We start from the raw sequence: 72,089 nt of genomic DNA, 5'->3' as shown, positions 1-72,089 counted from the left end.
CCTCTGACATTGACGAGGGAAGCAAAGAAGCGTTTATGCTCGAAAGGCCTAGGCATAAATACATTTGCGTTTGCCTAACAAAATTTTACAGGATGTGAAGGAGAAGACTTCCCCTAGAATATGGGCAAAATTGGAACAACTATGAATGTCAAAAACCCTAACGAGTAAGTTACATATGAAGAAGCATCTTTATGCTTATCGTTTAAAAGAAGTTGCATCTATGTACGAACACTTAACTGTGTTTAAAGAAATTATCTAGAACCTAGAGGCCGTGGAGGTTCAATTTGAAATAAGATTTAGGGTTTATTCTACTTTGTCTGTTGCCCCCGTCCTATTCAACCTTTAGAGACACGATTTTGCATAGCCGTGAATCTCCCATAGTTGATGAGGTCTATGATTCTTTAACCTCGTATGACAAGATGAAGCATCTTGTGATTAAATCTGACTCTCAGGGAAAGGGTCTTATTATTCATGGGAGACAATAACGGAATATTGATGATGATCATGGAAGGACACAGGAACGAAATCCTCGTAGTAAATCTAGGGGTAGATCAAGATCTTTAAACAGAGGTAAAACATGTAACTTCTGCAACAAGAAAGGGTACATTAAATCTGAATTTTATAAGTTACAAAACAAGATCAAAAGGGAGGTTACGAATCAAAAGGGAAAACAACTAGAAAATTCTAGTGAAGTTGATGTTGTAGAAGACTACAGCGATGGTGAACTCCTAGTTGCTTCTACAAACAATTCTAAAGTGAGTGAGGAGTAGATCCTTGATTTTGGTTGCAGCTTCCATATGAGTCCCAACTGGGATTGGTTTACAACTTATGAAACAATGTCTGAAGGTATTGTTTTAATCGGAAATAATGCTTCATGTAAAATCGCAGGTGTTGAAACGATTAAATTTAAGATGTTTAATGGAATTGTTAGAACACTCAGTGACATATGACATATTCCATAATTGAAGAGAAATTTGATTTCATTGAGTACTCTTGATTCAAAAGGGTAAAAATACACAGCCAAAAGTGGGGTTCTGAAGATTTCCAAAGGATCCCTCGTTGTGATGAAAGGGTAGAGAAAAACTGTCAAGTTATATGTTTTGTAGGGTTCTACTATTACTGCTGATGCTGCAGTTGCTTCCTCTTCCTTGTAAGATAATGATGTTACTAGACTTTGGTATGTGCGTATAGGGCATATGAGTGAAAATGGCATGGTAGAATTAAGCAAAATAGGACTTCTGGGCAAGGCATTAGCAAACTGAAGTTCTATAAGCACTGCATTTTTGGGAAGCAAAAGAGAGTTCGATTCACCAGAGGAATCCATAACACGAAGGGAACGTTGGATTATATTCATTCTAATCTTTGGGGACCACCCAGAGTGCCTTCGAGAGGTGGAGATAATTATATGCTAACTCATATTGATGATTTTTTCAAAAAAAGTTTGGGCATTCTTCCTGAAGTAAAAAAGCGATGTGTTTTCTACATTCAAGTCTTGAAAAACCATGATTGAAAAATAGACAGAAAAATAGATAAAACACCTCCGGACAAATAATGGCTTGGAGTTATGTTCTGATGAGTTTAACGAATTGTTCAAATTAGAAGGGATCGTGAGACACTTGACAGTTTGTCATACTCTATAGTAAAATGGCGTTGTAGAAGGAATGAACAGAATAATCATGGAAAAGGTTCAATGTATGTTGTCGAATGCTAATTTACCGAAGTCGTTTTGGGTTGAAGTAGCCTCTACTGCATGTTTTTTGATCAACCTTTATCCATCCATTGCCATTGCGAAAAAGACTCCACAAGAGATATGGCCTAGTAAGCTTTTTGATTATTCTGACTTAAAGATTTTTTGGTGTCCTGCATATGGTCATGTTGATAATGAAAAATTGGAACCGAGATCTATTAAATGTGTTTTTCTTGGTTATAAGGTTGGTGTAAAAGGGTATAAGTTATGGTGTCCTGAATATAGAAAAGTTGTAATTAGCAAAGATGTTGTTTTTGATGAAACTACTATATTACCTAACTTATCTTTTAAAGACTCTTCAAATAAAGAACAACAAAAGCAGGTGGAACTTCATATTGATCCAGTATCTACAACAGAGTCGACTCTTCAAGTTAGTACAAAAAATCAGAACAGAGTCACTTATTCACCACAATATTCTATTGCCAAAAGTAGAACTATAAGAGAAATTAAACCTCCAAAAAGGTATGTCGAGGTTGATTTAGTTGCTTATGCTTTAAATATGGCTGAAGATATAGATGGAAATCAAGAGCCATCTACTTATTCCGAGGCAGTTAGCTGTGAAGACCCAAAAAAAATAGATGTTTGTCATGCAAGAAGAGATGGAGTCACACCATAAGAACAAAACATGGGATCTTGTAAAGCTTCCTAAAGGTAAGAAAGTTGTTCATTGTAAATGGTGTTTAAGAGGAAAGAAGGGACTCTAGAAGTTGAAGAACCCAGATATAAAGTAAGGCTTGTTGTAAAGGGTTACAGTCAGATTCTAGGTTGGACTTCATAGATGTGTTTTTTCCAGTTGTGAAGCATATTTAAATTCGAGTCTTGCTTGGTATTGTGGTCATGTATGACTTGGAACTCGAACAGTTAGATGTAAAAACATCGTTCTTGCAGGAGAACTTGAGGAGGACATTTATATGCAACAACTAGAGGGATTTACAGTCTCAAAAAAAGAGGACTATATTTGCTTGCTAAAAAAGTCTCTTTACATTTTGAAACAATCATCAAAGTAATGGTACAAGAGGTTTGATTCTTTTATGACTTCTCATGATTTCAAAAGAAATAGCTTTGATAGTTGTGTTCATTTTAAGAAAAACAGTGATGGTTCTTTTGTGTATCTACTCCTCTATGTTGATGACATATTGATAGCGACAAAAGATAAAGAAGAGATAAAACAACTAGTTTTTTTAATCTTTAATTACAAAAAAATTTACCATGATAACTAATACCTCACTTAAATAATTAAACATTTATTTTTTTTGTAAATAAAAAATATTAAGCAATTACAAAAATAATCAGGAAATTAAAAATCCATAATATCCTTCCGAACTAGTTCCCATACAGAATGTGGGGTTCTATAAACACCTGGATACCTGTGAAACCTGTAGTAGCACACTTGGCTATGAAATCTGCAACTACGTTATGAGCTTTACGAATGTGATGGATACAGATCCTCCAATTCCTTTGTATTAGCTTATGAATAGCTCGTAGTTCCATAAAATAACTATCAATAGCTTTTCAAGCAAAAATTATTTCCACCCAAAGGGTTTTACACATTCAAGTTCAACCTGGTGATATCCTTTATCCCATAATAAACGTAGCCCTTCTAATATTGACCTCGCTTCAATCCTGAACACTTCGTCCTTCCCTAATACCATCAAATAACCACATAACCAATTTCCATCAGCATCTCTAATGACTCCCCTAATTGCAGCTGAGTAAGAATTAAGTGAAACTGCACCATCTGTATTGAGTTAAACCCAACCACTTGCTAGAGCTGACCATTTCATAGCGGTAACCATAGGGCCCACATGAAAAATAGTCGGAGAGTAACTTCTCATCCAACTAATACTTGTATTTACCATATCCTGGATAGATCTATGACTACCAAAAGACACAAAAATATTCCTATTTTTCCATAATAACCAATACGCTATAGGAAACAAAGTTTGCCAATCTACCTGATGATTACCACAATCCCCTATGTTTTGCAAGTTCTATAAAATCCATTAATCAAGTGGTAAGGAGGAAAAAAATACATGTTCCTAATATGGTATAATTGAGCTCCAAACCACCCGTGAAAAGGAACAATCCCTAACAACAAGTATATTAAACTCATAGGTATTGCTACATCTCAGAAAGTGGCCCTTACAAAACCATATGTCTCCTAAATCTCTCCTTATTGGTTAACAATATCCTCTTCCACAGTAACCAAATGAACACTCTAACTCATTGAAGTGCCTTAGCTTTCCAAACTAATTTCCAAACATTAGAACTATTAGTCGAACCAACATGATACATACTTCTATAGGTGCATACCTCTATAGGTTTCTGCCGTGGAAAAAGAATTTCTAGTTGCCCATCTTCATGAAAACCGATCATTCCCCACATCCAGTGAAGGCGACAACACCAAAGCTATTTGCATAACTATTGGGTCTAGTAGGAAACTTCTAATGTAACAGCCTATTTTTTAGTAGTTTCGAGGCCACAAATCTGACGAGTAAGTTCATAAATATTATTATTATTTAATATTTACGAGTCAAATATGGTTTTAAAAAGGTTTTTAATATGGTAATTTATGTTATATGAATGATTAATTAGGTTCAAGTGGTAAGACCATAAAGTCAAGTGGTTTTAGAAAATGAGGCATCGGGACCTCGTTTCTATAAACCGAGTCGTAAATATTTTTATAAATATTTAAGGAGTGTTATTAATGTTGTATTAAAGTTTGTTTAAGAAATTTCAATGTTTAGATAGTTAATTAATTTAAAACGACCAAATTGTAAGAGTTACAAAAGTAAGTTTTTATTAGTAATAGGTATTTAATAGTTAAGGAAATAAAAATTTATGGAGCTAATTCGTAAATATACCATGTGCTTATATATAGTGGACGGTTATGGGTGTTTAATGTGTAAATAGAATGTATAATTAATGGCAACTTGGTAATTAACTAATTAATGTGAAAATTAAATAAAACAATTAAGGCAATCATCTTTCTCTTTGATGTTTTACTGAATTTGAGAATGAAAGAAGCCATGGAAGGGGGTTTGAGCATTCGGTCTTCTTTTGGAGCATGCATGGTATGCTTTTTGAGTTTATTTCTAGTAAATTTTATGTTTTTGAGATCATTGCAACTAGGTCTAGCTAGCCCCTACCTTCGATTTTGAAACTGTTAAAGATTTGGAATATTTCCATTGATGAATCTTTGTTATTCTAGATGCTAAATGATGAATTTCAAGTATTAGTTGTTATTTATAAGTATTTTGTTAAGTGGTTTTTGATGAATTTAACGATTAGAGATGAAATTGTTGAAATAGTAAAAATACAAGGACTTGATGTAAAATTGTTGCAAATATGGGTTGTATTAGAAGCTATGAACATTTCGCTGGCATGATTTTCAATAAATTTGTTTTATTTGCATTATTAGGACATAGGGACTAAATTGAATAAAATTAAAATGTTAGGGGAAATTTTGTAAAAACGTCAAAAATAACTAAATTGCATAAAATAATTTTCTTTTACTATCTAAATTAATAAATTTAATGAAATTATTAATTTAAATCAAGATCGAGTGGAAAATCAAGGAGAATGGAAATTTACCCAGAAGCCCATGTACTTTGACATTTCTGCAATTTAGCCAGGTAAGCTCGTAACTTGATTAAATCAATTAACTGTGGTTTTGATTGTTTAATATCTAATTGTTTATATATGAATTGAGTTGATTGGCATGAAGGAAAATGGTTAAGACCATAATTGAAATGCACTATGGAACTATACTAGAGAATAAATAAGACCATAGTTGAAAGACACTATGGCACCATACCGAAAGACGTTATGGCATCACGATTCTATCGAGTAAGATCATGACTGAAAGATGTTATGGCATTACGATTCTATCGAGTAAGACCATGACTAAAAGACGTTATGGCATCACGATTCTATCGAGTAAAACCATAACTGAAAGATGTTATGGCATCACGAATCAAATGAAAAAGACCATGGTTGAAAGACACTATTACAACACGATAGAAAATGAATAAGACCATGGTTAAAAACACTATGCCATCAAGAAGAGAATAAATAAGACCATGATTAAAAGACACCATGGCACACTTCGATCATTTGATATTCAGGTAACACGTTTCGAGTGAGGAATGTATTGTAAGTATGACTACAAGTTGAATGTTTGACTAGTATAGTATACTCATGTATGTTAATGCCTTGGTGTAATTATATATTCTTATTATGTCTATAAATACATTAAATCGTGATGTTGTAGTCTGTTTAAAGAATTAAATGGTTACTTGAGTGTTTGTCTAATATTCGATGTTATTTCATTTGATTCAACGGGATTGAAAAGGGAATGAACGGTAAGTATTCAAATGACTTATATTATGAAAACTATGAAAAAGAATGAAAAGGAAATGTTAAATGAAAGTATGGCTATGTTCATGGAATTGATGATTTTAAGTGAGGTTATTCATGTTTAATGACTTATCTTATGTTATTCAAGTGAATTATAAATTAATGCATTAACATGTGTTGTTGATGATGCTTAGGTTTGTGTCAATCTATTGGTTGGATTGTATTATTTTGGTTTTAAAGAAATGTATTGAAATGGTAAATGACCAAATGGAAAGAGGCTTATGTGCATGAAAGAGTGGTAAGAATCAAAGTATGTAATTTCTCATGACATGGTTATTGTGTTGTTATTCTAAAAATGTTATGCTTAAATGCACTAGCTTGTGGCTATGGTTAATGTTATGTTTATGCCTTGTATGTTATGCAAATGAAATGGGTGAGAATAGGTAATGAAATGATAAGTTCATAGTTGAAATGTAATGTGATGAAAAGAAATGATTGTTGAGTTAAAGGACTTACTTGTAAGGAAGAAATTTACTTATGTTATATGTGAGTTTACTTATGTCATGAATAAATACACTAGTTCGTGAGTTAATAATGTAATTAATTTTATGCTAAGTAAATGGAATGGTAAGTAAGTAGATGAAATGGTTAATCATTTTAACGAAAGGTTGATAATTATGTAACTCGACCTATGAGACCTTATTATGTTATGATTGAAAGGTGTATGTAATGTTTATAAATATACTCAATTGTGAGTTGAATGGTGTCCAATAGGTTTATACTAAGTTTAAAGTATTGGTGTTCAATCATGTTTAATCTATGTATGATAGTATTGAAGTGATAAGTTATATTTCAAGCTTATACGAACTTACTAAGCATCCATTGCTTACGTAGTCATCTTCCTCTTACTTTGCAGATTATCAGTAGCTCGACCGGTTTGGAAACTCGTCGAAGATCTATCACACTATCCAGTGATTATATTGGTAGATTCTGATGTCTTTATCAAGGTTATAATGGCATGTATAGGTGGATTTGTGTATAAATGATCTAGTTATTATTTTGGTATGTATAAGTGTCATTACGGTTAATATACCGATGGTATCTTGATGGTTGTTGTTAATATGGTTAAGTTGATATATGGTTTTATGACCAAAGAGGTAAGTTTGGTATGTTTGCAATATGGTTAATTAAGGTATGCTTGAATATGGAATTTAGTTAAGTGTGTTTGTATTAAAACTGGCCAATTAGGTATATGTTGGTGTAGTTCAATGTGGTCTATTATGGTATAACTTGGTATAGAATTAAGCTAAATATATATGGATAAGTTATGGTCAAATTTGTATAAGTTTAGGTATATGTGTGTTTGAGATGCATGAGAACAATAGTTCAAATGGTAAGTTATATTTGCATGGTATAAGTTAAGTACGGTATGTTTTAAAATGGTAGCAAGGTGACCAGTTATGCAAATGTGTAGTTAAGCTGAATGCTTGCTTTTGAGGTGCCATATATTGCATATTGGTTGAATGAAATTTGGTTATTTGAATTGTTCATATAATGTATGTTTGATATGTTTTGATACATTGGTCATATGTGCAAATAGCTCGTAAGGGTGTGCTTGAATTGGGTGAAAGAAATGGCTCGAATTTAGCCTATTTCTAGTCCACACGGCCTAAGACACGGGCCTGTGTCTCAGTCGTGTGTCCCCTATAGGTATTAATGGTTGCATTTCAAAGGTTACATGGCCTGGACAAATGGCCATGTGACCTTTGCAGTGTGAATTTTTCTGAATTTTTCCTTAAGGTTTCATATGCTCTCGATTTAGTCCCGAATCATTTCTAAAGTGTTTCTAAGGCCTTGAGGGCTCGAATAAGGGACGATACGCCTGTGTTTGACTGAATTATACTATGGTTTATCTAATGTTTCGAAATGAATTTTTAAGCTACGATTTTAAGGTAATGCTCCATAGCCCTATTTCGACGGTGGATACGGGTTAGGGGTGTTACATCTAAGACGGCTCCAATCCCAATTACCACTCTCATCGACCAAATCACAAACATGGAAAGCATCATCTGGTTGCTTAGAGCCCATATAAAAATTCCTTAAAGGACCCACCTGACGAATCCAATTATTGTTCCAAAAGTTTGTTAAAGACCCATCCCTTATAGTCCAATAGACAATTATCTAAAACATCATTCCAAGCCCTCATTAAAGACTTCCATATATAATAACAACTATTCCTTGCAATAGAGTTTAGCTACACCCCATAAATTTTATACTTACTCCTCATAATCTTAACCCATAAATCATCAATCTTGGTTAGAAATTGGAAGCCAATTTCAACAGGGATAACTTTTTATGATCAACTAAACTTCTTACTCCTAAACCCACAACCTCTATTGGATGATAATAATCATCTCATTTCAAAAGAGTTGAATTCCTAATATAAGTAGTGGAACCCTAGATAAATTTACAGGCCAACTTTTCAATTTCACCACACACAGCGATAGGTATACAAACTGCAGTCATAAAGTAATTGGGAATAGATAAAAGCACTAACTTTGCTAATGTAATTCTGCCTGCCAATGGTAGCTTCTTCGCCTCTTACCCATTGAGTCTACTACAAACTTTATTAACCACAAACTCAAATGTGCTAACTCCGACTCTCTTATGAATAATCGGAAGTCCAAGGTACATTACAAGATCATCCACTTATCCATGTCCCACCTTCCTGCAAATATCAAAAGTTAAAGCCTTTGGAACATTAGGCGAGAAAAATACTTGAGAATTATTCTTATTCATTTTTTTACCTAAGAAGTGACAAAAAGTATTCAGAATATCATTGACAATCTCTACTGGCTTCAGACCCACCTCACAAAAGAGCATAAGATCATCAATAAAAAAATAAATGTGATAAAGCAAGACCTCTCTTGGACAGTACCAAAGGCTTCCACCTCCCTTTATCATCTACTTCATTAATTAAATGCCCCAACCTCTCCATACATAACACAAATAAATAAGGAGATAAGAGGTCTCCTTATTGTAACCCCCGAGTAGGCCTAAATTCATTCGTGACAACACCATTATAGAGAACCTGGAAAGTAGTTGACGACACATAATTCATAATTACCGTGACCAACATGGATGAAATTTCACATCTAAAAGTGTATCCCTTAAGAAATCCCAATAGATTATGTCATATGCATTCCCAAGATCAATTTTTAAAATCATCCCAGATTTTCTGCCCTTAAAATTCCTCAAAAAATGCACAACCTCCTGAACAATAACAATATTGTTTGAAATGCTTCTACCCATCACAAAACTAGTATGGTTTTGTTTAGTAAGCCTCGACATTAGCGGTCACAACCTATTAACAATTGTCTTAGTGGAAATAGTATATAAAATCATGCAAAGACTAATCGGACAGAATTGAGTGATGCTTTTCGACCTTAGGGATTAGAACAACGAGAGTTTTGTTAATCCTAGGATCCACTAGACAATCCCCTAACACAAGACGCACCATAGAACAAACCGAAGGACCAACAATATCCCACTGAGATTGATAAAACTTCACATAGAAACCATCAGCTCCTAGTGCCTTAAGCAGGGCCATTCCAAATATTGCGACTTCAATTTCTTATACGATCACATCGTGATCGCTTTTACTTGCTCTTTCCCATCTTTCCAAGGGTTGTTCTCTGTCTTACTAGGAAAGCTCAAGCCATTTTTCTTTTGAAACATTTTCATTAGCTGGCTCATTTGGTCACAAAGACTATCCATTCTGGATGTTAGTAATACACATGTATATTGGACTTGTCGAATATCCGTCTTCATTTTTTGCATCTCCCCCTCCATTCGGTCGAATCTTTGACCACATACAATAAGTTTGTCTCTCACGACTTGCATTCAATGGTGTCGACACTTCTTTAGCATTGTCTTGAAATGCTCCCACACCTCGTACAGGGACTTACCTTCGTATTGTTTGAATATAATTGGGAAAAATTTATAGAGAAAATGTTCTGCTAGATCTTTCCATATGGTGATGGAACCTAGTTCTAACGAGTCTTACCAATCGGTCACATTCTCACATAATGAAAATGGGAATAACTGGAGATGCATAGCCTCATTGGATACCCTGTTATACTTGAAGGTGTCATATAATTGTAAGAACGTCTTCAAGTGTTGACTCGAGTCATCCACCATGCTCCCTTTGAACTGTAATATCTTTTGGATCATTTGGATAATGGTCTTCTTTATTTCAAAATTATTTGCATTAATCACCGACCACTCAATACTTCTTCGCACCGTGTCTAGTATAGTTAGGGCGTACTCGCGCAATGTCCAATGAGCCTGTAACAACCTACCCGGTGAAATCCTAATGACAGAACAATGTTATTGGAAGCAAGGCACAAAGAGCAAGATTTGAGTGAGTAAGAATAAGGATTTGGCTAAGCATAAGACACTCCTCGAAAATTCTTGTACGCCTTAGCTTGGTGGATTCTGAAAGAAAATCTCCGTAAGAAGTTTTATGGCGAACCAAGAGTATTCTGTCTTTGAGGCCCTCTATAATAGAAATAACTAAGGAAATCATGAAAATGATAAGGTATAACCAATCAAGGAATAACAATATGAAAGTACAAATATATGGATATGGCACATAGTCATAGAAGGGTAAAATTGGCGAAATAGTATTCGCCCAAATCCACTTCTTGGCATTCAAAATGGAAAGACTCCAATATGAAATAAAGTAAGCAAGGATTTCATGTTCGATTACTATGAGTGGTGAAATGAGCCTTATAGTCATGTAAAATAACCTTTATAATGTGAGTTCACGTCAGTGGCATCGTACACCCCGTAGCCAATATGGTCATGTGCCAGCTAAATTGTGAGGAAAACTGGTTAGGAATTGATAGAACGTGAACTGGAAGGGTTAAAGGCTAGAGGAGTAATCGTGCAAGTTCTTAGAGGTCGCAGATTTTAATAATGGCCACTCAATCTTGATATGATGTTTATCAAGTTCCTATAGAGACTTAGGTTAAGTTAAAAGGACACTTCGGTTGGGATAAGAAAAGCTTATCTTTTTTTCCCTTTTTCCTCTAAAAAATAAAAATAGTTTAGGGCTAAAGAGAGATAGAAACATTTCTCTGAACTGAGTTCAAAATCCTAGATATTTCTAGTTATTTTTTCACTACAAAGTACGTTTCATGAGTCTGTCTCTCAAGGAAACATAAATCTATAAGTATGATTGAAGAACTATGGTTTTGAAAGATGCCTGGGTTTAAAATAATGATAATGGTTACCCGGATGGGTTCTAACGAAGTGTTTCTGTTCTATAAGGCAAGGAGATTGTAGCATCTTGTTGAATGATGGATCTGAAGGGTAAGCTGCTTTTTGAGGTTATCAGGTGAGTCCCTAGGCTGACTCTTGCATGTAAGTATGTAGTTCTAGGAACTTATATGCTAAGTGAAAAAATAGAGAAAATGAAACTAACAAAGTATGATGTGATGGTTAAATTAACTTAGCCAAATGCAAGATGGTCCCTATGAAATTTTATCTAAATATAATTGATCTAAATGTATGAATGAATGGCTTTAGGAACAAAAATAAACAACATAAAATAGGCTAGGATAATTATATTAATCAATTCAATTTACTTTATCATGCTTAACGATGTTCGGAAATACTTCCATGGCAACTTGATCTTTCATGAGTTTGGAAACCAAATTAACTTAGTGAAATATGCATTTTACTGATCATATTAAACTAAGGGTTTCTTAATATTTATGCGAGGTTATAGAGATTACGTTTGCAATAGTTTAATCACATAAACTTAAAAACTATGCAAGATAATAGAGCTAACTAAAGATATTATGAACCTCAACTTAGTTGGGTTTAATTATCTAAATTGAGCATTGCACTATTCAATTATGTGTCTACTAGCCGTCGTCTCGTCTGGTTAGGATCGTTCAACTAATCTGAATGCACCTAATCACGTATGAATGAAATGCATCATGATATTAATTGAAAACATGATCGATTGAGGCACAATCATATTAAACATCAATAAAATAAATATTCTTGAATTACCATAATCATCCTAGAAAATAGGATTTAAAATATCATTGATGATGTCAAAAATAATAAACTCATAGCAAACATAATTAAAATAAATAAATAACAAGAGGAAAGAGTAAACTCTATTCAATTCAGTAGCTTTTGAATCTATTTTGACTTATGCGCTCCTCCGTTCTACTCGATGCTTCTTTGCTAAGGGTTTCAAGGTAGCTGGCCAAAGAATGCTTTTAACAAAACTTATGTTGGCTAAAGGATGGAAAGGGAGATGGTGGCTATGCAAGGGAAAGAAAAAGAGAAATAGAAGAGAATGATGAATGAGAGATGAGTGTTGAGGGATGATGGCTGATTTGAGAAGTGAAATTTGTATGGTATTTATAGGTGAAGGTAAGGGGTAGAGTTTGCTAAAAATAGAATTTAAATTCCTTCCTTTTCTCTCACATATTTCCAAACTTTATACTAAGCACATCAGAATATCAACATGAATCATAGTTTGCATGCATTTTCAAAGTCAAACATAACATTCACCAATCACTATGCTTTCCTTATCAACTAAACATAGGAATCCCAACTTTTAATTAGTTTTCTTCATAAGTTGAGCTTAGAAATTCCTCTTCACTAATGTAGTCGGTATAATCATCCAATCAATAGGTCTTTTATTAGGTTGTAATGGGTCTAGGCCAAAGGTTGGGATAAATAGAAGGAAATTTTGAGGTTCAATCATCTTAACCCTAACTTGTCATGGGTCTTTCTGTTTCACAACCTTTATAAAATTGGGTCTTTGGAACACCCCCAAACTTATTTCGAACTTATGCTCAACTTTTATTTTTTTTAGACTTTGAGCAAACTTTGCTCTTTATTTTTGAGAATTTGAGCACTCTTTTTTGTTGCTCTTATTTTTTCCAGAATTTGAGAAACTTTTCTTCGTTCTTTATTCATTTTTTTCTCTTTTTTTTTAACATGGGAAGAGCATGTAAATCTTTTCATATTTTTCCTCAAACTTTGACCACCAAGACAAATTTAGTTAAAATAGGTGCAAAAGAATAGGATAAAATCAAAAAGAGGATAATACGGCTTATAATGTAGGTAATTTGCAATAAACAGGCCATTAATCTCAACAATTAAGTTTCAAGGGTTAATTTAATAAGGTCGGCTTGAAAGGCTCAAACAATCCAAAGAAAGTGTGCTTATATCATATTAGATTCTTATACCTCCTAGGATTTATTTCGCCTTAAGAAAGTTACTAAGTCAATTCTAAAGACTTAAACCTTCATGCATGTCTATTTCTAAAGAAATAAAACTTTCATGGAAAATACTACATAAAACTAAATATCATACAAGCATTCCATCACTCAAGATAACATACGAATAACTTAGATAAAATCAGAAGTCATGCTTGCATTTGAACATACGTATGAACAAAAAATATTTCTGAACATTCATTTATTTTAGTATACTTAAGTAAAAAGATTGAATTATACTTTAAAAATTCATGCAAAATGCCTTACCTCTCTTTAAAAAAGAAGCAATGTCCTCATTGCGAAAATAAAGTAATGAATGAAAATTGAGCACTAGGTAATGTTGAAAGAAAAGATAGGTGAGTCACAAAGACTACTTAAGTACCAAGTCTTTCTCAACAATCCAATCCTAGACATGTTCATTCCTATTACCAGATCACTTTATTTTTTCTATTGAAGAGGCATTAAGCTTACATTATTCATCCTTGCTATTTTACTGTGTGAAAGCAAAATTCTAACTAAGAAATAGAAATAAACATCTAAAAAGAAATAAAAACTAAAGATAAGAAATTCCCCCTTTTTTATTTTTTTTGACTTATCCTCCTCGTCTTCCTCCTTTGATGTTTCATCCTCGCTTTCATTTTCATCTTCCTTCCATGACTCAAAGATATAATCTGAGAACTCAAGAACAAAACTGTTAGAGATATTTTTAAAAGTATTTCTTACAGAATCATCTATAAATTTTGCATATTTCTAATAAGTTTGTTGTTGGTTATGCATAAATTTCATCATAACCATCATAAATGACAATTCCAATTTCTTCACAGTGTTTGAAGAAGTGGGCATTGGAATAGTCAACTCAGGATCAACACTTGGTTCAACTGGCTCATCAGCATTTGGCTCCTCTCTTGGTTCAGAGACTTTCGATTCCTTTATCGATTCAAGATCATTCGAATTTTCCTTAGATTCTACTTCTTCTTCTCAATAACTGAGTTAGCTTCTATTTCAAACTTGTTCGATGACTCATCAATTTCTAGTTCTGTTGGTTCACTCAGTTCTATTGGGTTTAACTTATGGACATTCTCCAGTAACCTTTCAAGATCATGGGTTGTGATGCAACCTTGAACATATGGGCCCTTCAGGTTTCTTTTTGTTTTAACTTGGTCCCTTAAGCAAAGTGAAGTTATCAATGATGGGAAGTAAGCACTTCATGAATAATCTTCCCGACATTTATAGACTTTTCTTTCATAATTGCGTACAACAAAACTATTTGCTCTATCGAGATGGTGGAACTATATGATAGGCATGAAACTATATCGAACAAAGTAAAACCATGCCTTAGCCAACAGCTTTAGATATTCCCTTCAACAAGAATGACTACCATACTTTCTTATAATCCATTGGGATCCCAAATTTTTCACAACATTAAGCATTTTTTGAAGAAAATCTAAATTTATGTTTGTCATCATGGCAAAATATTCATCTTCTTCAACATTAGGTAGGTTAAACAAATCATTACTGGGCTTATAAGTTAGGGATACCTTTTTCTCACGCAAGTAGTTTACACAAATCATTACTAGGCATATAAGTTAGGACTACCTTTTTCTTGCGAACAAGAACTCCAGTAGCATCTGGCTTAGTTAAATTGGCTTAGAACTCTCGAACTAACTCGTCATCGGGTAATGATCGTGCATCGCAAAAATAATTCCAATTGAGGGAATCAATCATCTTTCGAATTGGCAAAGACACAACCATCTTATCATTTCTTTCCAAGTTGAAACCTTTTTCTGGCATCATAAGTTGATTATTAAAGATGGAATTAAACCTTTCTTTTACTTCTTCCTCTTAAATCACAATGGGATTTTCAACAGAGGTTTTGGAAAATCTAGTTCTTTTACGAGATATTGTAATCTTTCTCGAAAAATAGGCAAATTTTTGGCAATGGATGAAGCAAGGGATTTTACGGCGACAGTAGGCTTGCAGCAACGACGGGTTTGCATCAAAGATAGGCGTGTGGCAATGATATGCTTTCTCCAAAAAAAGGCTTGCGACAGCAGTAAGCTAGTGTTTTGTAAAAAAGAAAGGATTTTGGGGAAAATTTTTGAAATTTAGGCTGACGGCTAAGAGGAAAAAGAATGAGTGGTTAAGTTTTAAGCTAATTCCTTGAAGGGTTGTGAAATTTATGGTGGTAAAGAGGGGTTTATATAGTGGTGAATTAGGGAAAATTTATAGCAAAATTTTTTCTACTTTAAGTGATTTGGGCAGCAAGTAAAGATGGAGGGAAAAAATGGTGGCAATTTTAGGGTTTTGGGGAACCCTTATGGACAACACTGATGGGGTAAATTTCTCATTTTTGTTGTTTCAGGCCTTGAGCCCAAACTATATTTACAAACTAGACTTCTTTAGATAAGAAAAATTTATTAGTACTTAGGACAATTTGACCCCTTTATTAAACATAAACAATTAAAGTTAACGTTAAAAATAGGAATTAAAGTGAAAAAAATAAAATTAATCAGAAAATTTTTGCTCAAAAGACTACATTAAATTAATTCCCAGGAAATGTTAGAGGGGTCACAATGGTCCCGCTTAAGTTCCAATCTCCTTAGACAGAATTAATTAAATGTACTAATTTAAGAAAAATAATTTCTAATTATTTATAAAAAAAAGTAATATCATAAAAATTAAGGGTCTATTAATTTGAACGAGATTTTAATTCACTCAACTTAGCCATCCTAATAGTGTTTGAAACGTTAACCATTAACTTTAGACGTACCTCCATAATTGTCGTATAATTCTACAGCTCCATATGGATAAACTTTGTAGATGGTATAAGGTCCTTTCCATCAAGATTTGAACTTTCCCGGAAATAACCTTAGCTTCGAATTAAACAATAATATTTTCTGATCTACTCTGAATTCACGAGGTTGTATATGACTATCACGCCATCTCATATATTTTTCTTTATGCATCTCGGTATTCTTGTATGAAAATAACCTTAACTCTTCCAACTCATCAAGTTATAGCATCCTTCTCTCACCGGCTTGCTTAAGATCCAAATTCAATTTTTCAAAGCCTAGTGAGTTTTATTCTCCAATTTGAGCGGGTAAATGACATGCCTTTCTAAAAACTAGCCGACAGGAAGTCATTCCTAACGGCATCATTGAGCCATCGAGACCAATCTTTTCTATTAAGGCGCACCACCCTCTCAAGAATACCTTTGATTTCTCGATTCATCCTTTCAACTTGCCCATTTGACTGTGGGTGATAGGCAGTAGCAACCTTATGCTTCACATCATACTTGTCAAGCAACCATTTAAGTCATTTATTTATAAAGTGAGATCCTTTCTGCTAATTATAGCTCTAAAAGTCTCAAATCGTGTAAATACATGCTTATGTAGGAATCACATGACTACCATAGCATCATTTGTTGGGTACACCTCAGCTTCAACCCACTTGGATACATAGTCCATAGCTACCAAATTATACTTATTACCATACGAAGAAGGAAACAGGCCTAGAAAATCAATGCCTCATGCGTCGAATAGTTCTATATCTAAAATATTTGTTAAGGGCATCTCGTTCTTCCTTGATATGTTTCCGGTTCTTTGGCATCTATCAGAGTTTTTCACATATGCATACGCATCCTTAAATACTATAGGCCAAAAGAATCTTACTTGTAAAAACTTCACAACAGTGCGAAAAGCACCAAAGTGTCCCCCACTTGGAGATGAATGGCAGTGGTACAAAATCTCTTCAATTTCACTTCAAACTACACACTTTCAGATTATGTTATCTGCACATTGTTTAAACAAAAATAGATCCTCCCAGAAATAATGTCGACTATCATGAAGGAGTTTCTTCCTTTGTTGGTATGTCATTTCTCGAAGAATTATTCCACATGCTAAATAATTGGCAAAATCAGCAAACCAATGTATTTTATAGATTTGACTTACCTCGAAGATATGTCCATCAGGAAAATTCTCATTAATTGGAACAAATGAAGAGGTTATCTCATTTTGTTCCAGTCTCGACAGATAATCGGCTACTTGATTTTCAACAACTTTTCTATCTTGAATCTCAAGGTCAAATTCTTGGAGTAAAAGAATCCAACGAATTAGCCTCGGTTTAACATCATTCTTCATCAGTAAATACTTAATGGCAACATGATCGGTAAACACTGTAACTTTGGTACCTATAAGATATGAACAGAACTTGCCAAGCAAAAACTATAGCAAAGAGTTCTTTTTCAATTATCGTATAATTAATTTGGGCTCCTGTTAAAGTCCTGCTTGCATAGTAGATAGGATGAAAGACTTTGTTTCTTTTTTGACCTATCACAGCTCAAACAGTGAAGTCGTTTGCATCACACATCAACTCAAAAGGTGAGTTTCATTCAGGTGTAACAATTATTGGGGATGAGATTAAACGATTTTTTAATGCCTCAAAAGCTTCTAAACATGTTTTATTAAAATAAAAAAACAATATCCTTTTCTAAAAGCATACACAAAGGTTTAGAAATTTTTGAAAAACCTTTGATAAATCTACGATAAAAATCAGTATGGCCTAAGAAACTTCTAACTTCTTTCACACTAACTGGAGGTGGTAATCTTTCAATTACATCCACCTTTTCTTTATCCATTTCAATTTCATTTTTGGAAATTTTAAGTCCTAGGATAATTCGCTCCTTAACCATAAAATGACATTTCTCCCAGTTAAGGACAAGATCCGTCTCCTCCCATCTCTTTAATACCTTTTCCAAATTACTCAAACAAACATCATAAGTGTTACCAAAAATAGAAAAATCATCAATGAAAACCTCACAAAATTTTCAATCATATCAATGAAAATTGCCATCGTACATCGCTGGAATGTGGCAGGTGCATTACGTAAGCCGAAAAGCATTCTTCTAAAAGCAAATGTACCATACAGATAGGTAAAAGTAGTTTTATGTTCATTTTCTAGGGCTACAACTATTTGGTTGTATCCCGAATATCCATCTAAAAAGCAATAAAATTCATTACCTATTAGTCGATCTAACATCTGATCCATAAAACGCATTGGAAAATGATCCTTACGAGTGGCTTTGTTCAGCTTTTTGTAGTCAATACAAATTCTCCAACCCGTGATAGTTCTCGTCGGGATTAACTCGTTATGTTCATTATTGCCAACGTGATCCACCTTTCTTTGGTACACATTGTATCGGGCTTACCCAAGAACTATCTGAGATGGGGTAGATAATTCCCGTATCTAAACATTTGATCACTCCCTTCTGTACTACCTCTTTCATGATAGGATTAAGTATCATTTACCTATCGATTCTACCTAGTTCACCTTCCTCTAAAATAACCTTCTACGTACAGAAGGAAGGGTTTATACCTCATATGTCAACTATTGTCCAACCAATTGCCTTTTTAAAGTTCTTTAAAATAGCAATTAGTTGCTCCTCTTGGTGTTCTGTCAATTCTGCTGAAACAATCACAGGCAGAGTAGAACAATTACCTAAATAAACATATTTTAAATGGGATGGAAGTACCTTCAGTTCGAGTTTAGGTGATTCCTCGATTGACAACTAGGGTTGTGTAAATTCTCGAACTTCCAACTCTAGTGAATCCAACCGTAGTGGTTGATCATAACTCCTCGGATTGGCTTCCATTAAAACCAAACCTTCATTAACTTTTTCATCTTTGAATTGCTTTCCATAGAAACTAAGGTTTCTAATTCCTCCATTACTGAACACTCTTCCACTGGATTGGGAAATTTCATGGCCTTTAGAACATTAAATGTTAGCTTATCATCTTTAACTCACATGGTGAGTTCTCTTTTTTGCAAATCTATCAACATTCTTCCCGTGGCTAGGAAAGGTCTCCCTAGGATGATCAGAACTTCCTTATCTACTTCAAAGTCTAAAACAATAAAGTCAGCAAGAAAAATAAACTTATCAACTCTTACCAAAACATCATCGATCTTTCTCTCAGGATATGCTAACGAACAATCTGCAAGTTGAAGTGTCACAGGAGTGGGTCTTACTTCACCTATTCCCAACAGTTTGAAAATAGATTTGGGCATCAAGTTGATGCTTGCTCTAAGGTCGTAAAAAGCTTTACCTCAATACGATTCACCAATGTTGCAAGATATCGTAAAGCTTCTAGGATCCTTTAGTTTTGGAGGTAGCTTGTTTTGTAAGAACACACTACACTCCTTCGTCAAAGCGACAGTCTCATACTCACTAAGTCGTTTCTTCTTGGATAGGATATCCTTCATAAACTTCACATAGTTGGACATTTGTCATAAAGCCTCTACCAATAGAATGTTGATGTATAACTGTTTTAAAACATCCAAGAACTTCTTGAATTGTACCTTTTGTTTCTACTTATTCTGCTGAAGTCTTTGAGGATATGGAACTCTAGGTTGATATGGACAACTTCTCTGTTGAGGCAAATCTATAAAAAAGGGTGTTAGATTTTCAAAATTTACTAGTTTAGGGTTTACCTCATCAGATTTTTCAACATCTGATTTTTCTATTTTAGGGACTTTAATTTTGGGCTGACTTCCCTTCTTTTCAGTAGGCTCATCTTCAACCGCAACATGCTTTGTAACACCCCTAGCCCATATCTGTCTCCGAAATAGGGTTACGGAGCATTACCGTAAAAATATAACTTTAAAACATACATTACAAACCTCAACATAAACATATCATAAATCATCCATATATACGCATATCGTCCCTTAATCGAGCCCAAACACTTTAAAAACAATTCGGGACTACATTGGAATCAATCAGAAAGTTCATAAAAAATTTAGTAAATTTAAACTGCAGGGGTCACACGACAGTGTGGCCAAGTCGTGTGACTCACACAGCTGAGACACACGCCCGTGCCTCAGGCTATGTAACAATTAAAATAGGAACACATGGCCGTGTCCCAGCCCGTGTCTATGCTCGTGTAACTTTCGAAGTTGGGTCATATGGCCAAGCCACACGTCCATGTGCCAAGCCATATAACTCTCAAAATGGCATCACACGTCCATGTGCCAAGCCATGTGCTAGGATGTGCAACTGCCTAACTTGCATGCCTTAAAACTACAGGGGACACACAGTCGTGTTGCATGGTCGTGTGTTGCACACGGCTGAGTCACACACCTGTGTCACAGGCCATGTGGACATGAAATTGGCCAAAATCAAGTCCTTTCCATCACCTAAACAAGCATGTACCTAAAAGCATTTTGTGCACATAACCAAAGCATCAAAACCTTACCAAAACATGCATGAAATAAGAAATTCAATAAATCATAAATCCATCAAACCAATATGCCAACAAGACACCTCAAATGCATTCAACAAAATCTTACCTAAACATGGAAAACATTACCACATTTCATACATACACATCAAGTCCATTACCATTTCAAAACTTACCCTATCTTGACCACATTAAAACTATTCCATCACATACAATATTGGCCATGGAAACATGTATCAATACTTAGCCATATTGTCACATATCATCAATGCATCAAAAGTATCAAAAGTACATCAACCAAAATAACATATGCATGCCAAACTATCAACTAACATTCAAACACAAGTCCACCTATACATGCCATTATAACCTTGGCCAAAATATAAAAAACTATCGATTTAATCACCGGATAGTGTAATAGATCTTCAATAAGCTTCTAAATTGATTGAGCTTTTGATTATCTATAAAACATAGGAAAGAAAACTACGTAAGCATATAATGCTTAGTAAGTTTGTAAAACATGAACATAACTTACCATTTCAATGCATAATCTTAAAATTTAAACATGATACAATCCAACCATAAGCTCGGCATAAGCCTATGCACCACCGGTAACACATGTTAGTGCATCAACTCATAATTCACTTGAATTTACATAAGGAAAGCTAGGTATACATGAACATCATCATTTGAAATCATCATTTTCATGAACATAGATATACTTTCATTGAACAATTTCTTTTCAACCCTTTTCATAAATCCATGACATAAGTCATTTGAACACTTACCATTCCTTTCCTTTTCATATCGGTTGAACCATTTAAAATAAAATCGGATATGTGGGAAAGCTCACACAAAGTGTGCTAAACATATAACCTTTCATTTCTTTTTCCTTTACATCATTGCTCACACGAGCTGTGAAATGGGTCTGCTAACCTTTCATTTCTTTTTCCTTTACATCATTGCTCACACGAGCTGTGAAATGGGTCTGCTCACACAAGCTGTTGGTTGAAACGTAAGCTACACGATGCTGCTCACACAAGCTGTAGAGTATCTGTAACAAGTGTGGGACCTCAGCCATCGGTAGGACATTCAAGATCAGCAACCGAAACATGAAAACCCTAATGACATGTCATTTGTATCCTACATATTCCTAAGGTTCAAACGAGGCTCGACAATCATCGTAGCATCGTTGGATTTCCTTCGTTTAATTACATGGTAAATAACACAATAACATATTGATCAAAATAACATTAAAATGTTATTTAATCGTACGAACTTACCTCGACAAACAAAGTGTAAAAACGTAGTCGATCAATCCAAGGCTTTCGCTTTCCCTGATCTAAATTTGTTTGAGGTCTATCTTGATCTAAATAGATATATTTAATTAATTTAATACTTCTATTATTCAATTCAATCCATAATTCATATATTTGTAAAATTATAATTTTGCCACTAATATTTTAACCTTTTTACAATTTAGTCCTTAAGTTCATAAATTGAAATTTAAGCATTTTCATCCTTATTTTATACTCGTTGAATTCTCTAGGGACCTATACCAACCCATAAAAATAATGGAATTTTACTACTTTTACAAATAAGTCCCTAAATGACATTTTCATCAAAAATCACTATACAAAACTTGTTTATTTAACAACAAAGACTCATAATATTTCATTAAAACTCAATAATAATGTAAGAAAATTCATGGAAAAACCCTAAACCTTTAACCATTTTGCAAATTAGTCCCTGGGCTAGCTAGATTAAGCTACAACGATCCCGAAAATACAAAAATCATTAAATACGGAATTGAAATACATCTCATGCAGGGAAAAATGGAGTTGTTGTACCCTAGCTATGGCTTCTTTGACAATTTCAATTGAAGAAGAAAAAAAATTAAAGATGATATTTGTTTACTTATTTGTTTTACGGCTTATTTACCGTTTTATAAAATAACCTTTAAAAACTTTAAGAATTTCAATAAAACATTGCCATAGAATTCCACTAACCTTATAAATGGTCTAATTACCATCTAAGTCCTCTTACAATTAAGTTCCATAGCTATTTAACACCTTTAGCTACTAGAACTCTACTTTAGCACTTTTTACAATTTAGTCCTTTTCACATAATTAAGCATGCAAATGTCAAAATTTCTTAACGAAATTTTTATATGACCTTCTTAACACTCCACAAACATTAAAATAATAATAATTTACTCATTGGATTTGTGGTCTCAAAGCCACTGTTTTGATTTCACTGAAAACGGGTTGTTACATGCTTAGGTTCCAAAATCTTACCACTTCGTAACTCAACTACCTTGCAATGTTTTTTACCCAAATTTCTCAGGTTTTCTGTATCGCTTGGCAAGGCTCATTGCAATCTACTATGAAGCTCAGTAGCTAACTGACCCATCTGGTTCTCTAAATTTTTCAGCGTTGCTACTGGACTTTAGATTGTTGCTGCTTGACTTTGGATCAAGACATCATTTTTCGCCATGTATGCTTTCAACAAGTTCTCCAAACTGTTTGATGACTCAGCTTGAGGTGGTTTTAGGGCTTATTGGTTAAACCCTTGGGTTTGGTTGGGTTTATGTTACATCTGATTATTTTTCAGTCCATTTCCTTGATTACTCCAGGAAAAGTTCGGATTATTCTACGACGAAGGATTGTAGAAATTGGAATATGGTCCTTGTCCACTTCTATTTTGATATTGGTTCCTTACATAAAAAACTAATTCGGGATTTGAAGGGAAGTTCTCAAAAGAATGACCATCCCCACATTATACGCAAGAAATAACATCATACTAACTTGTTGATTGAGCTACAAAATTATTTAAACCATTAATGGTAAACTGTTTTAACATAGAGGAAATAAAAGATACATGAGCAGAGAGTGAAGTCAGTGCGTCCACTTCATGCACTCTAGTTACTCGTCTTTCAAAAATTACTCGATTTGTCAACCATTAGTAATGTTGCTTGCGATCTTTTCGATGATCTCGTAACCCTAATTATAAGAATTAGACAAAATCACACCTTTCACAGAAGCATCTACCATTAATCTTGTGTGCGCGTTGAGACCGTTATAACATGTCTCCAACTGAATATAATGAGGAATCCCATGATGAGGACACTTACGAAGGAATTCTTTGAATCTTTCTCATCCCTTATATAAAGACTCATCATCCAATTGTTGAAAAATAGTTATCTTATTTCGCAACTTTGCGTTCTTACTCGGTGGAATATACTTTACCAAAAACCTTTCTGCTAATTCTTTCCATGTAGATATTAAACATGGTGGCAATAAATTCAGCCATGATCATGCTCGATCTTGCAACGAGTACAGAAACAACTTCAACCTTAATGTATCTTCAGTCACACTAACTATTTTAAATGAATCACTGACCTCCATGAATACTCGAAGGTGTAAGTCTGGATCTTTCATGGGCATACCACTAAACTGGCCCACCGTTTGAAGCATTTGAAACATCACTAGTTTCAATTTGAATTTGAGTGCCTCGATATTCAGTCTTCTAATTTGAAACATCATGCTTAACAACGTTCGAAAATACTTCCATGGCAACTCAATCTTTCATGAGTTTGAAAACCAAATTAAGTCCTCTAAGATTTTTTACTTAGTAAAATGCAATCATATTAAACTAAGGGTTTCTCTGTATTTATGCAAGGTCACAAGGATATTTATGTTTGCAACAGTTTAATCGCATAAACCTAAAAACTATGCAAGATAATAGAGCTAACTAAAGATATTATGAACCTCAACTTAGTTGGGTTTAATGATCTAAATTGAACATTTCGCTTTTAAATTATGTGTCTACTAGTCGTCATCTGGTTAGGATTGCTCAGCTAATTGAATGCACCCAATCATGTTTGAATGAAATGCACATGATATTGATTGAAAACATGATCGACTGAGGCCCAAGCATATTAAACATGAATAAAATAAATCTTATTGAATTAACATAATAATCCTAGCAAATAGGATTTAAAATATCATCGTTGATGTCAAAAATAATAAACTCAAAGAAAACATAATTAAAATAAATAACAAGAGAAAAGAGTAAACTTTATTCCGTTTAGCAGCCTTTTGGATCTATTCTGACTGATGCCCTCCTCCATTCTACTCGTTGCTTCTTTTCTAAGGCTTTCAAGGTGGTCGACCAAAGATTACTTTTGATAAAGCTTATGTTAGCTAAAGGAGGAAAAGGAGATGGTGGTTATGCAAGGGAAAGGAAAAGGGAAATGGAAGAGAATGATGAATGAGAGATGAGTGTTGAGGGATGAAGGATGATTTGAGAAGTGGGATTCGTATGGTATTTATAGGTGAATGTAAGGGGTAGAGTTTGCTAAAAATAGAATTTAAATTCCTTACTTTTTTTCTCATATATTGCTGACCACAATTCATGAAAAAGGGGATGACTTAGTCTACTAATTTTGAATTCAAATTAAGGCTATTAATAGCCATAGGGTGGACGGTTTCAACAGCAAAGTTGTTAAGCTGAATTCTAATTATTTTCCAACTGTAAGGACCTTCAATTAAATACCCCAAAGCTTGTTATTAGGTAGCTATCTACTTGTGCCGAAAGTGGGCTTTAATTTCCCCTTGTTAGACAGTTTCCTTGTCCAATAATTAATCAGACTGTAATACCCCTAACCTATCTCCACCGCCAGATTAAGGTTAAGGAGCATTATTAAACAATCAGAATAACATTTAACATCATAACATTAAATAAATTAATCATATTAAAAACCATTCAATCATATGTATTTGGTCCCTAAATTGAGCCTTCGAGGCCCTAAAAATAGCTTAGAAGCAATTCGGGACTAATTTGAAACAAAACAGAATATTTGGGAAAAAGTGGAAAATTTTGAAAATAGGGGTCACACGGCCGTGTGGCTAGGCCGTGTGACATAGCTCAAGCCATGTAACAATCAAATTATAGGATACACGGCTGTGTCCCAGCCCGTGTCTCCACCCGTATAACTCACTGAGTTGGATCACACGACCGTGTCGTAGGCTATGTCCCAGACCATTTAACTCTCTAACTTGCAACACATGATCGTGTCGCAGGTCGTGTACTAGACCGTGTAACTCACTGACTTAATACACTAGGAATTTACAAATGATACACGGCCGTGTGACAGCCCATGTCCCAGGTTGTGTGATCCATATTTTGACCCTAAAAACATGTTATTTTAAGGCCTAAATACATCTAACCAACCATCCCATTTGTGTACACATTCAAGAGAGTTAAACATCATTCAAACACTTATAAACATACCATTTCAAACATCGTATTTCATCTAATCAATATGCCATTCAAAGGCACCACATTTGTATCAAAACATCATTGATCAAATTAAAACAACATAGCCACATTTCAAGCATATAACCTAGTTCTTTTATCTACCAAATGATATCACAAATGACCATTTACATGCCATCACAAACATACCAAAAGGATCTTATATACAAGCACATAAAAATGTGGCCAAAATGATCTAACTTGGTAAGGCATTAAAGTCCATCAAACCAAACATAAACTTCAAGGCATATGCATACCAAAACATCCATTACACATTCAAGAAACACCATTACAAAAGGTTCTATACTTGCCATATATAACATTGGCCAAAATACTCAAAAAATACCGAAATGGTTACTGGATAATGTGATAGATCTCGGACAACCTTCTAACCGATTGATCTTTCACTAATCTATAAAACAAAGGAAAGTAACTATGTAAGCAACAAGTGATTAGTAAGCTCGTATAAACTCAAATGTAACTTACCATTTATTTAACATAATCTACAAAATAAGCATAATTTGATTACCAAGACCATTAGCTTAGTAAAAGTCTATACAAGCACCATCAAACTCACAAGTTAGTAGGTTCATCCATGATACATATGAGTTCAATCATATAGTAAGTAGATTTCATATACACATCATTTAACTCATCAACCTTTCCATAATATCATGAACCATTTCAATTGTATGCTTACCGTGTCATTTCCTTTACTTACCCGTTGAACCATCTAGAATTACATCGAATACTCGGGAATGCTCACACATAATGTGCCTTTCTATATAACTGTAATCTTTCCTTTTCAATGGTGCTCACATGAGCTGTAAAATACACCTACTTACACAAGCTGTAGGTCAGAATGTTAGCTCCACAATGATGCTTACACGAGCTATGGAAAATCTGCAACAATTGCAGGACCTCAGCAATGGTAGGACATTTAAGACCAGCACCCAAAACATGAAATCCCTAATGACATGTCATTCGTATCCTAAGAATTCTTAAGGTTCAAACGGGATTTGTTACTTGCCAAGTATTCGAATATCGTTTTATTACCGAATCAATTATAAATATCATAAAATCAATGATTAATCAACCAAAGTAATGTTTAATAAGCATAAATTCATATGAACTTACCTCAATAACTATGGTCGTAGAAGTAGAGTTGAAAGCTAATTCAAAGCTTTAGCCTTTCCTCGGTTTAAGTCTAGTTGTCACTTATCTTGATCTAAATAGATAATTTCATTCAATTAAGTACTTCAAGTATTCAATTTAATCCATAATTCATATTTATGTAAAATTACAAATTACCCTTAATACTTTAAATTTTCACAATTTAGTCATTCAGCTCATAACTTGAATATAATTTATTTTAACCTAAATCCATATTAACCAATGCTACAAGGAACCTTGAAACAACCCATATTTACCAAAAATTTCCAAAAAAAACACATGGATTTACACTTTTAACAATTTAATCCCTATTTCAAAATTCATCGAAAATCACTTAACAAAACAAGTTTGTTTAACAACTAAGATTAAAAATCTATCAACTAACTTAAAAATATATTCAAACTCAACCATGGAAATTCCCTTAACCTTTAACAATTTTTCAAATTAACCCCCGGACTAGCTAGATTAAGCTAAAACGAACTCAAAATATAAAAATCATTAAAAACAGGACATAAAATCATACCATGCAAGAACAAAGTGTTGGTTGAACCTTCAAGCCTAAAATGGTGTTTTTCTTCTTCTATTTTTGGTGGATAAAACCATGAATGAAGATGATACCATTTTGTGTTATTTTAGTTTAAGTTTTATTTATTTAATTACTATTTTACCCTTACTAATTTAACTTTAAAAACAACTAAATCATGTCCATTTTTTTCCACCATGAACATATATGGTATAATTATCATCTAAGCCCATTAAATCTCCTTTCCATAGCCACTTAGCCCTTTTAGCTAATAGAAACCCACTTTTACACCTTTTTTAATTTAGTCCTTTTTACTTAATTAACCATTTAAACGTCAAATTTTCTTAATGAAAATTTAACACGACCCTAAGATAATCTCGTAGACAATAAATAAATATTAAAATAATAATTCACTCATCAAAATCGTGGTCCCGAAACCACAATTTTTGACACCACTAAAATTGGGTTGTTACACAGACATGTCCATCTTTTAGTACATCTTTTACCGGGTCAAATTATCAACCTCATGAACCAAGTTGCATGGTTTTGTCGTCCACATGAATTGATTTGTGCATGTCCGTGTCCATGTTTCATTCACATTAATCATATCTTTAATGGTCCTCCTGCATAGTGAAAAATCACATTTTAATAAATTAACATGAAATAATATAAAATATGTACAAAAATCATGTAATTAAGCACAATTTCACATACTTTATAAATTCATACCCAATATTATTAAGTAAAATTCACTTATTTTAATAACAATTACTCAAGATGAACATATTTATTAAGTAAAAGGTAGTAAAATATATAGAAAAACCCTATATAATTTCGAGTTTACATTATGCACACAAAGGAAGTTAAGTGGCATGCTTAATTTTAAGCATAAGTTTATTAAATATCTTTCCAATATGTATATAGTAGGTCAAGAGATAAAATAGAAATTGATGAAATTTTATTATCATGAATTGTATATGCAATCCATACAATGTACATCCACAAGAGGCTTAGTCATATTCATAGATAGAACTTGAACATAAACAAAAATAAATTTTAAGTTGCATCAGTTATAAGGCATAACACCCAATACTTGGATCTGGTTCACCGGGTCGGGTGGAGGGCATTACAGAGCTATTGGGACTTCTTCTTGATTATTCCTTTGTTGTTCTCGTGGCTCTTCAAACAATGGATTTTCACGAGGTAAATTTATAATTGCGGGTGGATCGGTGTTCATGGCTGGATGGTTACGTCTAAGTAATTGTTTCAGATCTGGGTAAGGTTCAATTGGAGTGCTGGAGCTTCGGTTCATACATGACCTAAAAAAAAAATAAAAATAACTAAACAAAAATTAAAAATTGTATCTATAGGTTCTAATGTTCCTACTTATCTTATTAATTTTAAAAATTTTATTTTCAAAATTTATTGTTGAAACCTCCCTGGCAACGACGCCAACAACTTGACCGCCTATAAATGTGTTATCATTTATAGTTAAATATAACACAAGAAATATGAGAGATAAGAGCGGCGGTGTCCGCAAGTGCATGGGTCAAATTGTAATATAGTTTGTACAACGAAATACTTTGGGAGTATTCTGAGGATTGTACCCAATGGAAGATGGAATAAATAATGAAAATGCTTTTACAATAACAAGTCTAAGTAGTAATAATTAATTCCTATATTACGATGAACCATAAAATAGATAATGGGAATAAAAAGAAATAAATAAGAAAACTAAACAAATGAAATAAATCCATAAAACAATCAGGAAGATTAACTCGCTTCACGATTTATAACTAACTTCAGATTAGGGTTTTAGGGTGGATTAGCTATCGATTAACTAATTATTACCTCTTGGCCTCTAATTAACTAATTGATTAGTTGATACTCATTTTTCTCTCGACCTCACTTTCTCAACCAGGATAAATTATGATTTACTCGGTTCGACTTATCTCCCAACCTTGTCTAGCCTATGATAACTTTCTAAGGTTGTCAAGCCTAGTGGTTTAAGCACATGTAATTCATACCAACTAATTCTTCTTGAGAAACCCCAAGTCCTCTATTATTCACATCCCCATCTACTCATTAATCCCCTATTAGGGGTTTAGCCACTCATGTTATTCAGAATCGCAACTTCGATTGAATAAGTCATGTGAAGAACACAATTGATTCAAAAGAGAAAAGATATTTGAATAATCGTGGATTTGATCTCGAATAGGGAACGGAGTAGTAAATCTTTTGATTGGAATAAGGAATTAAATCGAATGTAAAAGAAAATATAAACTGAAGTACTTAAATTAAATAAATAAAATCTTGAATCAAAACTGATTTCAAGAAGAGAAACGAAATAGTTAAGAAAAACCAAAAAGAAAATAATCTAAATCTACTCCTAAACTACTAGGGTTTTTGGAGTCTAGGATGACTTAGTTACATCAAACCCCTGATGTGTCTTCGGCATATCCTAGGTCTTTGTATAAGTTTGATTGCGGAGATGAAAATAACCTGATAAACTTAGACAGTACATCGACGTACGCGCCACACCCCTTGTGTGGTGCGACACAACACCCAAACTCTACCTTGGTTGTTCACTTTGTGCCTTAATGTCCCAGGAAGCTTGTGCATCACTCAAACCTTGTTTCCACATCAACTGGGTCATTATATCTTCATCCTACACACTCAATTAAACCAATTAGCATAACCTACGGCCCGTATCAACCTATTGGGTCAGAACACCTACAAAATGTGATAAAAAAAACTTATATTACTAAATTTTAATCCTAAGACCTATGTGCTGAAAACATAATATAAAATCCTAAATCGGTTATAAAATAAGCTCTTTAAGTACGAAATTAACTCGAATTGACTAGTACATTTGACGGTAGGTCAAATTCCCGCACATTTAATTCTTTACTTGTCCTCAAGAAAACTACCCAAAATAAAATAAAAACAAAAAAAAAACTAAAACTGAAAACAGGAAATAAACATGCAAAGGGAGAAAATGTACTTTAGCTAGTTTGATACAGACAATTAGATCGAGCATCGACACTAGGAAGATTTGCTTAAATATATAACTCTAGCAAGAAAGTTAAATAATTCAAAGTTATTTACACCTAAATAGATTAGTTCACTAAATTACAAAGTACACAAGTTAAAGAAAATTAAATATAAATCTTCATCTAAATGTGTATACGAATATAGTATTTATTTTTGTAGAGTATAGTAAGCTCAAATATTTTTTTCCTACTCGGTTTATTTTTACCTATGCTATGAACTCTAATGTAGTAATATTTCCCCGATAATCCGTTTTGATTTTTTTATTTGTGCCAATATGATCAAGATTTTTGTCAGGCACTTTTTATAAGGGTTATACTAGTCATACTAAGTTGTTTCAATAACCATGGATTTTACCGAGTACTTTCTTTTTAATTCGAGCATCCTACACTTCTACAAGCATAATTACCTTTTCGCATCTACCTTTATCACTTGGTATATTTAATCTCTTGTGCCTATTTACAGCCTAATAAACTGAACTACTATCTACATATAAACAACCTAATTTTTTTAATTTTAGATTAAATTTACAATTTAAAAAACATCCTATGTATATGCTTCTAACCAATCACTTGTATTTCTACAAGCTCAAGCACAAACATGCAATAAAAAACAAAAAAAAACTACAAAAAGAAAATAAAATAACTGAAAAGAAAATTTTTTTAAATTTTTCTAAGTCACCCCCACACTTTATTCGGCACATTCTCCCTAATGTGCAATTAAAAATATAAAATAAAGAGGTTACCCGATTGGCGTGATATGTGCAACTCAATTGGTGGGACTACTTATTCTTTCGGTGTTGGCTCGTAATGGTAGTGCCGTAATAAATTGTGAGGTTCCTACAAAGAAAAATCAACAGGAAAATATATAGAGAGAGAATACTAAATCCTAGCTACTTAAAAACTATAGAAAATAAAAATAAAAATCATCCCATATAAAAATATAGTACAAAAATCCAAATATATAAAAATGTTCAAAATCAAACGGACTAATATTCCAATTCTTTCACTAGCTTCCAAAGTCTCTTCTTCTTCTTTTTGTCGTGATCGCTTTTATTGGTTTCATTCGGAGTCGACACATGATTATTTTGCTTCCTTATTATTGCTTCCCTCTGATTATTATCTTTAGTAGTGTTTCCTTATATTGTAGTATGCCTACTGCTCGATGTTGATCTCTCAATTGGTTTTTCGTTTTCCCATTCGCGATTGTGTCATTGAATGGTGGTGGGTATGGTGTCGTCCATGAAGTAGTTTTATGCCATACCTTTTAGCATAGCCTTTCGCAATCAGCTTGATGTAGAAAACACCCTGCACCGTACATTCAAGATGTGCTCGAATGTCGTCTTCCTTTAATGTAGCTTGCTCTTCTTTGTTGTTGATAGCGTGCCATTGATTTGTGGGCTTGATGGTCTTGGAGCGGTTTTCTCTAGGGGGTGGCTATGGCAATTGAAAATCTTTAATTCCATATTTCTCAACTGCTCGGGTTGCTAGCTTCTCACGTTCTTGATTGCACGCAACTTGATATTCCAAGTGTTGTTATATTCGCACAATCATTTCTTCCAATTTCTACTTCTGTGGTTGTGATACGTTACTTCTTGCTTGCCTTATGTCCATGTGTGGTTTGAATGGTTCAGAGTTTCCATCTGTGCTTCATCTTGCTACCATTCAGTGTTATTTCGCAAATAATTGGTTTAAGCTCAATAGGTGAATATGGCTATATTCGAGAGAATATTTAAGGTTGGTGGCTTGAAGGGGGTTGGTTGTTGATAAAGACATCATATAGAGATGTTCCAAGGTTGAATTTGTTATGCAAACTTAGGAGATATCTTTGAAGATCGCGTCGAACCAAGATCGGAAAGTTTTCAAAATTGGCTTATGTCTCACGCCACAAAGAAGGTATGGCACAACATGATGCTAGTTGTTCCCCTATTTGCATTGAATTCGAGGTTGTGTCGTTCCATATGTAGGATATGGCGTAACACAGCTTCGATTTGGCCTCTTCGAGTCTTGTAGCGGTCCCTGATTGCCCATACATGCACCTTAATAACATCTAGCTCCTCCATTGTCATTGGAACCCTGGTTCCTTCTAATTTTGGCATAAAACGCACATCTAATTCCTACTTCAGATGAATCAAAAACAAAATAATATACAATATGTACAAACTAATTAAGTTCGATGGTTAAAAATTTATGTTGTGCTACCGTACTTGTTCGGCAATTTCTTGAACTTCACCATCGACTTTAGCTATCGATCTCACCAATCTCAGTCCTTCCAATTGATCCTTCTTCCACTAGAGTCTTACCATTTGTCCCATTCCTACACTAACACAACTAAAGCGATACTTCAATCAAGTTGCACATGATTACCAGATATGTTACATTGTCTATTATATCATTTCTAATCAAGTTGCACATGATTGGTGAGTACAAACGAAATTGGCCTTTACTTTCATATTTTAGACATAATAATGCATTTGTAATATTTCATATTCTAATTATTATTATTTTATTAGTTCGTAAAATATTAAATATTGTCAAACTGAGTTCGCGGCCATTCAAAATGTTTAAGAGTATAGGATAAATTTACTCTTTCTTTTTTTGTAAAAGGTTTAAATGACATAATTATGTTTATATATTTTATAGAAAATGAAGAAAATAATATATTTGAAAATAAGAAAAGAAAATACACTTATGAACGTTACTTGTATTCCATCGGTTAGCTTGTTTTTATACAAGTTTACATACTCTAAATAAGGAAATAAAATAAAATCTAATTCTAGAATTAAGCCTAAGAATTTGTAATAATATTTTCTTCAATTTAGCTTTTGTTTTCTTGTATTTTGTGTATGTCATTTTATATGTGATATCAAATTTAAGCTGAAATTTTATTATATTACAACTAATTATTTTTTATTATACACATATCTATATATGAAAAAGCGATTGTATACATACATATCCATATATGCATGTGAACTTAGTTTTAATCCTTTCCTTTCCTTTTTTTTCTTATTTTATAATATATGGCATGATGATAAATTAAACCTTTAATTATACTGATTAAAAATGAAGTTGAATCAACTGCTATAAGATTTTGGCTTAATTATATAATGAGAAATCGTGTTTACATTAATTAAACTATGAGAAAGCACTTATACATCAATTATATTATGAAAAAGTGTATGTTTACATTAACTATGCTATGAAAATATGTTAACATTAATTATAAAATGGTAAGAAAAAAATCACTAATTTCATACATAAAGACATCTTATTGATAGGACTTAATTGAAACCCCAACATCATCTTGTTTTGAGAACACCAGAAGAGTCAGCAAACTGCTTTTGAGAACGGAAGTTTTGACCATTTTTGAAGTAAGAAAAACCGAACAAATGTGTGTTGTCGTATGTACCAAGAAAAAGAAAGGCTAAAAAACTGCTGATGCTGACAAGGAAAGATAAGAAGAAGATTATTACTGAGCAAATCCAAACAAAACATGGATTCATTTTGTTTTTGTTCTTTTCATAACGTTGTAAATTCTTTAGAGTCTGCAAAGATTATGATTGCTAATCATAAAAATCAACTTTTGAATTGATTGATAAGTTGCCCACTTATTCCTGACAGAAACCAAGCAATGGCTTCGAAAAACTTACACTACGTATTATTGGTGGACAACGTAAGATTTTCTGTTTTCGAATTTACATGTACACATATTTGTTCTTTTCACAAAACCTTTACTTGAACATAGAAGCTGGTTGGCTAGGCCTGGAAACAGCACGTGATTGATACTTAGAGAAACATAAATAAAATAAAAATAAGAATTAAAAACTCCGACCCACGTTATAAACCACAGAAAACACCCTATGTAGTTTTCATGGATATAGAGTGTAGACAGTAGGAAACTCATATATTCTATATAATATACACATTTATGCACAGTATTCTTATGACTTTGACGTACCATTTATCTTAACAGCATCTAGTTAAGCTTAGCTTAGTTTAGCTTTAAAATTTACATGCACCATGGCGATTGCAAAGCGTCCCAACCAGTTGCTTCCATAAGGTTGCTAGCGAAACTGCCTGGATCACCCATCATTGGAAATTCCAAAGACATAGCAGTTTCAGCCCAAATGGAGTCGTCTAAAAGAGGCAAGTTGGCGTTCATATTTTCCCAGAACCCCTCGATTCCATCTTCAGTAATCTGTCCAAACTTTGCATCCACGTTCCCTTGAAGATCAATGCTCTCGTTGGGGAAAGAAGGCATTACTGAGGAGTCATTGTTGTACACTGGTATTGGTGTCATGTCATTGACCCTAATAGTTGGGTTATTTGATGATGAACTGATCATACTCATACCTGAATTGCTCACGTTTTGGGGTTGGTAATTCACCATCGGAGCCATCTGAGGATTAGCTGCTGAAGAAGGTTGAGACTGAGGGTTGTTGGCACATAATTCAGGCAAATTGAGCTTGGCATCCGAGCCATAGAGTTTACGTGCGGCAGCATCGTAAGCCATTGCTGCTTCATGAGAAGTGTCGAAAGTTCCAAGCCAAAGACGAGCACCACGATTCGGTTCACGAATTTCAGCAACCCATTTACCCCAAGTTCTCTGCCTCACACCTTTGTAAGTGCAGAGAGCGTTTTCTGGACCACCTTTTCCTCTCATGCACCCTTTTCTCGAGCTTGCTTGTGCTGGCTTCCTCGCTTGTTTTCTTTCTCCAAAGCCACCACCCGTCATTGATGTTGACATTGTTCCAACAGGGAACCTGGGGGGAGTAAGGAAAAGGTGAAGAAAGAAAGTGATTGATAACTGATAAGCACATTGGGGTTAATGGTATTTATATGATAGAAAAGGGGAGATAAGAGCTCCAATGGGGGTGATTAAGCTTGCCCGAAACGTGTCTTAAGATGGGTTTGGCATGGAAACCCTGTTAGCTCGTGTCGACAGCAAATCTCACTGCCATTTCTCATAGACACACTTGGCCTAGGCTCTTGTCTGTACACAAGCTCATGTGGCAAAAACTGAAGAAAAAAAGAAATGGAAAAAGTAGTTGGATTTAGGAATTTCTGGAGGAGAGAAAAGAGGAAATGGATAATGGTGAATTTAACAATAGGGAACGGCGTGATCGGTTGGAGATAAGAACAATTCTTTCTGAAGTTAATTAAAATCCATCACCATAAACGCAGACTGATTAATTAATTTTTAAATTCATTTAAATTAATTAAACTTATTAATTAATTAATCAAAATATTTTTTTTAAATCATATATAAATTATATAAAATAAAACTCCAACCCCAACCCTAAAAATGACTAAAAACAAAGGAGAAAAGATGGGAGGGTTATAAAGGTGACATCTGACTTGGTACACTGAATGTGATTTGGAAGGTCAAAGTGAAAGTGTGATACTCAAATGGGGTCCATTCTGCTATAACTTCGTACACTGAATGCTTCCGAGTTGAAAGGACTCAGGGTGCCAACTCGATTGTCTCCACTCTATTCCATGTGTGTAAAGTAGGTAACGCATTCACAAGTAGAGTAAAACAAAATCTTGCATAACAAGTAAGTTGGAGGCACTGCCCTTTCGAGGCTATAAAAAGTTGTATAGGCCAATATTATCATTATGTATGTATGGAAGAGCATATTTCAAATGAAAATCCAACCATAGGAACCCAACAACTCATCTCTTAAGTCCAATATTGCAGGGCCCTAGATTTAGCTGAAGTACAGCAGGTTAAACTGCAAACTTGGCTCTCTTTGGGCTATCATGCCAGACTTTTTGTGCTGCTTAACAGGAAAGAAAAGAAGTGGCAGTAAAATATAAAGGCGGAAGTAAAAATTCTATACCGCAAGAGTTAAATTAGATTTTTTTTATTGAAAAATAAATAAATTAATCTTTATATATTAGATTAAAAAGTAAATCAGTCATTTTTGTTAAAAGTTTCGTCTTTAAAATTAGTGTTCCTGATAGAATAATTAAACAATGACATGTGGCTTATTACATGTACGTCACGATGACATACAAAAACCAATTTTTACTGTAAAAATAGTTGAAATTTTTAACAAGCGATGAATTTATTAATTTACTCATTTTTTTCAAACTCTTACATTTTTACCTAAAAGCAAATGATGGCAACCGAATTAACAAATAAAAAATTCCATTTATAGAATGTATGGGAACCTCTTAACTATCTTATTATTAGTTCAAGTTTCAGAGTCATTTTATATGATCTGCAAGTCCCTAGTCCAACCCAACACACCTTTCTATCATTAAAAACATCATTTAGTACGTATTATATAAAAAGAAATGAGATAACATGAAATTTTAACAATTGTTTTAAATATATCTTTTCTAACCTGGTATTTTATTTTTTTATTATAAGTGGTACTAAAATTATTTTTATATTACTTATTTTACATTAAAATATTATATATATTAAAAAAATCTAGACTGCCATATATTATAACCTTTAAAAAATATTTTTTATTACTTTTACTTTTTTTTACATTATTTTTCTTATTTTTTTCTATTTTTTTCCTTTATATTGTTTGACAATGTTAGTAATACTCGAAATTTACCTTCCCGAAGTTGAGATGTTGGTGATTAATTCTCTTTTCAAACTTTACCGGCTGCTTGCTAGACTTGAGGAGATCAAAAAAATTATTTCATCAATCAAAATTAATGTTTTCAAAATCGGACCGGACTAGCCATTTGGATGGAGAACCAATAGAGATATCACTTTTGATATATGAATTGAATCGATTGATCCGCGAACTAATGCAGATTAACTTAACCAAACTAAAAAAAATCAGTTTAAATGGTTTTCTCTATTTAAAGTATTTTTATTTTTATAATTTTTAATAACACGAACTAATCAAACCAAAAATTAGTGGCATGACAGGTTCAACTATCAATCTGGTTCTGAAAATGATCAAAATCATGAAGTCTAAAAAGCTTACACTTGTAGAAGAAACCTACGATTAGGGGAAGAATAACCGAAAAAGATATAAAGTAAAAAAGAAATATATATATATATATATATTTATATTTATATTTATATTTATATTTATATTTATATTTATATTTATAAATCCCTTTATTGAGTTGGTGTCATCTATCAACTAGGTCCCAACACAGTTATAGAAAATATTTTAATGTCCTTCGCATTTAAAATAAATTATATTATTTGAAAAATAAAAATTTCTATGATGGGATTTGAACTCATGTCAATTAGGTTAGCAAAATTTTAAATTTATCACTTAACCAAAGTTTTATTTTTACTATTTTAATTTTATTATGCACACTTTATTAGCTCCAACAATTGTATATATTAATAATGTTGTTGATTAAGATGGTATCACAAATTAACTTAACACTAACTTAAGATTGATGACAACACCATGATAAATAACGTATTCATTTAGTAATCTTAACTCGATATATTCAATATGTTTAAATTTATTTTAATTACAATTTAATCTAACTTTTTTATTTTAATATCGTAAATATTTAATGTGTTATTATTAATTAGTTTCAAATTATACATTTCATTAATTATTATATGTTATTTTAAACACAAATATGTGTTTTAAATACATAGTTTACACATATATCCATGTAATAAAGTTTCTAGTATTTGTAAAAAGAAAATAATACTTTTTATCTTTTTTTGCCACATGGTAATTTTAATTATAAGTACCATTTATGATAAAAATTTTATTTAAGTGCCAAAATGAAAATAAAACCGTAATTTAAGTATCAATTTGTAAGTTAAACCTTTAAAAAAATAAATATTTTTTATTTATAGTTTAACTTTAAATTTAATCTAACATTTTTAATAATATAAAATCTAAATTGAGATATTTAATAATATAAACTAAATTATTTAAATTTTCAATTGTAAAAATAATTTATTAAAAATTATTTTAAAAGATTAATATATACGGAGGTATCTAAACCTACTTGTTACATAAAAAAAATTTGACATAATTGATGCCTAAATTTAAAAATCATAATCCAACTCATACTTCTTTTATATATCTAATTAACGTTGTTAAATATGCTGACGTGACATTAATAACTAATAACATGATAAAAAAATTTTATACTACATATGAGATTATCATTTGTGATTATGCTATCGATAATCAGTGTTAGTTTAACTTATATTAAGAACGTCAGTAAAGTAAACATTTTCAAATTTTAGTAGGAATAAAGTGAAAGAAAAAATTAAGTATGAAGTAAGTACAAAATAACAAAGCACCTCCATATATAATCTTTTTTTTAATTGATGTGGGTTATAATAAAAAGGATAAGAGATTTCCCCCGACCAATTCGTGGTGTGGAGGCAGTCATGGCCAAAGACTTTTACGCACAAGTCGAGCACCGTAAAGCATCATAATTTGGGCTTTATAAGCCTGACTTTTGAGTGAGTAAGGAATCGGAGGGAAAGCAATGGCGGAAGAGGGACAATTAATCAACTGCCAGACTTTTGCTTCATGGAACGAGCAGCTCCATGCAGCAAACGCCTCAATGAAACTGGTAGAATTTTACTTTTTTCTCTCAATTTCCCAAAATTTTGAGAAACTGGGTTTTCTTCACTTGGTTCGCTTTTACCTTTTGTTCGTTTGAATTTGATTCCCCCCAACCCCCCCCCCCCCACCACCCCGATTCCCAGAGGTAATGCACTGAATTAAGCGAAAAAAATTTGGGTTAAATAGTGAAATTGATTGTTTACGTGATTCAATCATTGATGGGCTTGAAACCAGATGTCAAATTTACTATTACTTGCTAGGAGTTCATTACTGCGATTTATATAGTGTTCTTTGCACGATCTCGTTTCTTTAGCGTAGTTATTGCTTGCATTAAAAGATTAGTCATTAGGATTCCCTTTTTACCTACTTGTTCTTAAAAAAAGATTTCCCTGGTTAGGCGGTGGTAAGTTTCACAGCTTCATGGTGCGGGGCATGCCGTTTCATTACACCCGTCGTTGTAGAGCTTGCTAAGAAGCTGCCCGATGTCATATTCTTGAAGGTGGATGCGGATGACTTGAAGGTAAGATCTCTTAAAAGCCTTTGCTAATTATAGTTTGTAATATAGCTTTTGATTTATATTAACTTCACGACATGCTCTTGTATTTTGCAGACCGTGACTCGAGATTTTGCCGTGGAGGCATTGCCTACTTTTATCTTTATGAAACAAGGCAAAATAGTTGACAAAGTTGTGGGGGCAAGGAAAGATGAATTGCAGCAGAAAATAACCTTACATATGTTGAAAGCATGAATCAACTTCAATTACTCTTCGAATTCTGCAAGTTGTTTCTGAAACTAGAATTTAACTTATAGATCTTATACGTATCTGTCTCTCAGATACGAAAATTATGTTCTTGTATGTCTTGTTCGATACTTTCATATGTGCTTGTAGTTCTTAGTATGAACATCAAACTCGAAATTGCTTGTATATACCTACTACACCAATCTATTTATATGTTTCAAAAGGCTGTCATATAATCATGATTCGTATCTTAGTAGTCTATCATGACAATGCTTTGTCTTTCTCAATTATTCAAACAAACTTCCCAATGTAACATCTCAAGGCTTGCTTTTTATGTTTTGGTTTGTTATCCTATCAAGTGAACCACCATAAGCCTTGAGGGACATTCTTTAGACTACAAGATCATGTAATAAATGGGGAATTCCATGCTTGCCTCGTTGGTTTCCTGGTTCCATGCAATGATACTCCACTGTCTTTGGTGGCCCCAAAGAAGAAGCCACTTTGTCGTTACCTCTCATATTGGTCTCTCAGACAGGGGAAAGATATTATTTTCATGATGCCTTAAACCAAATGCAAGCTCACTTGACCACTAACCCAAAATACCACTGAACTCTGTTAAATCATACTTGGTATCACCAGCAATAAGGGTGCCATGAGCATGCTGACTGGAAGGGATTACATAATCTGGATAAGCATTATTGCTATCCACGTTACTCCTCTGGTCAACCTGTAATTTATCCCACTAGGTGAGCCAGTATCTCCTATAGCAATATGTTGAGACATTGCTCTTGCAATGGCTTGTACATTTCTACATCAGGGATATGATCAGGTTCGCTGTGTCCAACCCGTCCTGGATGAACATTATCAGCATCAGCAACTTCAGATGTCATACACTCTTACAATTCTTCTCATCTTTCCTCGGATGTTGAAGAATTTTCCAAGATTTGATGGGTGGGTCCATTTTACCAAATTCTTTGTACTTCTCTTCGATCATGGTTGTTAGTCGATTAGTGGATACCAAAATTAACAATGCATGTCAATGATACTAGTGATTTTTAGGTCAGACAATTGCACTTTATCTCTTTACTCGGCTCCTGGTCAGCAATGGTACTTGGATTTGGGTGTGAATAGTGGATAACGGCATGTATGCGCACGGGTATGGTTAGTTTTTTTCTAAGTTTTTTCATGTATTTAGAGGGCTTTTGAATTTCTTCATATTTGTGTGACATATATGAGTTTTGAACACAAGAACAAAATTTTATTTGATTTGAGGTGTTTAGACAGTTTATGAAATGCAAGTTAAAAAAGAAAAGAATTTTATTTTTATTTAATTTATAATTAATTTTAATATTTTATGATATAAAACAAATATTTTATATTTAAAATCGTGAAAATAATTTAAATGTTCTATATATAAAATATGTTTCACAAAATACCATATAAAAGCTTATTGATTAATTTTATTTCTTTAAAATTATTGACAAATCATATTCAAAATCTATGAAGCAAAGTTTATTTTGTCAAAACAAGTCTAAAAATTCAATGTCAAAATTTAAAATGGAAAAAAAATGATAAATAAATCAAATTAAATTATGATGGACATTTCTTAAATTCTAAAACGAACCGATCAGACCGAACCAATACACTCCTACCTTAGAGTCCCTTTTAACTATTTTCTACCTTGCGAAGCATTAGTGAAGCCCAGTCCGTACAACTTGCCACAAGTGGACACCGACAATTGGCACTGTTTGTGGGAATCTGAGAAAAAAGCCATGGGTTCTTTCAAGCAACCTTGCCAACTAGTTTCCTCAACCACATTTATCTCACCCTCGCAATGAATTATAATTTTCGAACCCCCAAACTGATGTCGTTAACCCTTTCTTGCAATATGTCTCTTTTAATATCTCACTAGCCTACTTCATTAGTTGGGTGCAACCTGGCCATTGCCAAAACTTCTTAAGCACAAAGCTCTCCTTTGCTATTCATCTAACTAGCGGAGACAGTCGCTTGAATCAGCGTAAGAGTTCCAATAATAGTCACCTTTAGCTTTGCAACAATCAGAATTGTATCTCTATTAGTCATGTTTGGCCATTGGATGCGTACAATTTTCCCAAAATCTTTCTCCATCATTGAGATCAACGCCACCATCTACATTTCAGCAACTATATCACCACTTTCATTGTGCATCTCATTTCCATCTCCGCTCGAGTGTTTTTACAGCGCAACAAATTATCTTGGAAAGAACCCAAAAGCAGTTGAAAAAGATCATTCAAAAATTAAAAAGATCAGCAAAAGAATGCACATAGACCTTCCAAAAATGTTCAAGATCCAAGTAGATTCGAGCAACGATGAACTTGGTCTTGCAAAAATTTGTGTTAAATGGACTTCAAAAGCTTCAAGGAGATGAGTTCCAACTTAACAATCAAGATTTCAAATCTTGGTTTTCAAGAAAATCAAGAAACAACTCTTGGTTTGATATGGGTAGATTTGAAGAATTTGTCACACCTGATTTTTTCATCAAGACTTGGTCATATTCGACTGGAGACCCTGAGTTATTTTATATATTTCAATTTGATCCTACGACATCTTATTTGTACCAAATTGTAAAACTTGGAGGTTAAATTGGGTATTAATGAGGATTGTCAAATTTTCTAAGAGACCTGTTGGGGAATAATGGCTTGTTTCTAATATTTTATATTAAATTGGGTTAGTGCTTGCATGGAAAGTGTTGAACGATCAATATGAAAGTGGCTATATAGGGGGAGAAGGAAAATGGAGAACAAATATTTTTTTTTCCTTCTTCCAACTTCTTCTCAACTATCATCTTCTTTCTAGATATTTTTAGACTAGAGATAGAGGAATGAAAGGATTGAGCTGCATAAGGGTGAAAAATAACAATTTAGCTTGATCAAATGCGAAATTTGTGAATTGGTAACGTTCCTACACTCTTCTGTATTTTTTTTTTATTTTGAAGGAAAGAAATAAACTTTTGATATCCGGTTAAATGTTGGTTGTAAGGAAAAGAAGCATGTTAAGTAGATAATTTACTATGCATGTTGTCAGAGCTCGATTATCATACTTGTAAATGTCTCATGGTCGATCTCATATGGTTGTTACTGTTTAGCCAATAAAGACAGAGAGATACTAGACGACAAGGGGAAAGGCAAGCCAATAGGTGATGCGTCATTGAGGTATTATGTCAGTGAGTTCCTGAACTCAAATCTTCAGTGTTTGTCTTACATACCTTTTTACTGTGTTGTTCTAGTTGTGTGTTATGCTTACGAGGATGTGATATCTTGTTGGGATAAAGTTACCAAAATTGTGGATGTATTGTAATGACCCAAAAATTCACGGGTATTGGAAAAGTATAATATCGGGCCTCCGTCTTAGTAAATTGAGTTTGAAAATAATTATTAGAAATATTTATTAAACTAGTTGTGTGTTTAATTAGGTTTTAGATAGGTGAATTTAGCTTAATTAAGAGTAATTAGTAAAAAGGATTAAATTACAATAGAAGTGAAAGTTTAATTATAGATTAAAATAAAATATGAGGGACTAAATAGGTAAATAAGCCAATGGCTTAAGATTAGGCGGCAATACATGGAAAAATCTTAGATTTTTCTTGATTTATATTATAAAAATATTATTAAATTAAAATATTATAAATTATATTAATTAAGATTAAAATAATATATTATAGGAAACAAATAAGATAAAGACAATTGTGTGATGATAAATAATACATGTGTAAAATATATAAAACACACTTGTAATAAAATAAAACATCTTCTTATAGTTTAAGTAAAAGATATTTGTGAATAAAATATTATTATGTGATTATTATAATATATTATTATTATTAACTAATGCATAAAAGAAATAAAGTAAGTAAGTAAAACAAAAAAAAAAGAAAAAGAAAGAAAAGAAGAACAGAGAAGAAACAGAGAAAGAGACGAAAACAGGGGAAGAAAAAGGGAAAGAAAAGAAAGAGGGAAAATTGAGATTTTGAAGCTTGAAGTTTAATAGGTAAGCTAAATCAAGTCCTTTTTCTCATAAATTTGATGTTTTTTGGAATCCTAGAGTGAAATACTCTTGGATTTAAGTTGAAAATTTGAAAGTTAATAGATTTTTGAGTAGGGTTTATGTTGAATAAATGATGGAATTGAGGTTTTATTTGATAGAATTTCTAGTTAGAGTTGATAAAAGGATTAAATTGTGAAGTAAGCTATAAGTTTTATGTTTGTAGGGATTAAATTGAGGAAAATTCGAAATTAATGAAATATGCTGAAAATTTGGTAGTTAAATTTGAGTTTAGAAGAAATTTGAATAGAAATAGAGTGTGAATTAAATTAGAAAAGTAAATAAATTTAGTTAGGATTAAATTGGAATTAAAGTATAAATTAGATAGAAATTTTATTATTATTATAAATTAATGTTGTAATTGATGGTGTAAATTATTATTATTATTATTTTCGTAGCTAACAAGGAACTCGAGGCATCGACACAGAAAGGAAAGGAGAAGGTTATTGAGGAATAATCGAGTAAAATTCAGGTTTGTATTACTATAATTTAAATTATTTATTATTTGATGTTAAATTTAAATTATGTGTATGGTAAGCATATGATAAGGTAAGTGACTTTATTGAATTGAATTTGGAAAAAAAATTTTAAATTGAATGAGAAAAATATGTGTTGATATTGAACTGTGTTTAATTAGTGAATGGAAAAAGTATAATTGATATTGAAAATGAATTTTTTTAAATAAAAGTGAAAATTAGATTATGAAATTTATATACCCTATTAACTAGTAGGGCTGAGTCAGATATAATTGGCATGCCATAGGATTTAGAAGAGTACGGGATTTATCGGCTTTGCCGATCAGACACTTTATGTGTCGTATCTCAGACACTTTATGTGTCGTATTAGGCACCTCGTGTGTCGTTTCAGGCACTTATGTGTCGTATACTGATCAGGTACTATGTACCGTTTTAGGCACAATGTGCCGTATTGGTGTGTTTGGGTTGGAATTCGTGTATCCGTCAAAGTCTAGATTGTTAAAAGGGTGAATAATTGAAATAAGAAAATTTAAAATTGTGGACTGAAATTTGAGATTGAAAATGAAAGGCATGAATTTAATGTTTATGTAGTGATTGAAATTATTACATGTAATATATGATTGAAATTGAAGAATAGCTAAAAATTGTATTGTTATTGTTAGTTAATGAAAGTTTATAAATTAATTGATATTTAAGAAATCGGATAGTTACATGCTTGGTAATTATAATTCTTTGTTGTTATTATAATTTGAATTATGATAATACCACTGAGTATACAATACTCAGCGTATGGTTGTTTCCGTGCTCAGGTTAAAAAGGGATCAAAGTCTCGGTTCAGCATCCAGGAAAATCCCGACTCCGACATAAAGATTTTGGTGATGTTTTCTTCCTTTAAGAGAAAGTGGCATGTACATAAGAATTATAATAGTTATTTTGGTATGCTATGTAGTTTTGTTGTAAAGTAAGATATTATGTATTTTGATGATTATATTAGCAAATTGGTAGAAGTCCTTTATGACATTGGTATCAAATTGAAATGACTTGATTAGTTTTATGTGTTAATTAGAAATGATAATAGGATTTTTATTAAATAAGTTGTTATGTCAATATGTCAAGTAAGATTTAAGTATATAAATGCCTTGGTTGAAATACTGGAATTGGGTTGGTTATGTTTGAAATTTTGCAGGGGGTTGTATGTAAAAATAAGCAGAAATGCTCCCGAAATTTTTATAAAAAAATTGAATGAAGTCAATTAGTAAAATTGATATAATTATTTGTAAATTGTTTGATATGTCATGTAATGTCTCGTAACCTTGTTCCGGCGACAATTTGGGGTTAGGGGGTGTTACATGTATATTATGAGAAAAGGTGCATGTTGTTGTGAGCTCAAATTTTGGTGCATGGTGATTTCTAAATTTTTCGCTAGTTACATTGCATGTCTGGTTTTGATGAAATTTTTGCGGTAATGTTGATGCATGCTAAGTTGGTGTGCAAATGCATACCCCTGTTGTAAGCATAAGTTGTTGTATTGATAAGTAGTTTCTGGGTAAATTACTAGTGATTTAGATATATTGTTGAATTCTTGATATGTGTTATTTTGATGAAAATAATTGATATGCGTTGTATGTAGGGATGTAATGATTGATGAATGAATAAGGAGATATCATGTTGTGCACTTTGTGCCACATGTTATTTAGCTTTGCGAAAGTTCAGTTGGACTATACGAAGATTTACACGCACAAGTATGTGCTGACCCTACGAGGGTTTTTCTTAAGTACGAGACTCTATAGAGTCTAAGGTTAAAGACTCATGTATGTATGCAAGTCCCATGGCCATGGGCATACGCAAATTATGACAGTCCGTTGGACTTGTCTTCATGATTCAATCATGCATTAAATGCCTCTGGTATTGATACTTTTTGTTGGAGGTGAATTTAATGATCTGATATTTTAATCCCTAATGACTCTATTTATTTTCTGAACAATCACAACGGTTGGAAATGAATTAGAGGATATATATATATATATATATATATATATATATATATATATATATATATATATATATATATATATCAACATCTAAAGATCCTACAACAACAAAAAGAATATTCAAGCTTAAATGTCAATCAAAACAACCTTTGTGCCATATATTTTCATTTTTTTTCAAACACTTGTGAGCCTTATTTGTATTCTTTTACTCAAGTATTTTTCATTGTAATTGAGCTTAATTTGCAAACACATCAATCTTATAAGATTATTTCTTTGTTTGTTCCTTTGTATCTCTTTGAAAGGAGATGTATTTTAAGATTTGGGTAGAAATCTTAAGAGAGCGTAAACCTTGTTCTTAAAGGTTGAAGAAATTAGTGAATTTGGAAAAATAATTAGTTGTGAAAAGTTAAGGTAGTAGAGTAGGCAATTTGAGTCGAATCACTCTAAATTCTTGTATTCATTTTCTATTCTTTCTCTCTAGCATCCACAAATTTTTTTAAAATCAATCTCCTTTTGACATTTTGGTTTGATAAATTGAGTTAACAAAATTATTACTTAAAAGTTGAGTTAAAATACTTATAATTGAAGTAAAAGTTGACAAAAAGTTTAAAAATTATTTTATAATATATCAATTATTTTATTGTATAATAGGAACTTGTTATTAATATTATATTTGAATTAGCAAAACAATTAATATATTTTAATTACATTTATTAGTTATTATTTTAGATAATGATTACATGAGGTAAAAATTATATGGTACAAATGTTTTAATTATGATTTGATTTTTTAACATTATTAAAAATTTTATCATATTTAAATTGTTAAATAATTTAATATATTTTAATTATATTTAAGGATTGAATTAAAATTAATTGTAATAATTTAAAATATATTATTTTAAAACAATTAAAAATTAAATGTGTAAATAAGATATACACATGAATCTAGTTTTAATTAAAAACCCAATTAAATGAGTAAACTATTGAGGATTTACCAAAAAAGCCAATTTTTATAAAATTACGAAATAGGCGGTTTTTAATTATTTACGGATCGGGCCATTTCCCCAAATCGCGCCATGTCGGAGCGATGTCGGGGCGGCAGAGAAGGTCGCGTCACGTCAGCGACCTGGCGGCGTGGAAGGAAATCGCTCCTTGAGGCGCGATTTCCTTCCACGTCGGCAGGTCGCTACCGACGTGACGCGACCTCCGCTACTTAGCGATATCGGAACGCGATTTTGACCCCGATTTTACGCTTTGGGTTTTATGGCTTTTAGGGTTTAGGGTGCGCTTTTTAGGAGTTAGGGGTCCGGAAAATTTTTTTCGAGTTGACGTTTCTGGTTAAATAGTGGGAAATCGCTTCTACTAGGATGCTATTTAAGAAGAAATTGTGAAATAGTGGCCTCGTGGACACGATTTCGCTACAGTGGTCATGTGAGAAATAATTTTTTTTTGACGTTTTCTGAGGAAATAGTATAAAATCGCTGATACCAGGATGCTATATTAGAAGAAATTGTAAAATCGCGCCCTCGTGGATGCGATTTCGCTACAGTTGGTCATGTAGGAAATAATTTTTTTTGACGTTTCTGAGCAAATAGTGTCAAATCGCGCCCAAAAGATCGTAGCACACCGCCTCCCAATTGCTAGATTAGGCGGACCGGCCTTGGGTGCCCATCCACCAGCAATCCCAAATGCAGATGGACATCTTCTAGAGTGATAGTGCACTCTCCACATGGAAGATGAAATGTGTGCGTCTCGGTCTCCACCTCTCGATCAACGACCGATCGGTTTGGCTCCAACTTGCATCCCGGCCTACTGTCCGCCACGTGCCAAAATCCCGCTTCCATGGTAGTTCTCTACTAACGGTGATGGAGCATGCATATTCGAATATTGCATTCCAATACCCGATCTTGACCTTTTATAACAAAAATATATTAATAAATATCTAAAAATACATAAAAAAATATCTTAAAAAATTTAAAATTTAAATTTAATACTTACCATGTTCATTTGCTCCACCGATATGTGATTCCTATCAAGACGAATCAATGATCCGCAATTGTTGAAAATATTAAAATTTTAAAATTATTTAAAAAAATAAAAATTTTAAAATTTTCTTAAAAAAATGAAATTTAATGGAAAAAGAAATTTAATATGGATTTGGAGATTTTTTGAAGGAAATTGAGAGGATTTTGGAAGGAATTTGAGAGTTTGAGAGAATTTTGGAAGGAATTTGATAGAAATTTTGAAAGGAATTGAGAGAAATTTTGAAAGGAATTGAGAGAATTTTGAAAGAAATTGATATTGAATTTGTTTGTGAAAATAAAAGGGTGGGGTTTATATAGTAAAAAAAAATTTGACCGTTGGGGGGGGCAACGGTCAATTTTTTGACCGTTGAAACCTTGTTCACGTTCAGCGTCACGTCACATCGCGTCACGTCGGTACGACTGCCGGCGTGGAAGGAAATCGCTCCCTTGAGGCGCGATTTCCTTCCACGCCGCCAGTCGCGCTGACGTGACGCTTTTCTCCTCCGATCCCGACATCGCTCCGACGTGGCGCGATTTTAGAGGAAATGGCCCAGTCCGATAAATAATTAAAAAACCGGCCTATTTCGGTAATTTTATAAAAAAATTAGCTTTTTTTGGTAAATCCCTCTAAACTATTTGTGGAGGAAAAAACGTAAACTATTTTAAAGAGCGTCATGTAAAAAGGAATTTGTTTGTAGCAGAAGGCGGATTTAAAATAGAAACAACCCCTCACTCAAGAAACCTCAGAGAAGCCAAAAAAAAAAGGCTTTCTTCCAAAATCAAACGATTTCGATCTCTGATCTGGGATTTGTTACCATGAGCGACGGAGAAGACGCTGTACGGCGCCGTAATGCGATTGCGGAGTACCGAAAGAAACTCCTTCAACACAAGGAGTACGAGTCCAGGGTTCGGGCAGGTCTCCTCCCATCTCATCTCATAATCTAACACTAATATGCCCCCCCCCCCCATTTTTCTCTTTCGCTCGATCTTCCTTTCATTTTACATCCGAATTATTATTTTTTCGTTGTTTCCCCCGATTTGTGATTTAGGTTTTTGCTTTCCCATTTTCGTTATTCTTCAATTCCATCTGCTTTTTCGTTTTTCTGCATTGAAAATATGCTTTTTTTGAGAGTTCCCTTTTTCCCTGTTCTTTTTAGAGATAGCTTAAGTAGGTAAAAATTGGTTAGAAAAGCTGTAAGCTTTGATTGCAGCGGTACATAATTATTTTGTTTTCAACTAAAATTATGCTGTTCAATGCCTTCGACTTGGACTGATGATTTTATTTAATGGTAAAATTAGATTCTTGCTTTCTTAGAAAATAAAAGACCCAAGAAACGAAAGGAAAAAAAAAATGCTTGTAGATTTGGCTATTGCATAGTGAATTAGTTGTTTGAAGTCCGGATTTTTGTTTTTCCGACTAACATATATCATACATGGAATGGTTTTTGACACATAGCTATTCTGTTGGATGTTTAGGTAGGGAGAATCTGAGAGCTGCTAAGAAGGAGTTTAACAAAACAGAAGACGATTTGAAGTCTCTTCAGAGTGTTGGACAGATCATTGGAGAAGTTCTCAGGCCTCTTGACAATGAACGCCGTAATTATTCCTTTTCCACAGTTGCCTTATTCTTTTAGTGTAGACGTTTGTCCAAGCGGCTAAGCATCTTTAACATTTGCATATCAAACTTACAAACTTCATTGATGTGTTCTTTTTATTAAAATTTCATTGTTTGGCATCTTAGTAGTTGCATTTGAATTTCTTAGTGTTTGTTGATTCATTTTTCTTTAGAATTGATAAATTTCTATACGTTGGATGTTTATATGATCTTTCAGTGATTGTTAAAGCAAGCAGTGGCCCTCGCTATGTGGTTGGTTGCCGCAGCAAAGTTGACAAGGAGAAACTGACTTCTGGAACTAGAGTGGTCCTTGACATGACAACACTTACAATCATGCGGGCTCTTCCACGTGAAGTAAGTTATATTAGCTTCCTCTTTAGTTCAGCTGTTTTTATGATATCAAAGTAAGTTCTCTTTTCAAATGTCTGATATTGTTTTACATCTTTGGATAACAGGTTGATCCAGTTGTTTACAACATGCTACATGAAGATCCCGGTAATGTTAGCTATTCCGCTGTTGGTGGTTTATCTGATCAAATTCGAGAACTTAGGGAATCAATTGAGCTCCCTCTAATGAACCCCGAGCTTTTCCTTAGAGTTGGGATTAAACCTCCCAAGGTGATTCTTGCTTCCAATCTCCCTTGTCTCTCAATTCGGGAGATTCAAAGAGTGTACTTTTGTATATATTGATGGGTGATGCACACTGTCATCACGTGATGTTTGTTTGGGAATCATTTGAAATTTCTCATCTTAATTGCAGGGTGTCCTCCTTTATGGACCTCCTGGTACTGGCAAGACATTGTTAGCCAGAGCAATAGCAAGCAATATTGATGCTAACTTTTTAAAGGTCAGTATTTTTTTTATACCATGTAACTTGACTTTGTGGTTTTATATGTGACATGTTATCTTGTCCTTGAATGAATGCATTACCTTATCATCTGAATTCAGGTCGTTTCAAGTGCAATAATTGACAAATACATTGGAGAAAGTGCGAGGCTGATAAGAGAAATGTTTGGATATGCTCGTGATCACCAAGTGAGAGCCTTGGGAGTTTTGAATTTTTTTTATTGCTTCTTTTTTGTTTCTGTTAATATCATGCTTATGTTTGTTTCTTTTTATTCAGCCTTGCATCATCTTTATGGATGAGATTGATGCCATCGGTGGACGCCGTTTTAGTGAAGGAACAAGCGCTGACCGTGAAATACAGAGAACGCTGATGGAGTTACTTAATCAGCTTGATGGATTTGATCAGCTTGGAAAGGTACGTTGTTTTATTATGAACATAGTTCGAGATTGTGATTTGAAGCAAATATTCTAACACTTTGAACTGATTACCATGGTCTGGAACTCAAATTTCTCTCAGTTTGTCATTCATTGACTCTGTACAGAGGTCACTCTTGAGAAAATATTATCAACTTAAAATTGTTTTGCTGGTGCTTAGGTTAAAATGATCATGGCTACAAACCGACCTGATGTACTTGACCCTGCACTTCTTCGTCCTGGGCGGCTAGATAGAAAAATAGAAATTTCATTGCCGAATGAACAATCGAGAATGGAAATCCTCAAGATCCATGCTGCTGGCATTGCTAAGCATGGTGAAATTGACTATGAGGCTGTTGTTAAACTTGCTGAGGTTAGTCAAAGTTGGCTTGTTTGTTTTTCATGCCTGTAATCCTCATTACTAATATATTTTTAATCAACCATTGGTTTAGGGTTTTAACGGTGCTGATCTACGAAATGTTTGCACGGAGGCTGGAATGTCAGCGATTCGTGCAGAACGTGATTATGTAATCCATGAAGATTTCATGAAGGTAGGAGCTTAGAACTTGAAATACCGCCTTCTTTTGTTTGTCTTATGTGCATTATAACTTCCTATTTTTTACTATATTTTGGCATAACTATTGAGAAAACAAAGCTGGAGAACTGATGATAATATATGCTTACCTCACACACTCTATGTGGTGAAAAATTTCAGGCAGTAAGAAAATTGAACGAAGCCAAGAAACTGGAATCTAGTGCACACTACAGTACTGATTTTGGGAAAGAGTAGAGAGCTTACTTCTTTTCCGTTTTTGGAAGCCATGGAGTACGGGCAGTGCATTATATTTTAGATGTCTTCTAATTTGCTCAAGTTAAATGTTGGCCTTTATTTAAGAAATTCGGGATGATGTATCTTTAAATATTACAGCTTTCACGACAAAGGGTTGCACAACAATGTTGCCATAATTACAGCTTGATATGCTCCAGGCACTTGTTGTATCTATGGAGCCTAGGGAGGGCCAAATTCAAGCTTGATTATGTTTTATAAGATTTGTTTATCTAGTTAAAACCAAGTCTAATTAGTTCGAAAATACATGAATTCTATTTATTTTATCCAGTGAAATTTTCATATATTTTCTTTTTCAAAATCAAATAGATCTGGATAGATTTTCGGTATAAATTTTTATATAATGCTTATTTTTTATATATAATTCTTTTAATCTTTAAAATATGTGTTTTAAATTTGTTGTAATAGTAATAATGCTAATTAACTTGAGATTCAATTCAATCAACGATAGTTAAACCCAATATGCACGTTTAGTTCAACATTACTTTTCTGTTTACTTTCTTTCATTTCATGGTCTTTGCAGATTAGAGGTCGGTTTATACTTAATAGTCTTCAATGTGCAGATTAGATTGGTTTTAGATCAGTTCAATTTGATTTAAAAAAAAAAAAATTTAAAATTAATTCAGGTTTAATCATTTTCAAATTTTGACTATTTTCAGTCGTTTGATAGATCCTAGTTTTTTGCATTTTGCACTTTATAATTGAATTGGCTAGACTATCAGTTCGATCAATAAATCATTAGAAAATTCATAAAATATTTAAAAAAAAATTTAAAACCTGATTCAACCACCCAGTTCAATCCATCTTTACCAATTCTCCAATAGATCAGTTCAATGCCCCAACCAATTCCCGGTCCTGCCAGTCCCCATTCAAGCAAATTATACTTTAACAAAAATAAAATAAAATAAGATAAAAATTAAACAAATTATGTAATTGATTTATTTTATAATTATTATCATAAATAACTTCTGTAATAGTCTTTTGAATGGACAAAAATAGTTATTATGATTCAATTGTTATAAAACTGAAAGGGAGACAAAGAAGAGAATCCCGAAGTTAAAAGAAAATTTGCAATACCCAACGTTATATTATCAATAGAATTGAGCGGCAAAGGACAGTAGAATACTTGCTCGTCATTTTCCCAATCAATTCAGTGCTTCGGTCAATGGCTGAAACTGTAGGTTCCCTTTCAGAGCAGTCATCCAGAGGATATTATATATAACATTCAGTTGCATCTTTCAATGAAACCTAATAAAACAGAAATTTCACTTGATATTATGTCCAGAAATAAAGAAATAACTTCATCGCCTTGGACATTGAAAATCCCCCTACCATTAGACGATCATATTACCTATAGAATTCCAAACTACACATTTCTACTCTGCTCTAATTCAAAGTTGGTAGCCCTCAAGACTCATGCCCTACCTACCACTAGCTTATCGGCAACCAAAATAACGGAAAACACCAAAGGAGCACAAGTTATAAGATGGGTCAGTCATCAGTGTAGGAAATTTTCTATGGCTATCTTGTTGACAGTATTACCTTAGAAACAGGATGGCGAATCTCTAACTCAAGAAGCTGAGATTTGATTGCATTTGAAAGTTGAGACTTGGAAGCCTGACTCGTGGAGAATGGTCCACAACCCTTGGATTAAGGGAAAGAAGGACAATATATGCTACAGTGATAAGCTTTTGTGATGGAACGGGCAGGCCTCTCACCTCAGGGCAGTAGAGGAAGGAACTCAATCTTTCCTATGTCTTGCCCAAAACCCTTTCTTTCTGGCAGAATCATTTTCTGATACGGATCTGCCCCACTTAGCTCCAATTGAGAAGTGGCGCTTCAAGAAAGGCTTTGCCAAGGAGCTTCTCCGGCTTGAACTGGGTTCTAATTTTGGAGCTTTTCCTTCTCGCTTGGCATTTTGTTGATGGTTAAAATCATTACAATCACCATCCGCAAAACTATCTTTAACTCTATTCTTGAATAACTTAAGATGTTTGGCCATCAACTCCACTTCAGCTTTCAAAGCTTTTCTGGATATCTTTGAGACCTGCTTTTCTCCAACCATACATATTGGGCAGGCTGGGTCATATCTGTCAGCCTCTGGCGTCATAGTTTCCAAGCATTCAGTATGATAAACATGTCCACATACAAGTACGGCTACCACTGAAATTTCATTGCAGCTCCACGAAGATCTCTCAGCCAAAAGCTTTGAGCAAGCCCCACAAGTTCGCATACCTATGGATGGAGAATACGAGACCCCGCTGCTACATCCACTTATCTTGCCATCACCAGAACCAAAGTGTTCACTATCAAAAGACCACCTTTCTCTTTGAGAAGAGGCCACAAGCTCTGAAAAAGTGCGCATAGACCAGCCATCAGAAGAGCCACCATGAGATCCAGCTGTCAAGTCATTGCTACACGTGGAGAGCACAAAAGATGACCTTCCTTCAGACATTGAATAATTATTTGGTGATTTCAGTCCCAGAATTCGACTATCAGAGACCTGCCTCAGTAGCCGGTGCCCAGGTGAATGGCGAGCCCATCTAGATGGGGTTGAGTTGGAAGGAATATGGCCAGACAAAGTTTTTGTAATTGGTGGTGAGAGTGGTGAAGGTATACAAAATGAAAGCTTTGGTGCCGATGAATCCACAATATCCGGCGATTCTGCCAAATTCTTCACCTACAGGATAACCAGAAGGGCATGTTAAAGACCATAAAAAGGGTTAGAATAGGCTAGAGCATCCAAAAGATAAAACGACAACACACACAAGCATAAAAAGCTTATTCAACTATCTAAATTTACCTCAATGGAATAATTACTTGCCCTTGATATGTCTGCAGCAACAACATAAAACAATTTCAAACAAAATACGAAAAGATAATAGAAAGGGGGGAACTGACACCAAGCCATATTACTGAAAACTGCAATGAGAGAACATAGAGTAGTAGGCGATAGCAGAATGCATATAACTAGTAAATAAATAAACATAATATTTTATGTTCATTCTTATGAGTTATTATAATGAAGTCAACTAGTAAATACCATGCATCCTGCATACTAAAGGTGCGGTAGCTGGGAATTGAAGACCATTAGAGCCTTTCACATCAAGTTAATAGACAAAATTATACAAACGACATAATTTCAAGACAACGAACATAGAACAAAAGTTCTAAGCAAAAGTTTCCGGAAATCTTATGCACAGTAAAGATGCTTATAGGAAAAAGGTATCTCGATAAGCTACCTACTTATTAACAAATAAATTTACCTGAAGAGGGGGTCATCATATTCCTACCCATATCTTCACGGATAGGGAATTTTTGACAAGTAGGTATTTCATAGTTCTCAATCTCAAGTGCATTTCTTTGATCAGAAATATTACGCCTACCACAACCTAATGTCCCTTTTCTCTCCATGCTAACATTTCTGCTAGCTCTATTAGACACCTGATAAGAAGGCTCTTCAATTTCATCAGCTACGCACCTTTGACTATCCCATCGGAAGCTCCATGATGGCGAACATGTCGTATTTCTATGCAAAGTCTCAACTCCAGTTCTCTTTGGAAGGGTCCTTTCCCTTGCAGCTACACAACAAGCTGATCCCATGATCACTCATATACCTCAAAAAAGAACAGTATTGCAAATTCACACCACTGATTCAAGCAACGCAAAATGCAAGGTGAAGTACTGCATAGGGGGTAAACAGCAAGTATTTCCGGTAAAATATATACTTTTAAGGATAAAACAACAGCACAAACTTTGGAATTCATAATTTGAACAGATAAAACAACTGCAACCAACTAAACAAACTCAAAATACAACTACTTCAAGCTAACCACATGTTTCATTTTCCTTAAAGAATTATTTTCACAAGTTTATTTATTTCCCTCATTAGAACAAGACCAAAGCTAAAATTTAAAATAAATACACATGCGCACGCACCGGAAATATTAGTATTAAAAATGAAATATGCAGTTAATTACTAGGGGCTCGAGAGTCTTATGCTTTTAGATATCAACAACAATAAATAAATTGAAGAGTAAATTGAAAAATAATTACTAGCAAATAACACAGTTCAGCTGAGGAAAAACAATAATAGCGAAAAAATCAGCTGGTTGAGACCACCTTCCTCAATTAATCATCCATGACCTGACTAACTCCAAATTTAGAATAGAAATAATGTAAATTGAGACATTTAAGACGCGAATATTTACATTATTAAAGTCTTCAACTACTCGTGAGCATAAATTTGTTCGACTTTGATAATTAAAAAGATTAAAAGAGGCATAGAATCATCGGTTCGAACATTTACTAGCTGTGCCAAAAAAAAAAAAAAAGCTCAAAAGTTCAACGAAATCTGAAAAACAAAAGAAAAAAAGGGGCTCCAATTAGGGTTCAAAACCGGCTGCGTTTCATATTCCACACGGTGAACTGATATCAAGCTTTTCAAGTGCCGAAAAATATCATCCATAAAACAACAAAAAATAAAGCGACAATAACAATATAATCAATTAATCAAAAAGGAACTTACAGATTCAACAATTAGGCAGTCAAGGAGGTGAAGAAGAGAGAAAGAGAGAGATTCGAACGGCGTCGAAAAATCCGGCAGCGGTCAGAGAGGATCGGCCGATGCTCACGACGGAACAACGAGAGAGTCAAAGGGCACGGATGTGGGATTGTGCAACGTCTGTTGGTACTGAAATTTCTGCTTCTTTTTACGCTCCCTTTCTTTCCTTCTTCCCTTTTCTTCCGCCTTTTAATTTATTTTTAATTTATTTTTCATAAAGAAAAACGTCTCTTTGTTATTTTAATTTTAAAGTGTAAATTGTAATTATTCAACCATTACCACACCAAATTACGAAAACTTTTGAGTTTATCACTACTGTTTTTTCTAATTATTATAATAATAATATATTTAGTCCTCAATTCTTACACATCATATCAATTTAATTTTTATTCTAAAATTTTTATCAATTTAATCCTTAAATACATCTTCGTTATAAATCTAAACCATAAATTATATATAAATAAATTTCATTATACTGTATTAAAATATATAAATAATATAATAATTCCTCAAAAAATATATATATATATTAATATTTTACAGTATATTTTGATTGTCTTTTGCCATCAATTCATGCGAGAAGATACCAAGATTGCCTCTGTTAGAGGACTGTAGACGTTGGCATTGACATACCCATGGATAAGACTAACATCTGCTGCATTTTGATTCCTGAAGTAGCTTCCTTCATTTGATCATCAGTCTGTAAGTATAACTGAAAAAGAATAAAAGCTTCAGCTTTGGAGTGTTGCAATCCAACATGGTAGGAAGCTATTGAGTTAACTCTAACAGGCTTTTTGACCACTTACAAAGATTTGGAAATTTGGTTTTTTACTGTTGGTTCTCTTACGATAGGTAGTGCCATATAAGCCTACAAAATAGTCAACTGACTGTTGAACCAAACAATCCAACTTCTTGTGTTTTTTATCCTCAAAGGAAACAAGAGAGATGTGAACAACCATAACACTAAACCCGTATTTCATGTCTTAGTATAACCAAAAGATATAGGGGAAACCAAGATAAAAAGCCTTAAACACTTGCATGCAAATGTTTTCCCTTACATGAAAGTAGTATCATCATTACCATGTTCCTATTTCTTTATGGTTGTTTCAATAAATAAAGACAGAATATATATATACATTGAGGAAATATTATATTATTTATATATTTTAATATAGTATAATAACAGTTATTTATAAATATACTTAATTAAAGGTTTTGAATTTGTTTTATAACTCCGATTTATGATGAAGATGTGTTTTCAAATCAATTTGACAAAATTTGTAAATATAAAGGGTTATATTTGTTGAATTATCTAGGTGCGTTTTAAAATTAATTAGGGAAATAGGCCGTTTTTAGGAGAGAGAAAGTGAAAGTGCGTCTAGATGGGCGTGTTTTTTGCGTAAATGGCAAGAAAGCTCGTCCAGTTGGATGTGCTTCCACTTTCTCTCTCCAGGGTTAGGACTTTTTATTTTTTTTAGGTTTTAGGGTTTTTAGGTTTTAGGATTTTAGGGTTTTAGGGTATTTTGAAAGTATTTAGGGTTTTGATTGAGACGACAGAAGTTCTTAGGTAATTTTGAGGGGTTGGGGATGTGATAATGCACCTCTGCACACATATATTTCATATGTCATGGTGGGATAAGACCATCGCCTTAGAAACCTATTGTAGGGAAATAAGGTTTCAAGGTAATAATGCTTGATACGATCAGGGGTCGAAGTCTAGGTGGAGATCTCAGTCGGTGGTTGTGCTGCGGTCACAAGTTCGAGTATAACCGGGGGGCTAGGTGACGATCGTTACGCGGTCAAGAGTTTAAGCTTTTTGGATACCCATAAAAAATGCCCTATATATACCATAGATAAGATTGATGTCATAATCATATGGAAAAAATCTGGGGACTTTCGGTGTAATCAACATAATCTTTTTCTCTATTTCTAAGCAGTCGGTATCTTTAACCTTTCATTCTTGTTCGAAGGTTGACACCGAGGTGGACACAAGGGGGCCCTAAGGTGGAAAGAGGATGTTCCAACACAGTAGAGGTTAAACTCGGGTCGACGCGGTAATGGTCGTAGTTGTTAATGGGTTGTGTAATAACGACAACTGTTGTCTCCCCGAAAGGAGCATCACCTTTACTACACCGTAATAGATGCTCCCCGCCTAAGAGTCCTCTTGTGTCTATGACAGTGCCAACCTTTGAATAAGAAGGATGGTTAAAGGTACCAGTTGCCTAGAAATGGAGAAAAAAATCACACTGATTATAGCGGGAAGCCCTAGAGTTTTTTTTGTATGAATATGTCATCAAAATTCTGTATGGTATTTATAGGACATCATTTTCGGGTATCTGAAAAGATTGAGCTCATGGCCACGTAATGATCATCAACTAGCTCTCCAGTTATACCCCAGTCCATTATAGCATAATGGTCGTCAATTGAGACCTCCACGTCGACTTCCACCCTTGACAGTAGAAAGTAAAACCACCCCATAACTGACTTCCCTAGGATAGGCTTCGAAGGCAATTATTCCATCTTGGCATGATATATGAAATGTGTGTGGATCAGAGTGATACTCATCACTAATGACTCAAGAATACCTCGAACGTAAACCAAATATTTTTAACGATCGAAATTTTTAAGGCTGGGAAATGATTTATAGTCGTAGGGAAGATGAAACTTGGTGTGTGTGAGCCATTTTATAGCTGTAGGGAAGGGTCTGTTTGCAAAGAAAAACCTTGAAAGCACACTACAAGAGTGATGAACATATTCTAAACGTGTTTAAAGTGTCTGAATTATTCAAAGTGATAGGCTTTTTACACGAGGAATAGGGAATTTGTTAGAGGAAGCTTGTCTAGGCTGGAAAGCTCCCTTTGCTGGGTGAGCTTCCTTTAACAAATTTCCTTTCTTCTAGCAGTGAAAGTACCTTTTCAGATGCATGTAGAGCACGTTATGCAACACAGAATCTCTCGGAAGCACAGACGTGATGAAATTATATAAGTTCTGAATGCGTTATGAAAATTATTTACTCCATACAATATGCAACGAATGTGTGTATTCATAAACTAAATCCAAAGCACGTATTCTCTTTCTATGTATATAATTCTCTCATAAATGGGGCAAAATTTTCATAATATAGACACACATCAAGTTAATATCAAACAGAAGAGTCTTGTGTTGTGAGAGTTATGTGCAGTCCTTTGGACAACTCTTTACTCTCTTTTTTTGCGTTTGTTCATTCAATTTGTGACTGATATTGAAATGATCCGACGAGTGAAATCCATTATATACTACGACAATCAAATTTGTAATATAGAGGTTGAGGTGGTTTTTGTAGGAGTGAAGTCCGTGGAATTTGCGTTCAATAGTACCATTCAGATGTGTGAGCTACGGACCAAAATCAAGAGGAAAGTCAGCAGATCGACCTGGGGAAAAATTATGAGATTGTAATGCAAATTTCTTGCTTCTGTTGACTCATATAAGTATGAGCTATTTGATGTAATTAGCGAGACACATCTCGAGATGATTATATCATCGCACATGACAAGTGGAAATATTGTTATTGAGTTATACATGGAGTTCATCGATGTTGTTAGATCTGGCCCATCTTCGACTACCGTCACGACAAATACGGGTATCGAAGCTAAAGTAGAAAGTCCTACTACACGGTTGTGTGGTGAGTTTTTCGGCCTATTACAAGCGGCTACTATGATGTTCCCGAAACATTTATGGGTAAACACTCATCGGTCTTCGGCATTGATCTAAACTTTAAGGGTCAGTACCAGTCGAGGTATCAATATAACCAAAATTTAGACACTCGAGCTCGACATTCAATCAGTACATTTGATTTTAACTTTGGTTATGGGTCGATGTTATAGGGTAGAAGCAATTGGTCCCTAGGAAATACGTCTAAGGTGCTGCGGAAATCAGTTGGTTCCTGGGAAAAGAGTATTCCACCAGTTATTTTGGACCTTTGAGCAATACAAAGAAGCATTTAACCACTGTAAGCCTATGGTCCAAATTGACGTCACCTGACTGTATAAAAGGTATCAACAGCGTCTGTTGCTTGTCGTTGCTCAGGATGGTAATCGGAAGATCCTGCCTATAGCGTTCGCAATAACACCCAAAGAAACAACAGATGATTGAGATTTCTTCTTGAGCCGTTTGCCCGCAGCTTGACATTGTGTCATATAGGACAGGTGACCCGAAATACTCTCAGCGATTGATCATCATGGAGCCTTTTGGGATCGTACTCATCATCGGTACTGCATACGACGTATGGGATCCAACTACCATAAAAAATATCATTTGGCAACTGAGTGAGATCTAGTCATTAACATGGGTTTTTAGTTCGAACTATGTATTCACTGCACATCAAATATTCATACCGGGTTTTTTCATTGCACTAACCGGTAGCTTTTTCTCCACAGGTTACAAGCTCGTCTAAAATTGATTCCATCAAATTTTAAACAACCTAAGCACCATTAACACCTATTGTGCAGCGTATGTATCAAATATACCGTTCGAATAGTGGACGTGGCCATATGACGGGGGTCTACGATACGGGCACATAATGTCAAACTTGGCCGAGTGCATCAATTCCATACTGAAGGGGACACATAATTTGTCGGTAACATCAGTTGTCAGAGAGACATACTTTTGATTGACCGCATTATTTCTTAAGAGGGTGACTGCATATGCTAGACATATAGCGAGCGGTGGTACATTCTGCGATGACGTGATGAAAGAGATTTGGCGAAGTACAGTGAGAGCAAACACTATATACATAGTGTGCCACTCATGTTCGAATCTCGCACACTAGGCTTGACCAGGAAATGTCAGATGCATCCTATAGTATGAACTTAACGAAAGGGACCTGCAATTGTGGGAGATTCCAAGTACTTCAGTTTCTATGCATACATGCAATTACCGCATGTGAGAATGTACGGATTGAGTATGCACCATACATCAACGATGTCTACTGACTAGAACGCATTCACAGTGTGTGGAGTCTTGAATTCCCACCCATCCCAGATAAAAGTATGTGGTCGCCAATGTCTAGAGTGCCATTCAATTTGGTACCAAACAAAGACCTGATTTGCGTCCCGAAAGTCTGCCCGAATTCCACCAGGATAAGGAACAATATTGATATTAAGGAGAGAAATGATCAACAAAAATTATGCGGGTATTGTAGAAACCCAGGGCATACCAAGACAACATGTTCTCTGTACAGGGATACGTTGGGGTCTCAGCGTCGATAACATTACTTTATACCAAAGTTCATATTCATTAGCGTGCTTCGCATATTCCCTTTGGTTCAATTTATTATTTATTGTTAACTTACGCATAACTTATGATCGATAGTAACAAAGGCAAACGTATTGTTTTAATGAATAACTTTGATTTTTTATGACATATTTATATTTACATCATAGTATTTATAACAAAAAAATACACTTAATCCTGTCGTTGGGGAGAATGTGTGCCGCAAGACAATGAATAGTAGTTCCGTGGAGGATTTCTGTGTACAATCGGGTGTACAACCGAAGGTGTATCCGGAGGTGCGGGCTTATAGACTTGCTTCTCATCATCATCATCGCCTGAATATATACCTAGCATGGCCCCTTGGGCAATCTTTTCTTTGGGATCGACAACATTATAATGTTCCTCCGTAGTCGACTATAGTGTCGTCCTCACCTACCATCGTATATCTACCACTCCCGCATCCGGTGGTTGTGATGATGAGCCACCTCGGTAAAATAGTGATATGTTCGGTGTTTGGGTTACTATAGGCGTGTAGTCATAAGATGCCTTAAATCTCGGGTACGTTGAAAAGGTATTGGGCATCGACATCGTCATCAACTACTGCATGGTCGTCTACATCGGTATCATCTTTAGTGGCAGTGAATACGTCGGTGTCTTTCTCGACATGGGGTTCGACATCGACATCTATATGGGGGTGTAGTATACGGGAGACGTCAATGCCTCTAAATATGTACCTATAGGAACAGAATAATCGGTCATGTGTAGTGGTGGTCTGTAGTGCGGTGGTGCTTGTAAAAAACATAGAGTTACTAAATTAAATGGGAATAAGTAGAGCGAACTGACTTGGATATTGCGTAGCCACAGACAACACATTTTTTTGGAGGGGAGACGAACCCGTCGTGCGATCGCGTCCCCTCCTACGCTGTTGTGGCGGTTGACGTTGCCGCTTTGGCTAAATTTACCTACTCCTCACCTCCGGTGGTAGTAGATACGGTTTTCCAATGGCTCTAAACGATGTCAAGTAATCATCAAATTCCGCCGTGTCCGTCTAGAAAAATGGTTCGCGAGCGGGTATGGATTCTATGCTACGATCCCAAGCCTAGATGTGCTTCTTGTGCTTCTCCGCTCAGTCCTCGTTGTTCTTCCCCCGCATGTCCACCTTGTGCAGTTCCTTCATGTCTCACGGTGGTGGTGGAATTCGTTGCCTATACCCGAACTGCCATAAAACCCGGTCTGATTCATGCATTTCCATCATCGCGTACACTATCAACGACACCTTCGCGTCCCACATCTTCTGATTTTCCAACGCTTCTGACGGGATGCAAGATATGATCTCAAGGTCCGTATACGACATCCATTCAAACTAAAAATAAAATTGTAAATATCGTTACGTACAGATTTTTTTAACGAATCATTACATAATTAATATAGGTTTGAAAAGGATAGGTAATTAACCTTGGTTTCGAGTATTGATCTAACAGCAGCCTAACATTTTCCAAATCGTCAGGTACTCCCACGTAACTCGGCCCATGGTTCCACCTATACAAGCTATATATTAGTCAAAACATATGATAAATAAAAACATTTACTGCACAAACCTTGGTTTCGGGCATTGATCTAACAGTAGCCTAATGTTTTCTAACTCGTCAGGTACTCCTACGTAACTCAGCCAATGGTTCCACCTGTACAAGCTATATATTAGTCAAAACATATGATAAATAAAAACATTTACTGCACAAACTACGTATTTATCGATAAATGATGTTTACCTCGTCACTAACAGAAACATGTATGGGTTGGTCATTTTTGGATGTAGTAACGACATTCCCTACTAAACCAACGACTACAACAGTAGTAGGCGACCACCGATAGACATCTTATCCAGTTGCGTTGTCTGACAAAGCTCCCGGTATAACGTGGACAACATGGTAGATCCTCAACTTAGTTTTGTACAGTCACCGAAGTCCGTTAGATATAGAAGCCACCTTACGTGCACCAAATTTCTAGATTTATCGGGCATTAAAATGCCCCCAATTAACCTCATGATGAATGCTTAGACATATTGTTGAATGACTTCGTTGCATCATCGGAAAGCTTATTGAAATTTGTCTCCAACCAATTGATTGATATCTGACCACCTTCAAACTTGTTTGGGACCTTGCGCAACATTCCAATGCAGAGGTCCACTTTCCCCCGGACCACCGTTGATCCTGTGATGACTGGCCCATCCATCGATAGTCCGAGCTATAACTTTACGTCCTCGAGTGTGATTATACACTTGCCGCATAGAAAGTGGAAAGTGTGCGCTTTGGGCCTCCATCTTTCCACCAATACGCTGATTAGTGTGGGGTCGAGTTTGCAGTCCCTACGAATTTCAGGGATCGGAGGCTCCCCTTATTATGTATAAATGCCTCTAGCACACAATCATCTGCCTATTTATAACATACAAATGATTTCGATTTATCAAATTTTTTTAACATAATTAAAAGAGGAAAATTTAAATTTCATCTTACCATTGCTAATTGGGTGGAGGAAATATGGTTGTCGTCGAAGCAGATTAGAGAGGCGTCCGTTTTCGAGAAATTGATTCGAATGAATACAATATGATATTATTAAAAAAATAATATTTTGAAATGAAAATATAAATAAATATTAAATAAAAAGCGTGAGAGAGTTGAAAGAATTTGAGAGAAGGATGTGAATGAAAAAAAATAAAAATTGGGGGATATTTATAGGCTAAAATAAAAAATACTGTTGGGGGATTTAAATTTTTTTTTTACCATTTGGTGCGACAACTGTTAAAAAGTTGTTGCATTTTACTGTTGATGGAAAACATGTCCAACTAGATGAGCTTTCCTGCCACCTATGTAGAAAGCGCGCCTCACTTTATCTCTCCTAAAAACGACTTATTTCCCTAATTAAAATGAAAAACGACCTAAAGGCCAAATTAAAAAATTCGGCTTACTCTTCTAATTTAGCTAAAATGTCCACCCAACTTGCCAAATAATTATCATATATTCATATATAAAAATTAAATATGTTTTAATCTTAAAATAACTAAATCTTTAGCACAAACATAATGTGGGTGAAAGAAATAAAAATTAATGTAAAAATATATTTATTAAAATTACATAAAATTAATTGATTCTTTAGTTTCAATAGTAAAATTAATTGTTTACCTTTTATGTTGTTCTAGGTTCAAGTTTCGTTATAATAAATTTTTATGTATTTATTATATAAAATACAAAAATATCATGTCTTATTTACTTTTTAATTTATTAAATACAACTTAAAGGACTCGTTGCAAAATCCCATTTGTGGGGTTAAAATTATCATAGCTAGTATATTAAATAACTATCTTATATGCATATAAAAATATTAAATATTTTTAATCTTAAAAGAGTAACTAGATTTATAACACATCCATGATATCGGTGAAAAATGAAAAATTATGTAAAAATATATTTATTAAAAGTTCACATAAAATTAATTGATGCTTTGGTTGCAACGGTAAAATTAATTGTTTATCATGCATGGTATTTTGGGTTCAATTTTCATTTTGATCAAAATTTTATTGATTTACTATATAAAATACAAAACACCATGTCTTATTTATTTTTAATGGGATAATATAATTTTGGTAATTGGACTTGGAAACTAGGTCCACTTTGATATATATATATATATAATTTTTTTCTTTTTGAATTACTTTGATATTTGAACTTGACAACTAGATTCATTTTGGTTCATGAACTTAAAAATATAAAAGTTTGATTATGTGACATTCGAGATTGTGCTACATCATCACTTCAAAATAAAAAAAAAATTATATAAATTTTCAGGTGATGACAATGTACAATATTAGAATGTCATATATAGTGTTCTAATAGCCGGACCAGCGGTTGAACCGATCAAACCATTGGTTCCTAATTCAACTGATTTGATCAATTCAACTACTAGACTAACAATAATTAAATAATTAATTACAAATTCTTCAAAATCAAAAATAAAAAAATTATTAAACCGGTTCAACTTGTCCAACTATTGGTTTTTTACCAAATTTTTTATTTTATCGGTTTTGAGAAATTACTGATTCAATCAATTTAACCTCTTTGATTGTATCAGTATACTAGTCGGCTCTCGATCCAATTAGTCCAACCCAATAATCCAATCATGTTTCAAGAACATTGTTCACTCCATCAAATCTTTACAGAATCCAAGTTTAGGGACCAAAATGATTTTAATTGTAAGTTCAAGTACCAAAGTGAACAAAAATAATTATATAACAGACCCATGATTATCCTATATTTATATATAAATATTAAATAACTATCCTATATTTATATATAAATATTAAATATGTTAACCTTAAAGAGCAACTAGATCTATACAGCACACGAACGATTTGTGTGAAAAACAAAAAAATTATATAACAAATATATTTATTAAAATTTACATGAAAATTAATTGATGCTTTGGTTTCAATAGTAAAGGTAATTGTTTATCATGCATGGTAGTTCGAGTTTAAATCTCATTATGATCAATTTTTACTGATTTATTATATAAAAAATACAAAACACCATCATAAAGAATATAACTTAATTTTTATATGAGAAGATATTTTAGGCTGCGTTCTTCATTGCTTAAGAGACGGACTTTTCCTTGAAAAAGTGCTTTTCTTTGAAAAGCAATGAAGAACGGCCTTCATTTGGTAGCAAATTTTCAGAAGCTGAGAAGTGCTTTTGGGCAGATGGAGAAGTGAAAATTTTTAGCTTTTCAGCCAAAAAGCGCTTTTGGCTGGTTCATTTACTTTTTTAGCCACACACGAACGCCCTTCTTTGCTCTCTGCTCTTTGCTGGTTCTTTGCCCTCATCACGCCTCTCTTTGGTTCTTTGTTCTCGCCTTTCTTTGGTTCTTTATTTCTCTACCCTCTGCTGGTGAGTTTATTTTTTTCTTCTCTTCTTCTCTTCTTCTGTATATTTTTGTTTGTCTGGGATTGATTTTCGTAATTGATTGAAGGTTGAATAGGAGATAACCTCAGGTTGTCAACGCTTCCTTCTTCTCCTACATCGAGCGAAAAGAGTAAGAGACAACAATGGTTACTTTCTGGGTAAGTTGTCAACGCTTCGGTTTTATCTAATCTACCCCAGCCGCCCTCTCAATTTCCCTACCTTTTTTACTTCGATTTTCTATGATTTCTCCTTTTTTTTTAAAATTTTATGCTGAAATTTATCTAAGCATTATTTCTTTGAGAAAATATGGAATGATCTGTAGGTGCCTAAATTTATGTACAATAGACGTTGACTGTATTATGTTGTGAACATTGAACTAAATGAACTTGTTACCTCTTGACCATAATTTATTTGTCTACATCAGTAAGGTACTACTATTTTATTCAGGGTTCATTTAAATGTATCTGTATTCATTATATTATGGACTGAAATGGCTGCAGTACCTTCAAATTTTGTGGCATTAGCATTGATCTTTGCATCTTAAGTTTTGCTACTGGATTCTACTATATTTTGACAATGAACTTGGCATGTCTGTTGAATTTAGATTGCTACTGGATTCTGCTATATTTTGACAATGAACTTGGCATGTCTTTTGGATGCAACTTTTACTGGAGTATTTTGCTCTATATACATATTTCCTTTTGGATGCAACTTTTTCCTTTGTATTGAAGAAGCGATCAAGTAGGTTGCCAAATGTAGGAGAAGGGATATTGTTTTCCAAGTCTTTGATCGGGACAAAGAGATTGGAAAGCATGGCTTGAACTTTGAAAGGTGATATCATGTGTAACTCAGACCATATTTATGTTTGAGTTCCTTGTTTTAGAAAATGGATATAGCTGTTGCTTGCTATTGACGATTCTTAACCCAAAGTATTAATGCTTGCTCAGATTCTTAACCCAATGTTTATTTCATGAAAGGTTCCCATCTTAAAGTTGCTTCCTGTTTGCTTCTACCTGCTATTCAGCTGGTTGTGGGAATTAGCCATCCCTCATGGATTTCTTTGACATTTTTCATTGGAAGCTGTATTGGGCTAGTGGATTGGTCTTTGACTAGCAATTTTCTAGGACTATTCAGGTGATTGCTTCTTGACTCTTTGTACATTGTTCTATTTCATTTTCTTTGTCAATGAATTTGGTTTTATCATTAGTTAATGTTTTTAGTAGCTTATGTTCTGTTTCTTTTTGTCAAGGTGTGGAAGGCTCTCCGCTTTTATGCGTGCTTGACATTTTCATGCTTTATGTGTATCAAGTCCCTATAGAGTTCTCAAGTATGTTACAAGGATAGCTGATTTTGTTGGTCTATTCAAAATATGTTCAACATCCGAGTGGACTGAAATTTGCTCTTCTGCTTTCTCTTGTACTTTTTACATCATGGTATGTACTAGTTTTATTACTATAGGTCTCGATTACATTTAAAGATTTTAGCTAAACCTTTAAATGAAATGCAATACACGCTAAACTGTTCAATTGAAACTATGTTTGCTTTTATAATTCTAAGTATTTTGTTTTATATTCTCAAACATTTAATCTAAGGGTGATGAAATAGTTAGTTCGATCCATTGTTAATTGAACTATAATTAACTAAACCGTTAGTTGAATTGAGCTTTTTCATTAAAATAATTAACCGAATCGAACCAACTTCAATTAATTTTGTCGGCTTTCTATTGAATTGTTGTTTATATAACTTTATTTTTCTTTTGATCCAAAGTTCATACCATTTTGAAACAATTATTGGCAAACATTACACTAAAATAGTAGTGTGCATTAAATCGAACAAAAATATGACAAACAATGTGCATTGTCATATATTAGAACAAAAACATTATAACATTACAATACAATGACAGTTGGAACGAAATTGATAGGTGTTTAATTAATTAAAAATAAAAATAATTTTATAATAATACAATCGTGTCAATATCTAATTACAAATATTTAATTTTATATTTAAATATTTAAATATAGTTTATATATTCTAATTAAATTTTATAAATAATTAATATTAATTACTTAGAAATATTTAAAATTAATATTATATATTAAAATATTAACAATAAGTTATAATAATTTTTTTTTATATTTTTGCTAAAATATCATAATATTAACTAATCTGAACATTATTTAAATACATATTTGTTACTTTATTATCTCATGTCTAAAATGGACATTTTATTCTTCAAAAGCACTTTTTGACAGCAATGCCAAACACTCAAATTTCTCAAAAGCACTTCTGAAAAGCACTTCTCAAAAGCACTTCTGAAAAGCACTTCTCAAAAGCACTTCTCAAAAGCAATGAAGAACTGGCCCCTAGTAATTTCATAATAAAGTTGGTGCCTAATTGAGACATTAACTCAGTAAAACACTTAAAATATGTATTAACTACTTTATCAACTATTAGTGAAATAATTTTTTTTTTTCACAAGTGGATTTAAGGGATTTAATTTATGAAATTTAAGATTAGCTTTCATAATAGATTTATCGAAAGGTGAGATTATTTAGAAATGTTAGCACATTACCGTATTTAATTAATATTGTATGGTTAATTTGACAGAATGTATGATTTTATTGTTTGGTTAAAAGAATATAAATTACACGAAAACATGTTTTATTAAGTTTTCTTTGGTAAAGAATTTGTATTTTTTTAAAAAAATAAATGTTGGCTTATATAAATACGAAGAGAGAAAAAGCAAAACAAAATAAAAGTTTTAAAAAAGAAACAACCGTTTCTCCCACTCATAGGAACTAGAAATTTCAATCAGTATTAAAAGAAAAATCACTAAATAAGACTTTCTAATTCCTTCTCTCGCCACTTGGAATGAAAGCTTAAAGAACACAAATAGAGAAGGAAAAATCCTAAAATCAAGCATCCAATGTTCATCAGATGAAACATTATGGTTTCAACATATACCATTATATACATAAATGACCTAAACATTCCAACTAACCAAAATCACCAAGTATTAACTAAACGAACTTAGTGCAAGTGATGCCAACCAAACCTACTAGATAAGGTACATGTCAAAACATAACTAAGAACAAAAATAGCAATACAAACTTAGGTTAGCTGAGATGAGGGTCTTGGATACTGTTGGAGTATCATAAGCTAACAAGAGCCCATTTTTCACTTGCTCACGGAAACCAACATATCCACACGTTGAGCATGGAGAGCTCAATAGTGCTAACGAGATTTGAAATAGAAAACATCGAAGCGTTATATAGTTAAGTATACTAATGTCATCTAATTCTAAATCATAAAATTCTATTCAACACTTTACATATTACTTGAATATATTACACCATTTTGCTTTTAGTCATTTAACCAACTTTGTTGTTAATGTATTAAACATAGCATCTCACATATATCAATGATCATCTCAAACGTATAAATGTATTTTATATCCATGAATCATAATTTCACTATTTCATTTCTCATTGCAAATTTTTTGTATTGTACTGCAATCACATTTCTTTTTCTCATTATAATCACATTTCAAGTTCACATTTCGATCTCATATCAGTTTTATTGTTGGTCCTCTATTAATAGAATACGAACTTAAGAAAAGATACATAGATTAATCCCCTAGCAATCCACAATATGCACATAAGTGTTGATTGAGCTTAAGTGCAATGATCTCCCCTAACACTCCATAGTATGCACTATAGTGCCAGATTGCACCGAAGTGCTATAATACTCCCACCTATATACATGAATCCTATGGAATTCCAACTATAACCGAAATCTATCCGATATAGTTAATAGGGAAATTCTCATTATCATTTACGAACAATACACAAAATAACACGGTTTTCATATTGATAACAATGTAACATACATCATGATATCATAGATAAATATACATACATATGTATATAACAACTTACCGATCATTTCCAATTCAATATGGCGTAACAAACATTTACTTACCTTCCATCACTAATATTTCTATATGCTTAGTTACTTAAAGAACTCATGTAATGAAAACAAATTAAGTTAGCTCAAATCAGTATCGATATTCGTTGTCTGCATTCATTTTCCCTTTGTCTTTCGATAGACTGGCATCGATTTTAACTACGTATGATAATTTCAATAAAGAAACAATGTGTTATTCTCATCATCAAGCATATAAAAACTATATTTAAAACATGGTATGCACATATTCACTTAGGTATTTTAGAACCGCAATGTTCTAAATTCTTACATCTTTCAATAGAATGGCATCGATTTTAACTACGTACGATAATTTCAATAAAGAAACAATGTTATATTCTTATCATCAAGCATATAAAACTTGTAATTAAAACATGGTATGCACATATTCACTTAGGTCCTTTAGAACCATAATGTTTTAAATTATGTATCTTTCAACTCTTTTATTTAAATCTTAACCCAGCTTTGTAATTATACTCTAGGGACCTCAAACAAAAACCTTGATACTACTTAACCTACTTCATTTCCAACATGTTTCTCACATAAACTAAGTTCAACAACTAAATATTTGATGGTTTCAAGCTTTAGTTCTCTATGTTCTCATAAATGGTAAATCAAGCTAACTTTTAGAATTTTAAAACCTAACTATTGGGTTCATCATATTAAGCTTACTAAACCTAGAATCTATGAGAATTTTCAATGAAAAGCTTCCATACCTCTTGATTTTATGGCCAACTATGGTGTAGAAACCTATCCATTTTCTTCTTCCTTATGTACAATTTTGAGGGATAAAATGGATGAAGAAGATAATTAGGAATCTCTCTCCCACTTATAAGATATATATACATGTAATTAACATGATAATTAACTTAATAATTGACTGTGCCCTGGTGTACGTGCATCGAGGGTTAAAATAATGCAATAAAATATGGATATAACGTGCAGTGTCTACAAGCAAACAAGTCAAATTGTAATATAGATTGAATTTACAACGAAATATTGGAAGGATTCAAAGGATTGTACCCAAGGGAGGTATGACTAAGTTGAACTAAA

The 72,089-nt window shown here is 33.5% G+C and overlaps 4 protein-coding genes, 1 long non-coding RNA gene and 1 other non-coding gene across 12 annotated transcripts; 4 read left to right on the top strand and 2 right to left on the bottom strand.

Moving 5' to 3' along the window:
• Positions 1-23,762: 23,762 nt before the first annotated feature.
• Positions 23,763-23,869, top strand: LOC128040052 (small nucleolar RNA R71). Its single transcript, XR_008194712.1, has one exon. It is a non-coding gene; the product is annotated as a small nucleolar RNA R71 (small nucleolar RNA).
• A 10,482-nt stretch (positions 23,870-34,351) lies between these two features.
• On the bottom strand, positions 34,352-35,737 carry LOC105793807 (dehydration-responsive element-binding protein 2D). Of its 2 annotated transcripts, XM_012622653.2 has the most exons (2): positions 35,073-35,737; positions 34,352-34,982 (listed from the first exon to the last, which is right to left on the bottom strand). In XM_012622653.2, the coding sequence occupies exons 1-2, from the start codon at positions 35,464-35,466 to the stop codon at positions 34,729-34,731; spliced, it is 648 nt and encodes a 215-aa protein (XP_012478107.2). In that variant the 5' UTR covers positions 35,467-35,737; the 3' UTR covers positions 34,352-34,728. The 2 variants fall into 2 exon arrangements, with proteins under 2 accessions (XP_012478107.2, XP_052484142.1); XM_052628182.1 differs by having other exon boundaries at positions 34,352-35,729.
• Positions 35,738-39,043: 3,306 nt separating this feature from the next.
• On the top strand, positions 39,044-40,225 carry LOC105793808 (thioredoxin H-type). The gene is made up of 3 exons (XM_012622654.2): positions 39,044-39,257; positions 39,648-39,770; positions 39,861-40,225. Exons 1-3 carry the CDS (start codon positions 39,171-39,173, stop codon positions 39,996-39,998), a joined length of 348 nt encoding a protein of 115 aa, XP_012478108.1. The 5' UTR covers positions 39,044-39,170; the 3' UTR covers positions 39,999-40,225.
• Positions 40,226-43,866: 3,641 nt separating this feature from the next.
• LOC128039606 (uncharacterized) lies at positions 43,867-45,702 on the top strand. The gene is made up of 3 exons (XR_008194051.1): positions 43,867-44,015; positions 44,468-44,541; positions 45,355-45,702. It is a non-coding gene; the product is annotated as an uncharacterized LOC128039606 (long non-coding RNA).
• A 3,543-nt stretch (positions 45,703-49,245) lies between these two features.
• LOC105793806 (26S proteasome regulatory subunit S10B homolog B) lies at positions 49,246-52,569 on the top strand. The gene is made up of 10 exons (XM_012622652.2): positions 49,246-49,478; positions 50,039-50,158; positions 50,395-50,531; positions 50,633-50,794; positions 50,937-51,023; positions 51,125-51,211; positions 51,300-51,437; positions 51,618-51,809; positions 51,889-51,987; positions 52,152-52,569. The coding sequence occupies exons 1-10, from the start codon at positions 49,379-49,381 to the stop codon at positions 52,224-52,226; spliced, it is 1,197 nt and encodes a 398-aa protein (XP_012478106.1). The 5' UTR covers positions 49,246-49,378; the 3' UTR covers positions 52,227-52,569.
• A 630-nt stretch (positions 52,570-53,199) lies between these two features.
• Positions 53,200-57,055, bottom strand: LOC105793805 (hypothetical protein). 6 transcript variants are annotated; one of them, XR_008194329.1, is made up of 5 exons: positions 56,812-57,055; positions 55,550-55,967; positions 55,087-55,118; positions 53,826-54,963; positions 53,200-53,531 (listed from the first exon to the last, which is right to left on the bottom strand). XR_008194329.1 is itself a non-coding variant. In XM_012622651.2 (4 exons), exons 2-4 carry the CDS (start codon positions 55,884-55,886, stop codon positions 54,025-54,027), a joined length of 1,308 nt encoding a protein of 435 aa, XP_012478105.1. In that variant the 5' UTR covers positions 55,887-55,967; positions 56,812-57,055; the 3' UTR covers positions 53,200-54,024. The 6 variants fall into 6 exon arrangements, 5 of the variants coding, with proteins under 5 accessions (XP_012478105.1, XP_052484139.1, XP_052484138.1 ...); XM_012622651.2 differs by having other exon boundaries at positions 53,200-54,963; XM_052628179.1 differs by having other exon boundaries at positions 53,200-54,963; positions 55,550-55,933.
• Positions 57,056-72,089: the final 15,034 nt, after the last annotated feature.

Source organism: Gossypium raimondii, chromosome 3, assembly GCF_025698545.1.
Source record: "Gossypium raimondii isolate GPD5lz chromosome 3, ASM2569854v1, whole genome shotgun sequence".
Taxonomy (NCBI): Eukaryota; Viridiplantae; Streptophyta; class Magnoliopsida; order Malvales; family Malvaceae; genus Gossypium; species Gossypium raimondii.
Note: the sequence above shows the minus strand (reverse complement) of the source record. Positions and strands in the feature narration are given on the sequence as shown.

What these genes read in the sequence shown, in the direction of transcription:
- LOC105793806 (XM_012622652.2), top strand. Translation starts at nt 49,379, where the DNA reads ATGAGCGACGGAGAAGACGCTGTACGGCGCCGTAATGCGATTGCGGAG. An exon ending in TTGGGATTAAACCTCCCAAG is followed by an intron (nt 50,795 to 50,936) that starts GTGATTCTTGCT and finishes TCTTAATTGCAG; the next exon opens with GGTGTCCTCCTTTATGGACC. An exon ending in TTGATGCTAACTTTTTAAAG is followed by an intron (nt 51,024 to 51,124) that starts GTCAGTATTTTT and finishes ATCTGAATTCAG; the next exon opens with GTCGTTTCAAGTGCAATAAT.
- LOC105793805 (XM_012622651.2), bottom strand. Translation starts at nt 55,886, where the DNA reads ATGGGATCAGCTTGTTGTGTAGCTGCAAGGGAAAGGACCCTTCCAAAG. An exon ending in TATGATGACCCCCTCTTCAG is followed by an intron (nt 55,119 to 55,549) that starts GTAAATTTATTT and finishes TTGTTGCTGCAG; the next exon opens with ACATATCAAGGGCAAGTAAT. An exon ending in CAAGTAATTATTCCATTGAG is followed by an intron (nt 54,964 to 55,086) that starts GTAAATTTAGAT and finishes GTTATCCTGTAG; the next exon opens with GTGAAGAATTTGGCAGAATC.
- LOC105793808 (XM_012622654.2), top strand. Translation starts at nt 39,171, where the DNA reads ATGGCGGAAGAGGGACAATTAATCAACTGCCAGACTTTTGCTTCATGG. An exon ending in CAAACGCCTCAATGAAACTG is followed by an intron (nt 39,258 to 39,647) that starts GTAGAATTTTAC and finishes TTCCCTGGTTAG; the next exon opens with GCGGTGGTAAGTTTCACAGC. An exon ending in TGGATGCGGATGACTTGAAG is followed by an intron (nt 39,771 to 39,860) that starts GTAAGATCTCTT and finishes TGTATTTTGCAG; the next exon opens with ACCGTGACTCGAGATTTTGC.
- LOC105793807 (XM_052628182.1), bottom strand. Translation starts at nt 35,466, where the DNA reads ATGTCAACATCAATGACGGGTGGTGGCTTTGGAGAAAGAAAACAAGCG.